Source organism: Aspergillus nomiae (assembly GCF_001204775.2).
Source record: "Aspergillus nomiae NRRL 13137 chromosome Unknown contig00055, whole genome shotgun sequence".
NCBI classification, from domain to species: domain Eukaryota; kingdom Fungi; phylum Ascomycota; class Eurotiomycetes; order Eurotiales; family Aspergillaceae; genus Aspergillus; species Aspergillus nomiae.
The window spans coordinates 1-67,180 of NW_015378110.1; the positions used below are offsets into that span (position 1 = coordinate 1).

Genomic DNA, 67,180 nt, shown 5'->3' on the forward strand with positions numbered 1-67,180 from the left:
AGTACATGATATGACACCTACAAATCACAGCCCTAGATCACCACAAGACCAAGTTCCGGTAGAGAAACGGGATTGGAAGAAGGGACCTTGCCCCCCTCTTCCCAGGATACATCTCCCCCGCAAAGCTGGGATTGCACAAGAGAGTCTGGCCACGAGGCATCATACTACATTTATCAAGATGAGGGGGCATGGAGAAGGCGGGGAGGTCATGTTTGTCCGGCGGGGGGGGGGGGGTTATGCTGATGTGCGAGGGGTATTGGAGATAATGCTTATGTCTCAGGAGAGTGTGAGCTGGCCGGTGGAGGGTTTATGGTTTAGGCCTACAGCGTTGGGTGATGGATGTTATGGGGGAAGGTTGGTTCGTGAATATAACAACCCGCAGACTCACGAGCATGGCGCTTTCCAGTTGCAGAAGGAGAGCTGGTATATTCATGAATACCACATAGACAGCTAAACTATCACATCACCCCCACCACAGACTCATATTTCCGTGTGCCAGTCTCAAGAGAACCAGGTAACCCCGGTCCGGCCAACAGAGACAAAGACCCCAGAACAGCTGACCGAATCCCAGAAAGGAATGCCGACTCGGGGACCTCACCCCCCAAAGTAGGCATGTATGTATACTATGCGTGACTCGAGAGAATGTGATATCGCGCTGACAGTTGTGGTATGGGCTGCATGAGGTGGAGAAGATGCTATCTTGGCGTTTAGTGCTTGAACAGGCGTTCCGATTTGTTGAGACATCTGGGCCGGGAAGCCTTCCCCGGTTGGATGGAGGTTGTAGGCTTGGTGGCTGGGTTAATATTGAATATAGTATACTAGTAGCGTGTGTCTGGTTTAGAGATTCTACTTTTGGTGGGAGGCCACTTTGGATGGAAAACGTAGATTGATTGAAATTAGGAAAGATAAACTAGAAACACCCGTGTTGAACCGTTAACACCTTTATCTATGCTGGTTATCAAGAAAGATCCCCCGTTTCTCGTTGGTTTCTGCTTCATGGCAGCTTCTGTTGGTAGCCATCCAGTGGTGATGAACCGTGCAAGGGACAGATACTTGTAGAGGCTGTCGCGTGCATCCAGTCCACGGGAGACTCGGTCAGGAAGCTTCGGTTGTGACACTGACATGTCAGGCCCTGCATGGGAAAGGCGCTTGGAGCTGGTGCTGCTTGTTCCACCGGTGAGGGGGGTTGAGATGTAGACAGTGGTGGAACTCCTGCTTGATGAGCGTCTGGTTGGAGCAGAATAACGGCCTTGGGCCTCAGATTTCCGGTGTCTAGAATCTGCAGTATCTGAGGCAGTGATGCCTCTGTTAAGTGTCAGTCAGAGCTTATTCATCGTATAAATATGATGTAGGGACAGAATGGAGACTCACCAGTGGTCATATAGTAGAAGTTGGACTGAGAGTTCGGGGTGTAGATATTCCATGGCTCCGTCTGGAATTGGCCATTCATGTCAGATGGGACGTAGTTACTCGCAGCATTCGGTGCCATGTCCAGATTGAAGGAGCCAGCGCCTGGAGAACATACACTGCTGTTTGTGAGAGCAGACGGCGGAGATGAGCCCGACGAATCGACTTCTTTTGCAGTGGCTTCGTACTGAGGAAAGGGTGGTGAAGGCTGTGGTGGTAGGGGAGCTGCTGGACTCAGGGTGCTGAAAGGGTAGTAGGTACCCGTCGAACCAGGCAGATAAGAGCCACTCATCGCAGGCATAATCTCGACAGCAGGAGATAGGCCCTTTCTCTCGACATCGTACGCCGGTGTTGTCGGGGTTGCCAACGATGCTGTAGGATGGTGATAATTCCAACCATTGAGGCTTGCCGCGGCTCTGAGCTCACTCGCGATTACCCGCTCCTGTAGTTTGGCAATCCGGTCTCGGATTTTGCGACCTGTGCAGGGTAGTGTTAGAGCCACACTTTCTGCTCAAGGTGGAAGTGATATACTCACGATGATTCCTCTGGGACAGTCTGTTCTGTAGCCTTCTTCTTTCGATGGGATCCTGTTCCTGTTTTGGGTTTGCCACGCCATTGGCACGATCGTCCCTCGCATGCTGTGCGCGCATTTTGCCGTGGGAATATATGTTGAAAACCACTCCACTTCGCTCACTCTTGTGATTCCGTCTCTGACTTCTTTCGTACTGAGCGGAGCCACCGCCTAGCCTAGAGAATTGTAGCACGTGGGATGACGACGCTTCGATGGCAATGGAGATGCAGTTCTGTGTTGAAGTACGGCGAGGGTGTAATGGCAATGAGCGGTGACCAAACTATATATAATTACTATAAGTTCCGACAAACTTGGACGAGACCAACCTAGGGGCAGCCAGACTTAACCGGTGTTCTGATACAAAAGTCTGACGTGTTCTCAGCTTATCTGGTTCTGGTATATCAAAGTATAAGAGTCCGAGAGACAACAGTTGATTTGCTCGTCGGCTCAACGCGCCTGAGAGTTTACGAGAGCTGGTAATAGATTGAGACAATGTTCCGGGTATATATGAGAAAGGCCCCGGGAGGAAAAAGCGTAGTTGAGCTCTGGGATAAGGTGTGTAGATAATCCACGGAATTGACTTCTTCGAATTGCTCCATCGTTCCTGGCTTTACGGGAACTAGTGAATATTATGTCTCGCACCCATGGTACTGGATACTTGAACCGTGGCCCCCGATAGCCACGAGGTACTGAGCCCTGTTCCCTTCCGATTCGCGGGGTGTGCTGTTCAGACACCCAAGTAAGCAGCCATGCGGGACGTATGAGGCTTGGAGCGGCGCCAGCTCGGCGCACCAGTTTGTTCCAATAAGTCCTGACAAATGGTGTTATGGAACCTGCGTTGATAGGACGGAGGAGGGATATTGGTGCGGATAATTTCATGCACGGCTCAGCTGATTTGCTCGCCACCAGTGCTAGGGCTCGCCAGCGTGACATTTTCTTCAGCCGTGTGAACCGTGACACATGAAATACGTACTTTTGATTTGGTTGCAGTATCTTAAATCATGTTCCGTGTCGGCGTTTATGCTCGAGTATCGCGCAACCTACAGGGTTCACAGCGAACGCTTGCAGGTCTTCCGCCGAGGTTCCCATTAGGAAACCAAAGAAGCCGGCACTATCGGTGAGACGCAATCAAGTAGATGACGTACCCGGAACAGGGCCAGAATATCAGTACAATTCTCAATCCAACATCGAAATGCTAAAGCAAAGTGATACCCCAGAGAGGATGGGTCCAGAGAAGATATTGCAGTTTGTCCATGTGGGTCAGTATAGCTGGGGTACACGGGAGCTTCCTCAGATAGCCATGAGCAAGACACTGATGGTGACATTCCGTGCTATGAATAACTAGGTCTTAGTTCGCTTAAAGGAATCGCAGGCGAGTGGCGTGGCAAATTGTTTCATGGAAGCACTGGGCATGTCATGGAAAGGTAAAATAAAAGAAGGAACCTGAAAAATGGGCACGGACATGAATGATGAGGGCATCTGAACTGAGAATACAATCTCCTCCAAATTGTAGCATCTCAGTTCCATTAACAGTGCATCATCACTGGCATGGCGCAGGATAAGCCCAACTAGATGCTGATCGGCCGCCAGCATTTCAATGTGGTTCCCGTTGGATTTGCAACTGGCCAGTCAATCATTGCTTGGCTGGAGAAGCTGAAAAATAAGTATCCATCTGAAAATGTACTGAGGCGATTGGCCGGAGTGTCGCCAGTCCCGCTGTGGAAGACGCGGGCATGGATTTCATTTGGTGGAGAGTCAGGGGTTCGTATTCGAAAGGGGGAAGAATCTGTAGGCCCTAATTGTCTTAGATGGACCGAAGACGAACGCTTGTGTCACCCGGGAGAGTGGATTAAATGAAAAGATTTCTGGTGTTGAAGAACCATTGAAGACTCCCGTTTTGCTTTTTTGTTTTTGGGGCAGACAAGATCCCGTGACTGAGGCAGCAACAAATCGATCATAATGGTAATAACATCACAATGAGAATTGGCCGCATTGGAAGTATGACTGCGTGTCCGATCCATGACGACGCAGGGAGTACAAAGTATATGAACAATAGGTTTCATCATGAGGTGGCTCAGATTGAATCGCACCCAGTACCGTGGTAGGGCTACTCCACGTTATTCCAGACGTCGTACCGGTCATGTAGTATCTGCTTCTAGGGCTAACCCGGGTTTTTGTTCAATAATAATTTGAATACCTTGGTGATTAACAGACGATAGGCAGCCAAATTGCTTCCTGCTCCAACCTCCAGTTAACTGAATTCTACTATCTAAACTCACTCTCGGTCACTTTATCTAACCTCTCCTGTCTTGCTCACCGAGCATTTTCCTGAGCTAACAAGCAGTCTATATTGACTTCAGCGCTGGGATGATAAGAGAACTAGACATTTTCGATCATTGTTACCTTGACATTGAGCGGCGATATAACGACATGCAAAACATCATCAGCACAATTAGCAACCTGCTACCATATCGACACCCTCCATAACGTCGACTCTTCCAGATAACAAACCTTGTACGCTTTCAACCAACACGTGTCTCATCGCGTTTAAATCCACCAAAGCTTCATCAGGACGAAGCTATGTTACCAAGCGCCCCCCACATGCGAGTTTAGCACACCCCAAAGACGCATTTCCCTAACCTACCCAAGGTGTCAATTGAGATTAGTTATCCTGACAATCACACCACATCCTCCCTATAGCACTATCTTCTTCACAAAACATGTACGGGACGCCGTTCCGTTGGTGATCGTCGGGCGCCTTGAAGGGAGGACGTTCGGCCCGCGAACGACGACCGCGGCGGTTGTCCGGCGAACACTACAAGATAAGCCGGCCATTTCAAACGAGTCTGGTATTCCTCGTCGTTTCAACGGCTGTGATGCGCAAGCTTCTCCAGCTCGGATATGATCTCATTGGTACTGACCTTGTCGCACAGAATCAAGCGCCCACCGAGAAGGATACCAATATATTAATCCCACAGATCCGGCCACTACCCATCAGGCAAATCGGAAGCTCTCGGTGAGGCGTGTTTTGTCGATCTATTTGGATGCGATACCTTTGGTCGCGACGGATTTTCGCTGGCGTTGAGCATTCTGTCGGACTGGGAGATTGCGGACTTGCATTGGGTTTCGAGCATGTAGAGACGGTTCTAGACTTGGCCGGGTTTATGTCATTGAAGGTACGTTTCTACGTACGGTATACTTGATAGGGTGTGTTTAGATTAGACTTTGTTCCGGTATAGCACGTCGGTGTTAGAAATAGCCTCCAGGAATATGATACATCTCCACTTTTGCGATATAATCGTTGATATTGTCTAGAATCTGTCTGTCGGATATTTTGCCACTAATAGTACACCCCTTTATTTAAAAGTCCCTGTGTAGAATAATAAGTGTCTTACTGTAGGAAATTCTCAAATGTGATAGATCAGCTTAGGTCTTCAGTAGTCATATGACTGAGCGGTGGACGGACTCTTCCAAGGGCACCTTCTAGAACCTCACTATGAAATCTAGGTCATAGGAAGCGCAAATTATGTATCCCTATGTTACCGCCGTTCAAGTGAAGAAGCCTTGAAGTATATAAATTGTTAATGTGGACAAACGAGCCGAGGTATCAAGCAGCATCTAGACAGCACTGTCGCATTGCAAGATTTAATGTGTAGGATAGATATTGAAGGGGGCGACAAAAAAATGAAAACATGCCTGTAAACTGTGTAAAATCCCAGGCTAGATCAACTCACTACATCCGGTAGGATATACAAAGAAGAGAAACAAAAATAAAAAGGAAAATATGTCTAACAACCGTCGTGAACGTTGTCCTGCTCAAGAGATAAGACATGAATACTTTTAAACGTGACAAGCAAGACAACAGAGATAAACGACCATTAAAAAGTCGTATACAAACACATTAGGAACCAGCGGGAAAGACTAGACAGCCAAATTTGAACTTGAAAGCCACATGGTCTGCCTCCGATTATGTGAGTCTGATAGATCTATGCTTTCAGCATCATGACTTCCTTGGACATGAAAAGCTGCGGCTGGAGCTGTCACTAAGAGTCTCCCATCTTCTGTATGTCGCATACTATGTTTTTCGGAGGTTGTAGTTCGTGTGATATTTGTACACGACCCGAATGCGCTCGCAACCTGCTCGAAGATCGGACGGAGAAATGGACTGCTGCTAACAATAATAGCAACACCGTTCTCGACAACAGTCCAAACATGGGACATCATTCCGCTATATAGGATATCTGTCCGCTGTACACTTATTATCACAATCGGGCGTAGAATGCCAAATATCATCGTTCTATTCAGCCGGAGGCGATTTGTCAGAAACGGATAATTAAAGAAAAAAGAAAAGGATAAGGAGTGAACCGAAAATCATATCAAAGATAGCTTACAGTATTCCCGTGCTGAACACAAAGATCAAGGTCACCCTGGTTGCCTTTGGCATCTGCAGGCTCCAGAGCGTGGGAAATGGAAGTATCAGGATAAATATGTCAAGGAGGACGTCGAACGCGGCCAGGAGGCCATAGGCGACCGTGAGGTTCAAGCAATGCCCTTCCATCGTGACCCTTGACCAATTCAGACTGATTGGCTGGCAGAAGAATAACGATATGAAAATCGTCAGTACTGCCCATAAGACAGACATTACCATTAAGGTGCGGGCAATGAAAACTACATTCGGAGTGGAAAATATGCGCGCGAGGGACCAACAGATGCTAATCTTCACCAGTCCGAGAGATATGGCGTAAAGGATCACTAAAGAGTAACACATCTACAGTAGATGAAGGACAACAATATGAGCGGGGGACACTTGTGTAGCCAGTAGATGTGTGATTGCAATCCATGCACTTGATGGAGGAGCACTAACCTTAAGCAATGCAGTTACATGGTAAGTTTGCAGTTCCCATATGTGATGCCCAAAGCCTCTCACAAACACTAACTATCTTTAGATCAGAAAACACACGTTCGAGCCTCCTTTGACTCACTTGTGATACTAAGCCAGCAAACGCCTTGGAAGCAGATCTATTGAGATAGTTACAGTCAGAGAAGCCGTGCGTAGTTATGTTGGACCATTTACGACCTACCAGGGACGCGATTTGTAAATAGTCTTCCGGAAAAAGCTTCTGTCCTCTCAGCCGTCGCGAAATAATTCGTAGCGCAGCGAAGACAATGGTCAGAAGTATCAAAAAGACATCCATTATAATTGCCTTAACTCCCATCGAGGATGGAGGTATGATACCATCTGTATAAGAGGAAGGGCCGCTCCCAATGCCTGCCAATACACCTGTAACCGACCACGAAGGCGAGTCCATCCTGGAGCAACTGATCTCATAAGACTGAAAAAGTGTCCGAATATAAGGATATGCAAAGAAAGACAAGGCTTATCAGTCTGAGGTGTCAGCACTTTCCTAGGTTGATGTTGTAGATTGTGCGAAGTTACGCGCTGTCGGAACATAACCGTCGCTCAGATCAAGCTTCTTTAATGTTAAGTTACCTCACTGTATAGCGAGCTACTATCTACTTAAAGTACACCGCCAAATATTGACCAGAAAGACAATCAGGTTCTCGAAGCAAGTGGGGAGATTCTCGTTTCCGATTCTAATTCAAGACATGGTTAGTGGCGTTAGTTGAGCAGTTAATTAATTATTACCACTTATGACAGCCGGATGGGAACTCCCGGTTTCAGCAACTATAACTAGCATCATGGAATATTATAACGGGTCTATAACCAAGAGGCCCAGACTGCATCACCAACTTGAAAATACCGAACCACAGCAGCTTGGAAACGACTCCTAAACAAGCGGACGTTCGTTCATACTGCATTGCGCCAGATGTTGTGCAACAGACTAATGAATTTCAGCAACTCACTTTACTCTGGCTTTCTTTTCTGGCGCGTTGAGAGTGCTTCCTGCTTGTACGGAGTATAGGATTGCTCCACACTTGACGGGGCCCACTTTCCCTATCGCAGGTTCCATTGATACCGAGACAGATCGCTTCGGTCTCCGGCTGAATTATCGCGTTTGTAAGGTTCAAATCTGTGGCAATCAGGGACATATACACGATCCCCAATCGCCCCGACGGTAGATGTCTAGGGCACGGATTCCGCGGAAGTTGGAAAGCCTTGAGGCTTGTTTGGTACTTTTGCCCTGCAATATCTGCGCAAGTGAAGGATCTTTACTGCAGATCCTGCAGGAACCAAACCAGGAAACCTGACGTACTAGCATGCTGTATGTATCCGAGGGGTATAGAGAATATGAGCGCTTGAAGAATCAAACTGTGAGCCATGTTATTCAGCCGGTTGAGCTCCATGAAGGTCGCCTCTATATTAGTCGGATAGTGACTGGGGTGCTCCTGTACTCTCTTGCGTACGACCAAGTTCTTTTTCAGTTAAAATGTGGCCTCGAATATTTGCTCATAAGAATAAAACAACTAACAGGTACCAACCGCTAGATTTGCTAACCAACAAATTTAACCGTCTGAATGGAAACGTGCACACCGCTCCCCAGGAACCAGCCTAGCCAGAAAATAGGCCCATGCTCTATCGCTGCTAGCCCTGAGCTGGTTAGAAGCAATCTATGCGGGACAGGTTCTGGATTAGGGCTATATCTCCAAGGTTGAACGTGCTCAGCATGCCGAAGCAACTTGCGTTTGGCTGGAACTTGGAAGAGATTCCATAGTTAACGATCCCTCTGTGACCCGAAGTTGAAAAAACTGAAAGCAAAGGATATCTTGTACTAGTGGGGGCACTGTCGCACTAAAGAAACGTGGCTAAATCTGGCGATGCGCGCGTGGTGGAAAATAGAGGGAGCTACAGCCACTGCAGATCAGTGTACCGAACAACAGGTAGAGCGGAGAAAAATAGTTTAACTTTGTTGTTGGATATACCTCTCCATCTCGGTATATGGATTTCTTTTTCTCGGTCTGTGCATGTACTGCACTATTCCTTTGGGTTGTTTCACTGGAAAGTACCTTGTGGCTGCACTTCCCACAAGAGGACATCTAACCCTATTCAACTTGAGGTGTCTATTTTTGTCTTTTTCAAGTACAATACAAAGCGCCGCGTTCAACTAGCAAGCTTGGCGCAGGCTGCCATTCTCTGTACCATGGATACTAGTATGATCACGCCGTACTCATAAGTGTTTTGTTGGGGTTGGATATTCCTTCTATATTCGCTTATTGTTTATAGCTTTGGTTGACGGATCTACACCTTTCCATTCTAGATGCTTCGAGAGTCCTCAACTAAAACGCTGAGACAAAAACAGAATGCAACTACCTCCTGCCATGAATGACAAGATAGCGCATGGACTCTCCTACATTTCTATCTGCAAAGTCTCCCAACGCACTGATTGGGATAGATACCGAGTCAAGGCCCCATATCCAATCCGGTTACGACAATAGCATTTAGCACGTGCGGAGGCTTCTTCCAAACACTCAATGGCTAACCAGCTCGCTGAAGTCTAAAGTTATATGAACTAACCCTGACTTTAGCGTCGTCGTTGATACAAACCACTGATTCATCATAATAATCAGGGGTCAGGAAGCTCCGAATCCATGGCATCGTGTCTACTACCAGAACTGCTGTAGTACAGTTTCTGCACAGACGTATCTTCTGGCCCAGTTCTGCTCTCTCTAGAACCTCAGGTTTCAGAGTGGACCTCCCCTTTCCCCGGGGCCTCTCACCATTCAGACTTATCATGGCGCGGCTAAAACAGATACCTGAGTCGTCAATGGTCTGGATTAACTAACCGAGAACATTTTTTGCTATCAAAATGGAGTTCCACTCTTTTCATGTGCTGATAGTGAAAGTTTTAATCTGGTGGAAGTAAGCTAATTTAGTTTTTCCTTTGACATAACTTCACCATAGAAGGTGGCCATATACACTAGTATGTGTTTAGAGATGAAAACAAAGAACTCTTGTGCTGGTAAAATCATTACCCACTTGAGCTACTATGAATAGAGTATGCTCCTATCACTAGATTCACATACAGGCGAGACCAGGTCTGAGTGATGATAGACAAAACCCTTCCAAATTAATATTTCTATTCACACCTTGCATGTTGTTATTTGAACTTATCTTTGGTCCCATAGAGCTGACGTAAGCTTGATTACATTGACTGAATTTCTTGAAGGAAGATAGTAGCATTCTGAGTTCCGGAATATATGAAGGGGCAAAACATGGATAACGCTACTAAACAAACCGTGAGTTTTACTTTAGCAGTCAGGTATAGAGTTCTGAGATGTATTAGAATCGTTATTAGCCAAGAGAAAAAGCTGATCCGGCATATCCTTAGGTATGACGGTCACTAAGGTCTTGAAAGCTCTGAACTGTGCAGCATAATGGGGGTACTCGCTTTGGAGGTTTTGGTGAAGACCGGAACATATGTAAAACAAGTTCTTGTAGTCCAATGGGATGTAATTAAAATCCTTCGCTGAAGAACCATTTGTGACACAAAGCCTGCAGGTGTAACAGTCAGACTATCGTGGGGGTCATTCTCCTATACCGTATCCCATAAATTCCCTAGCAGGCCAAGAGGGACCAGGGAATAGTCCATACTTGTGACCATTGCAGAGACAATCCTACCTCCAAGGGCTCCTAATAAATCACGGTAAGTGATGGGAATATATACATTATAGAATCCATTCATACCCTGTCTCGATCAATTCCCTGAATCGAGCGTCGGTGAGACCCTACGCACAATTGATAAATGTACGTCCATCCCCTTCCTGGCACACATATATGGATTCTCTAAGCCTTCTGGCCATATAGGAGTCAATATGAGGCTGTTAATAGCCACCATATCGCTAGTCCTCTCAGCTCTATCGTGGCTCGACTGTACAGTCTCTGTACCTCGCGCCCCTCCCTCGCTCGACCTTTCGCAATTCGAAGGCAAGAGAGTCATCACCCGCGATGTCTGTATCATAGGCGGTGGTTCCGCCGGCACATACGCAGCAATCCGCCTCCGACAGATGAACCAGAGCGTTGTGCTGGTTGAGAAAGAGGACCACCTAGGCGGACACGTCAATACCTACGACGACCCGGAAACAGAAACCGCCGTCGACTATGGCGTGCTCTACTACGAGAACCTCCCCCTGCTGCGAGATTACTTCGACCACTTCGACATTCCACTGGAGAAGGTTCGCATTCTAGAGCAGAACTCCACGCAGCGTCGGGTCGATCTTCGCACCGGGACCCCCGTCGGTCCAGCCCAGGGCAACATGTACCAGGCATTGACGGCGTACTCGGCCCAGCTGCTCAAGTACCCGTATCTCAACACGGGCTTCAACCTGCCCAACCCCGTACCCCCAGATCTGCTGCTCCCGTTCGGCGAATTCGTGAAGAAGTATGAGCTCGAGGGCGCTGTCGATATCATTGCCATGTTCAATCAAGGCGCCGGCGATATACTGCAGCAGACAACACTTTACATGTTGAAATATTTCGGCCTTGGTGTGGTCCAAAGCGCATTCGGGGGTTTTCTTGTGCCAGCCAGTCGCAACAATAGCGAGCTGTATGGTGCTGCGCGGGAGGAGCTAGGCGAGGACGTGTTACTCAATAGCACTGTTACTTATACACACCGCAATGACGCGAGGGGGTGGGCGTACGCGGTGGTGCAAACGCCATCCGGGGTGAAAGTGATTCGTGCACGGAAACTCATCATAGTCATTCAACCCAGGCTGGATATGCTGAAGGGAATGGACATGGACCTGGACGATTCAGAGCGAGAGTTGTTCGGGCAGTTCAATAACACGTGCTACTACACGGCTCTCGCCAGGATCCCGGGTCTTCCAGAAGACATGCAGATTGTCAACCGTGCAACCGATACCCTCTACCAACTGCCACCTCAGCCTGCGGTCTACGTGATAAACACCACCAGAGAGCCGGGGCTGTTTACTATTCTCTACGGAAGCAAAGACCACATGACGGAAGCAGAGGTTAAGGGTAATATGACTCTCAGTGTCATGCAATTAAGGAAGGCGGGCATTCCTGTTGAGCCGCCGGAGTTCGTTCGATATTCGGACCATAGCCCCTTCCTATTGACTGTCCCGCCAGATGCAATTCGCAATGGCTTCTACAGACGTCTGAATAATTTGCAGGGCCACCGCAAGACGTACTATATGTCTGCCACGTTTGACTCGCATGATTCGGCGCGGATCTGGTCCTTCATTGATGGGTTGCTAAAGGCGAGCTTTTCATGATGCCTGGACAGACTGGGCAATGGCTAGGGCAAGCTGGGTTACGGGTCAGTCCTACCTACCGAGCAAAATTCGACGAGCACCTCGATGGCTACCCTTCTGGTTCTAGTAGGTGAGCAATGTCGCCGTGAGCTCCCATGACGTAGATGATAGGACAGATCATGGGATATGGGTTAAGTGATAGTCGCGCGACTAGATACCTAGAGCTAGAATAAGTTTTATCTTTCTCGTTTATGTTTACCTTGATCATGTGCATTTTATCCGGAGCTCTCTTGTCGGGTGAGATAGAAAAAGAACACTCCCTTGTAAAAAGGTGTTGTTGGTCTCTTCGAAGTTTGAATAACAATGATGATTGATCGAGGTGATGTATAAGAATGAGTTTACCGAATACAAGTCGTTAGATAGAATATTCCAACTGCCCTCGAGGCACATCAGGATGAGATCGAGATTAGTGTTAATTACTCTTGAGATAGCATGATTATCTATTTAACACCGATGGCAGACCTGTTGGTTGTCAACCGCTCACTTCCACCATCTCTGTCCTCTATTTCTCCTTCCCTCTTGCCTTATTCCTCAGGAATCTAAGACCTTCATCGCAGGAGGCGTTGTTGCAAAGTGAAATGCCGCAGGTTGGAGAGTTCGATCAGCCCCGTCTAAGGGTCAGAAATCAGGATAGCAAGAAAGGCGTTGTTAGATAGAGCTATCTGATGGAGGGTGAAATGTCAAGGTATTCCGAGTTACTTTCAGACGGTGGTGGACATAGCTTTTCGTTCAGAGATTTCTTTGAGCTTTGCATATGATAGATTATATGCTATAAATATTGTGGCATAACTTAGGCAGTCCACAAGTAATCGCCAGACACATATCGGTCCCTCAAACACAGCTCGTTCATCCTTAATAGACATTATTGACTTAATAAACAACATTGGTATCCTAACAAGAATCAAGTAGCAGAGACATCAAAAATTAGGCAGCAGGAGCCCTGGGTCCAGTTACCACAAACATCTCTTGCGGCCGCACACTGAACGCTCCGTTGCAGTTAATACCGTCATTGCCCACCACATAGTTCGGGTCCGCCAGTTCAAACTCGACATCCTTGAGGATGCTCGCCAGCACGTGGAAGGACCATTGCCAGGCATACCGCTTGCCAATACACTCGCGCTTACCATTACCGAAGCCCCTCTTCACACCCTTGGGGAGTCGGTCGAAATTCTCTCCGACCATACGCTCGGGTTTGAAGGCTTCGGGGTCTTCGAAGATGGCCGGATCACGATTCACAGCCGCCAGGATGGCGATCAGGGCCTGCTTCTTGGGAACTTCGTACTCACCACCGGCGAGCAGGACGGGGCCCTCGATCGAAGGGATAGGTTGGATATTGAAGCCGGGGGCGACGCCGGAGAGTCGGAAGGATTCCCGCAGGATAGCTTCAGTGTAGGGGAGGCGAGCAAGATGTTCGTGTTCGATCCTGACAGAAGGACCACCGACCACAGTGTCCAGCTCCTCGCGAGCCTTGGCAACTGCGTCTGGGTTCTTCGCCAGATAGTACATTGCGAAAGCGAGTAGGTTGGGTGCCGTGGCGCTACCAATGAAGATATTGATAATCTCATCCAGCACCTGACTGTCGGTCAGGCCTTTACCGGTTTCCGGGTCTTTGCCCTCTAGCAACGCATAGAGCATGTCCTTCTTGTCGGTTGGATTGCTCTTTCGAGTATCAACGATGTCTTTTCCGCAGTCACGCATAGTCTTGATCCACGCTTTCCATTTACGATTGTAGAACAACCAGTTGAGTAGCCGGGGGCGGAGAGGTCGGCGCATCGCCTCATGGGTAGCACCGTCCATGGCTTTAATGACCGGAGGTTCAGGACCCTCCATGCAGTGTACCCGCTGATCGAAGAAGCAAAGCATGTTTGCGGCATGGTTGCATCGATCCAAGTCGTTCGTCACATCGACACGCTGCCGGGACCCCGCCGTCCATTTCTTGATCAGGTCGTCTGTTGTTTCTTGGATGCCGGAGAACACCTGCTCAACAGCTTCCCACGAAACCAGGGGCGCCATTATGCGGTGTGCGATACCCCATGCTTCCATTTCATCGTGATCTGCCGTGAACAAACTGTCGTTGACTGCATCACGGATTGCTACGATGGGGCCTTCTACGCATTTGCGGAAGCGCGTTTCGTCGCAAATCTCTTCTAGTAGGTGGGCACCGGTAATAAAGACTATATCGCGACCGAGGATGGTGATTTTGAAGATGGGGCCTAGGGTACAGGCACATGGTGTTAGCTGTGCCCTGTCACAAAAGGCTCATTGAGACTCACGATAATCTTTGGCTAGCTTGTTGAAGGAGCCCCAGGCATTGTTACCATCAAGATCGAGGAGATTTCCCAGGATGGGAACACCTTTCGGCTTCGGGATCGGCGACGGCATGATGTTTGCTAGGTCAGGAAAACTACAGAAATTCTCACGGGAGGAGGGTCAGTTGCCGGAGGTAGGCAATTTAAATTCCCTCTCCACCAGGTGCTCTGTTGGCCCATCCTCCACATTCATCCCTGTGCAAGCACCGGTACCAGTTGTGATTTGTGAAGATTCTTGTGTGGCTGCAGATCTTGGCTCAGCCGAATCACGCCGATTCGCGCGACGATCTCATAACAATAGTTTGTGAATTGATGGACTGGCTTGGGTCATCAGTCCACTGGCTGTCTCTTAGAGGTCCTAAAGCGGGATCGATCGTCGCACAGATCATGGTTCGTCTGGAGAGTGGGAGAGTGAGAGCTTCCTTGCTTGGGCTGGGGCCCAATGGAGAGTGCGCGCCCACTCAGAGTGGAACGGTTGTCAGCTCGTGTCCCATTTGACGAGCAAAGGGGTCGTCGGTGTGGATGTTTTGTTTTGAGTTCGCTCCGCGACACGAGAGAGGATCTGTTCTGATTTGGTGGAATGCTGATCCACTGCGGCCGCGGACCGTCATGAAGAGGACCAGCTCTGAATAGCCGAAGTCTATACTCTGCCGCGTTTCCAGCCTTTTGGGTCCCGATTGGCAGGATGTTAACATACCAAACAAACACAGTGTTTATATCCCTGCACCGTGAGGGCATTGAATGGGTTGTTTTTCTCTGAGGGAGGAATGACTGAACAATGGTATGTACATATCAATCCTAAAAGGGGGAGCCATACTCGACTTACATAAGGCAAGTCAAGTGAGGTCAGGTGTTTTGAATGTCCATCACCACATCTTTTGCCGAACGCTAACTTTTTCTCTGCAACCCATCCCCACAGGCTTGTCATTAGCGTCTTACACAGACCAATTCTCATGCAGCTTACTTTTCATCCCTCGCGACTCCGTACTTCGTGCGCCTATCACTAATTGAACGTCGGGTCACAGCACACCCGAGACGCCGTATCTCTGCTCAGGTGGGCGATATCTGAAATAACTTAGTGCCAACAGGATTGGAACATTTGAGGGCAAAAATAAGGTTCCAGTCGCAGATACAAGCACCAGCTAATTGTCTATGTGGTGTTAATATGTGGGAGCTAAATCCAAGTTATGATACCACGCAGATCTACATGTCCGAGCACGCAACCCAAAACAAACCAGACAAATACTGCTTTACCGCTGCGTCAAGAAAGTGTCGCAAGCATAACACGCCAATCTCAGATGTGAGTACTAGTGCCTTCCCAGCTGTCAAAGAGCCCCATATCATTGAGTCAGAGAAACTCTATTAGTTAACTAACCCTGGTGTTCGTCTCGACTGCTCCACTCCCAGCCACCATACCACATTTCGGTAAGCATGCGACACGTCTTGGCTACGCCTTCTGGAATGATTTGATTTCTTGGAATCAGCTTCTTCTTGCGATGTTCCCTATCCTACCAAGTAGATGCCAATAACACAAATATATCAAAACTTGGGCTATGTACACTCCGCCAACACCTTCACCTGGATATGATTTTGTCCAGGTTTTGTCTGTCCATTGAAACAGTCCCGGACTGTCCTAATGTTCTCTTCGGCGGTTTCAAACAGAGAGAATTCGAATCTCCGCAGCAGCGTGGCTAGGGCTAGGTAGAACCAAGCATGAGCCATACTAAATGTCTGAGTTAGCGAGTGTTGTCGATATCTAAGAAACAGCATACTTTGGCCCCAAACATCCTTGGCTTCCCTTTGAGAACGGTACGAGATATTTGTCCAAGTTCAAGCCGGTAGGGCTTGGTGTTAGCCACCGTTCAGGCCGAAAGACTAGTGGATCAGGGAATATAGCGGGATCCCGCAGAATGAAGTGGCTGGACATGCTCACTGGGGTCTGTCGTTTGTCGAAAGCCTCGTCAGCCAGCAAAACAGATTCTAGAATGATATGAAAGAGACACCATACCCCTGGGGGAATCTTCCAGTTTCTGAACTCCAGTGTCTCATCAGGCGCAATCCGCGGGAGACGTGATGTGACAACGGCAGAGACACGAAGCCCCTCTTTAATGACTGCAGTCTTATCTGAAGTGAGCCGTGGAGACCTATAACGGAAGGGTCCCTTTGCTCACCAGATACGGAAGTTTTACAAGCATGCTCAAGCCAAGCCCATCTTGTAAATGTGCAGTCTTGTCCTGCAGCTCCTTACGTAAGTCTCGACAGACCAGCGGAGAACGAACAACATGGAACATTGTGATGGCCAAAACCTGAGATGGAGCGTCAGTGCCGGCAATCATCAGAAATTTGGCATCGTCAGTCAGTCTATGTAATGTCCTCTCCTTCGGAGGTAGTTTAGGATTGTGCATAAGCTGCGAGAAGATGCTATTCTCCTTGACGCCGTCCTTGTTTTTCGCAAACACGTATTGCATTTGGTGTTCTATCTCCTGATGTCCATATTTATTAGTAACACTCAGGTCCACATCAACAGTGCAACCAAATTCTCCCAGGAAACTTACCTTCTCCGTATAATCAATATACCGCACCCCAGGAGCGAGAAGCGCACTGACCCACAGAGGCAGGAACCGAAAAAGAACCACTAGCCAAGGAAAATGCCTCGCAAGAATGAGTTTGGCGAAGGTGCTATTTACGCCCTTCTTCCATCTGTCATCTAGCCTTTCCCTCCTCAACTCTTCGAAGCACCCGCTCTCCCCGAATGCATAGGTCGAAACAACATCCACAGCAAACGACACGAAAGAAGTATGCAACTCCACTGCCTCACCAGTCCTCATGGCCTTCTCCATATGCCCACAGAGCAAATCTAACTTGCCCTTGATAACCCCCTCCAAGTCCCTGACAGCTTGCTTGGAGAGAAAGGGACTAATCATCCCACGCCGCAAGCGGTGGTGATCATATTCTGCGGTGGCGAAGGTCGAGGTCGAAGCTCCGACAGATAGAAACCAAAGGTACTTATCCCGTCGCTTTGTGGGCCCTGCATAGAGGGTGTTATAGTAGTCTGGGTCTTTGATATGGAGTTCGTTGGGGTTGATCCGCACAATAGGACCATAATTTCCGTGGAGACGGTCGATTTCCCACATGAACTGGCCACCGAGGAGAACATCAAAGAATACCTCGTACCAGCTGGTGACAGCGGCGAGAGCTGGGCCGGGAAATTTGGCGAGCGGGGAGAAGAAGAGACGGTAGATGGCTAGACTTGCTGTGTATATTGCAAGAGCTATGCATGTGGAACAGATCGCTTGGAGGAACGTGGGCATCATCTTCCGGTACGAGAGGTGTGGTGATAGCAGGATAATGGTAGTCTAGAAGAGTGGGTAGATATCGGGTGTCACTAATGACCACGTAGTATCGGGGACTTTATATGTGATCTTGACAGACTGCACGCAGGCTCTGTGTCACTACATATCTACCCAACTCGCATCATCTGCCCAAACCCGTCAGGGTTGGTTCTACTTGTTACAGTTCTTGATGACAGCTTCACCGGAGAAGAAGCAACTAAAACACCGCCTTCGCTGTATCCAGTGCCCGAGAAGATATGTATGGGGCTTCCTCCAGGAGACGGAGACATTGTAGCCTTCCCTACAAACAAACCCCAACACAAGAAGCAAGAGAATGAAGGGCCTTCAGAGAATATGAGAGTCATGGGTGGCCTGTCTTGCTGTCGGCAGGTTTCGCAATCTGGTTAAAGACAACTGATCGAGTAGGGAAGGAGTCAAGAAACACTGGACGTCAACCTCTGATGTAAGTGTTCGTTGCTAAGCTTTTTTTGCAGTAGGGTATAGATGTATACAATCCCGGGTCAATTGTCTTCTTGGTTCTGATATTGCCATCTAATCCAACCTGAGACACTTAGCCATTGATATACAGCCCAGCAACACCTCAATTGGCATTATAGATAAAAGTAGACTGTAATCCAATCTACGTATACAACTGAGTATCCCATTTCAAACCCTACCAGTAACCTCCATTCCTGAACACGACACCATGAACACCACCAGTAACGTAGAAAAGGCAGTGTATATTAACAGGTACCTTCACCTCTTTCCCGCCCATCCAAACCCACGAAAAGCCCACCAAACCATACCCAACACCTCACAGTCACCTTTCCCAAACCCAAAATCATCCCCACAGCGGAACCAAAAGCCTATGCGGACCGACAGATCATGCCATTATGCCCGAAAGTTAAAAGTCAGCCTTGTAGCATCACACAAAGTCTATTCACATTTCAACCACGTCATGACATTCTTTTTACCTTACTGTCAGCTTTGGATTCATGGGAACTTTCAAGATGTATATATCTGGGAGGGAAAGACTTTGGGGGGAGTAATGGCTCTATTTGCTTGTTAATAATTCCTCGGTCTCTCAGTCTCTTGACAAACGTGTATAATCAACCACCAACCGCCACCACTCTATCACCACTATTACACCTCCTACATATCCGATAGTAAGACCAAGAAAAAGAAGGAAAGAAACAGAGGGAGGGAAAAATGGTCGTCAAAGAAATCACCTCGTCCGTCCTCCCCGGCCGTTATCCCACTCTAAAAATCCGCCTTGCTAACATAAAGATTGCCCAACAGCTACACAACCCTCCAGAAAACAATCCAATCCCCGACGCCCACAGTCGTCGATTTCACGGCCGGCTGGACCGGTCCCTGTCGTCCGATGTTCTCGGCCTTTGAGCAGATCTCCCATACAACACCGCACATGGCGTTTTACCGGATGGACGTGCGGAAGTTGTCGGACGAGGAGATCGCCAAGCTGGGGATTGTGGCGATGCCGACGTTATGGTGTTCCGGGAGGGGAGGAAGGTGAGGGATTTGGTAGGAGGTAGTCCTGGGGGCTTGGAGGGGTTTGTTCTCGAGGGGCATTGATTGCATTATGGTGGGAGGTGGTTCTAAGGTGGTAGTGAGCATACGGTAGATCAAGGAAGAGAGATTTCAACCTATTGAATTGGATAAGCAAACTTACTTAGCATACGAAATTTATCTATAGCAGGTATTTTAACGAATATACACATAAGACACAGCCATGGAGTCGAATAATAACTGTGGGCTCTTATGGTTCCCTCCTGTATCTATTTACCAGTTTTTTAGTCTTGTATTAGAGTCCCTTTGTCGCTGCCTTGGTATCAGATTATCCCTCCTTCTTAGTTAATTTCATATAATAGATACACCTTTAATCATTATATTTAGAAAAAGCCAAAACTCTAGAACCAAAGTCTAGGTTCTACATGGGATAGTGATATCGAAACCAGTCTACAGCGAAAAGCAATCCCTTTTATCTACAAGACGACATGCTAAATCTCTCGCCACTGCATCTTCATGTGAACGAGAGAATGCCCAGCACATTAGAAACCAAGGTCACAAAGGCCACGGAAGCTCGTAAAAGATCTATTTGCTTGCCGAGGAGCAGAGAGGTCTCAGTCAATGAGTACTACAGACTACTTGTTCAGATCGGCTAGGTCGACACCAACAAACCCGGACCTTTTGTAAAATAAATCGGTCAATATTTAATCCAACAGAGCGTGTTGATGCCGTTCGGAATCTATATAGAAGAATCATTGAAAAATGAGAAAATTTCTGATCCCGGGCCCATGGTCATAGACCGAGGAATGAGGAAGTTCCAGGGTATATGATATCCGGACCGTTGTAGGACCCCCTATATGCATCGGGACCAGGAGTAGGAGCGTCCGATACAATGGGCTACTGACTGTATATGATGCAAACGGCGAATTGTAGATCGTACGGAGGTGGAAAGACTACGGGAGACTTGCCTAGTACAGAGGCTAGCCAGGTGGATGAGGAGGGCCCTAAACTACATCATCAAATAGATACTCAAGGCGATGTTGTATAGGAGCTTGAATAGCTTCAAATATATAGTATGGGTGAGGTAGAACAATATGCTGAAGGGCGGGTAGCTCTGCTTCAGGGCTTTCGTCACAAGGGACAAATAATTAAGGAGGTCAAGACATGATGGTATGTATTGTATGGAGCAAGACAGATCAACAGGGAACAGAGAAGAGCTCTTACTCTGAAATTATTTATTGGGTTGGCCAGATATATTAGTTACAAAAGCGAGGCGCGCCTGACGCCTGATTCATCAGGGTCAAACACAGATCTATTATGGCTAAGCCTCCGTCTTCTTCCCCTTCACTGAAATCCACCGAATTGACAAAGCCCCAACGATTGCTAGTGACGAAAGAGCAACTCCAACATACAACGCCTGGGTAATAGCTGAGTTATAGGCTCTCAGTACACCGTTCAGCATTTCCGGCGGTACAGTGTCCCGAAGTGTGGTCATTCCAGTTGTACTATTCTCATGTGCGTTGATCCGGGGAGCTTCCAGCGCCATATGCTTCACAAGTTGGCTCCGGAACACGCTCTGTGCCACTGAAATAGCAACCGATCCCCCAAGCGACTCCATAAAGGCGGTGATTGCGATGGCAAGGGGGATATCATCTGGCTCGAGTACAGTCTGAACAACGACCATGGGTTGCGATAACCCTATACCCAGTCCAATTCCGAAAGGGACCTGGTAGCCAATCCATTGCGCAGGCCCACTATCAACTTTCAAGGTGGAAAGTAGACCAGCGCCGATTACAGATACAACGGGGGCAGCATACATAAATGGAGCATAGTACCCAATTTTGCCAACCAATACGGCGGAAAGGATAGTACAAATCGTCATTCCTAGAATTGTAGGGAGACTCATCAGACCAGACTTTGTCGCGGAGACACCCTTGACACTCTGGAACCATATAGGAAGCTGCGGAAATCCGGGGGTAAGTTTCATGACCAAGGGAATAATAAGTGGATACATTGTGACTTACATGGTAGGTAAAAGCCATCATTGCACCAGTGATACAAAAGCTGAATATGCAGGTGCCCCAGATATCTCTCTTCTTGATCAACCGGGGAGGTATTGTGGCCTTGTCCTGTCTCCACCACTGCACGACAATAAATATCGACATCAAGGCGGCAAATCCCACAATCAGGCCGATGATGCGCCGGTCACCCCAAGGATAATCTGCACCCCCCCACGACAGTACCAGCAAAAGGCATATAACAGCTGGAAAAAGGAAGAGTAGACCGACCAGGTCGAGGTGCGATAGAAGACACTTGACCCCTCTTGCTTGTTTAACGGGCTGTTGTGCCTCGAGAAGGAAAACGATGGCCAACGCCGTCAGTCCACCAAAGGGAAGATTGATATAGAAGCACCATCTCCAAGTGAGATAATCAGTGAATACACCGCCAATAAGAGGACCAGCTACATCAGCAACGCCAAAAAGGCCCATGATAAGAGAAATACATAGCAGCCTTCGCTGCAGAGGCATGCTTTGAGAAATTACAGTGATTGCTCCCGAAAACAATCCCGCGGACCCCAAACCGGTGATCGCACGCCCAATGATTAAGCCCACGGAGTTGGGGGTGAAGCCGCAAACCAATGACCCTATCTCAAAAAGCGCTAGGGCAACGAGATAGATCCATTTGACAGGATACAAGGTATAGAGCTTCCCAAACGAAATGGTTAGACAGGAATTCGTCAAGAGATAACTACTCCCATACCAGCCAATGTCCTGCGAAGAATGGAATTGATCGGTGATCTTCGGAATTGCGGTGGCCATGATTGTGTTGTCCTGAAAGAAAAGAACTCAACCGTGTTAACAGGTTCCTGATCCTCAAGCCTTTGGATGGTTTTCCATGGTCATACCAACGCCATACAGAAGACAGCAAAGCTTAATCCTGACATAACACCAACAAGCCTGAATGTCGTTAGATGTTGTTGGGCCCTTTCCTCGGGTCTCTCATTGTCATCATTTTCACGCGGCTCGTTTTGTTGCTCGATGCTGTTTCTGACGTTCGCCGAGGATGCCGTCGAACCGGATTTCTCGTGGCAGGGATCCATCTCTGATACTGAAGTAGAATGGTGGAGGCGTTGACAAGATACCCAGTTATGCTTTCATTCCATCTTCATGAGCCCTGCCTTTACAAGAAATGGCAACCCGGAGGTTTGTGGCGTTCAAAAAAAAAAAAAAAAAAAAAAAGGAAAATAAATAAACAAATAGATAGGGTCTTCGGGACTTTTTGGGGTGACGGCGTCTCTCAAATGCATCAAAGCTTCATACAAGGAGGTGGTTATTTCCAGACTAGCTCATTTACAAAGATCGTAGCTGAATGTATCAACAGATTGCCAACGAAAGCTTGATTCTTGGACAAGTCCGAAGACCCTTACTTCGCTATGAATGTGCGATGAGTCTGTTTTCCCGGGTCGTAAGCTGGATATCACTCTTGCACTCCCAAAAGGGACACTTTCAAATGATCGGCGCCTTTCATCAACGGCTAGTGAAAACAGTCAATACTTTTAATCCCGTGGCGCAAGGGGGAGACATTTTGATTTCCCTTGCAGTTCATAATATCATACATGCAGAAGCAGAATACTTGAGCGCCAAGAGCTATTTTGGCTTCAGGGGAGGGTAATTTTGACCCGTCGCTCAGAATTCCACATACCAAGAGCCTACATACCGGGGCATGATGCAAGACTTGGCCATGGGCACAGATGAGAACCAAGCAAACTCAAAAGTCCATTTCTTTAACGTAAGCATTCCGTTGGCCTGCTGGCGCCAGTGGCAGCCAAGAGGATCTTGTCTGAGAGTTTGAAGGCTACGATCAAAGTATATTTGATCACCAGATTTCAGTCGTAACCCTTCGTCCTTAGCATAGGAGGGCTCGAAATATGGGTTAGATTATGTAAATAGGCTGATCACACTATAAATCATTGCATTGGCTTGCAGTATATGGCAGTCTAGAACTAAGAAGAACATATTCGGTTGAACTGCGCATGAACGAACACCACACTTCAACATAGTTCCAACTACCACTAGCATAATAGATCGACCGCACGTTGACCACTAACTTAATTAAACTTGAACGGGGATTAGCTCCACTGCCTGGTCGCTGAAGGGATAATCCGAATATCCGATTGGGGACAGTGGAGTATAGAAGGTGTCTCGGTCATAGGGGGTAAATGGAAGGCCATCTTTCAAACGCAGCGGCAGATCAGGATTTGAGATGAATAGTCGTCCAAAGACTGCGCCGATCTCGTGTAAAGGATAGTCGACATCCAATGTGTGCTTGGCCGATTGGGTTGTATAGCCTCCACCCAGAAACACCGGGCTGGTTTCGCCCCAGGCTTTCACAAAACTCGCATTGTCCTCAAGCGAATGGCCGTCAGTGGGGCCCTGCAGGGGCTCATCCTCATCAACCGAAACACGAGGGTTGGTCAAATGAAGATAGGCCAACTTTAGCTCCTTCAGGTTGGTAATCAAGTGCAGGAACTGCTGTTCCATACCTTCCATTTTCATGCCTTGCTGATCATTCCACGGAGTTAGCTTGACTGCCACCCGCTCACTCCCGACAGCTTGAACCATGGCCCTGGTCACCTCGACTGCGAAGCGAGATCGGTTCGGGATGCTTCCACCCCAGGAATCGGTCCGGCGGTTGCAAGTATCTTGTGTGAATTGGTCGACCAGATAACCGTTCCCTCCGTGCAGCTCAACGCCATCAAAACCAGCCATGATTGCATTCCGTGCCGCCTGGGCATACAAGGCGATGTACTGCTGAATCTCCTCTTCAGTCATAGCTCGTGGGACCGGCTCCCCCGCATCCACAGGTACAGCACTGCTAGAGATATGGTCGAACCCATCCTGCTTGAGTGCATCTGCATCGCCTACCCGACCTAGGGCCCATAGCTGGAGAAAGATGTAGGAGCCTTGAGCGTGCACCGCATCGGTGATCTCCTTCCACCGGGTTATCTGTTCAGCGGACCAGATCCCGGGCACATTTGGGTAACCACCTGCCCCAGGGGAGATGTATGTGGCTTCGGCAATGATCAACGTTCCGGGAACGGAGGCGCGCTGAGAATAGTACTCTTTGGCAATCGGAAGAGGGACATTGTCATCGTCCGCACGGAAGCGAGTCAGCGGGGCCATGATGACTCGGTGCTCAAGTTGGCAGAATCCAACCTGCAAAGGGGTGAAGAGCTTCGACATCATGGGTAGACCGCAGTTGTTCAAACAGTAGTGTACATCAATACCAAAAGACTCAAGACGAGAGGAAAGGTCACCTTCATCTATTGCCGTTGGATATAAAGGGTCCCTGTAAGTTGTCTAGATGTACACCGCTTATTGCTCTTCTACGGAAAGATGCAGTGTGCGTAAACCATAAAGCCTAAGAATGTCACAGAAAGGAAAGGGATGTCGGAGAGCAGGTAGCGGACATTTGGGATTGAGCGGCCATGTCCGAGCCATACCTGAAGACATTGTAAAGAAAAAGCGGTGGAAACAACACCTTGCGTACAAACTCGATGGTCATAGGCTGCAAGGGAGACCGGTGAATATTTTACAGCCTCATCTATCTATTCTTTACAAGAGGATCGGCCAAAATGGCGCCTTTCAGCTACGCCAGCCATACTCCGGGTGTAGGTTAAGTTTCTGATATATTACATATCACCCCTTGAGTGGCGGTGTATGCAGTCACTGCAGAAATCTGAGATCAATGTGGATAGTGTACGGACGATCTCGGTAAACCGACATTCATTCTTGAACATTCCGTTATCGAATAGACTTTGGGAAGAGAATGAGATGTACAGATACATTGTTGCAGGCTTTCGCTATATAGTTTACCTAAAAGGAACCGCTGAAAACCCTAGGTCCGGCTGGCTATTTGTACCCATCTTGGGATATTCTTACCTCTCTCCAGCTCTCCAGGGATTTGCAAAACACTTAAGTTATTTTTGGCATGACGCTCTCTACTACACCTCCTTCTCCCGAACCGCCCGGAGCGGATGAATATGGCCTGTGTGTCGCTAGCAATCTGGGTCTTGGACAGCTTTTCTATCGACAAGTCCGGCAAAGCCCCTCTTCCATTGCTGTTGTAGATGGCGAGTCATCTATCACGTATGGTCAACTACACGCGTGGGCAGTTTCTTTGGCTGCACAGCTATCCCACGAAGGCTTCGTCAGAGAAGAAGCGGTAGGAATCGTTGTCCAACATGGAGTTGCCGACGTGGTTGCCCAAATGGCCGTGATCTACGCCGGTGGTAGCTGTGCCCCTATGGATCCAACCCTGAGGGACCAGCAGATATGCCAACGATTAGAACGACTCAACTCGCGGTTCATTCTCGTTGACCAGTCCAATCGAGGGCGAGACCTACAATTCCAGCAGATCGTGCTAGAGGAACATTTGCCTCTGACCAGCAAGGATATATGCGATGACAACAACTTTCCCGTCACAACCGACCTTTCCCACCGCACACATTTGATACACACTTCCGGAACCACTAGCGAGCCCAAGGCAGTGCAAATAGCCGCTCGATCGATCTTACAAGTGGTGTTCCATGCCCCATTCGAGCCAGTCACAGTAGATGATGTGGTCGCTCACGCTAACAATAGCAGTTTCGATGTCTCTCTTTTTGATATCTGGGTCCCATTATTACGTGGGGCTCGGATTGCTGTACTCAAGAAGATGGTTTTGCTAGATCTCCTTGTACTGGCGGAGCATATTGATCGCCTGGGGATCACAGTTATGGCTACTACCACTGCCTTGCTCAATCTCGCTGCTTCAACTTTGCCAACTGCATTTTCCAAGTTGCGTATTTGTTTTATTGGAGGCGAGGCAGCTAATGTGAGCGCTATCGAAACAGTTCTGCGCAAAGGACCTCCAGAGATGCTGATTAACGCTTATGGTCCGACTGAATGCTGCATATTCTGCCTGGCTCACCGGGTTACACCCAAGGATATCCAGATGGGCTCTGTCAGTATTGGCACACCCATCGGCCATACCGTCGCATACATTGCGGACGAGTCAGGTCGCGCTGCCAACGAAGGGGAGCTTTGGATCGGCGGGGCGGGCGTGTCCCCTGGATATATAAACCAGCCGGAAAAGAATGCCAAAAGTTTCCCCACGATAGTGATGCCTTCCGGCGAGGCAGCTCGATTCTACCGCACAGGTGACATTGTTCGTCGCCGTGACGATGGTCAGATCGACTATGTAGGGCGGGTGGACCATCAGATTAAAGTTCGAGGCTTCCGAATTGAACTTGAGGCTGTTGAAACCAGTCTACTCCAGACTGGTTTGTTTGCTGAGGTGGCAGCGATGGGCATTCAGTCGCCGCAAGAGGGTGCAGGATCGGTGCTGGTAGCCTACGCGACCCCCAAGGATCCGGCTCATCCCCCTGAGATCTCTAAGGCCTTGGAGATCCTCCAGGACACCTTACCCGACTACATGATTCCCCAATTGCAGCTCATTCAGAAGATGCCGCTCAACAGTCATGCCAAGGTGGACCGAAAGGGTTTGAAGCAACTCTTCTGCCAGCGTTCGACCTCGCTGCTCAAACCAGGGCCGAAATTGCCCAATACGCTCTGCCAGGACACCCAAACGACCTTGGCTAGCCTATGGGCCACTATCCTGGCAAACCCAAAGCCAGAATATAAGGAGAGCGATGATTTCTTCGTGCTTGGAGGTACCTCTCTCCAAGCATCTCTTCTCATTAGCCAAATTCGTCAGGTATTTCGTTGTGAAGTATCTCTTTTGGCTCTGTATGACAACTCTACAGTTGGAGCCCTAGCGAGTATTATTGATCACGCCAAGGGCGGTCACCTCAAGACTGTGCGTGATGAGAGAGAATTCTGGCTGGCTGACACAAAGCTGGCCGACGATTTGCCCGCTCCGATGACCACACCCGTGAACTGGCAGCGTGATATTGAAGGCCGCATTTTTATCACCGGTGCCACAGGCTTTGTTGGGGCGTTCTTGTTAGTAGACTTATTAAACATGCCATCGGTACATCAAATTGGCTGTCTGGTGCGAGCCCCCAATTCCGCTGCTGGTATGCAGCGACTGCGTCTTGCCCTCGAAAAATATAATCTTTGGGAGGATAGATTCACGAATAAGCTTCTTGCTTTCCCGGGGTTACTAGAAGATAAGTATCTAGGGTTAGGACAGGCTCGATTCAACGAGCTGGCGAGCTGGGCTAGTGTAGTCTTTCACCTTGGTGCACGCGTCAACTATACGCAGCCATACTCACTACATCGCCCTGCCAATACACTGGGAACGATCAACGTCGTGCGGTTCGCTTGTACAAGGCGAAACAAGGCAGTTCACTACGTGTCTAGTATCTCCTGTTTTGGCCCCACTGGCTTCGTCACTGGCACAACAAGTGTGGGTGAGGATGACTCCCTTCTCCCCCATGTGGAGGCTCTCCCATACGATCACGGGTATGCGCAGAGTCAATGGGTGGCCGACCAGCTTCTTCGACGTTTGATGGATCGCGGGTTCCCAATCTCTATCTATCGGCCCGGGTTTATCACCGGCCACAGCCAGACGGGCGTCTGTAACCCTGATGACTTTTTCAGCCGCTTGATGATAGCATGCGAGCAGATGAAAAGCTACCCCATGTTGCCTAACCAGCGAAAGGAGTTCGTTCCGGTTGACTACGTTAACTCGGTCATTCTTCATATAGCTGCGTCTGAGCACGCTGTTGGCCGGGCCTACCACATCGTGCCCCCAGCCCGTGACATGTCCATCGACATGGATGACACAATGGAACTGCTGGGGGAGGCAGTAAATTCACGTATCCATGGCTTACCTTACATGGAATGGATTGACCGGCTGGCTGCCAACCCTCCTGTGGCATTGCAGCCGCTGCAGCCTATGCTGGCGGAGAGGGTGCATGACGGTATGACTCGTTGGGAGTTATATGCTAATATGCCCGTCTATCAGACAACAAACACTGATAGAATGATGGCCAATTATCCAGGAGGTCTGAAATTTCCCGCTCTTGACGCCTCTTTGTTGGGGAAGTACATCGCCCATCTGAGATCTGCTTGTTAGTCCCGTAGCCCGTGTTTTCGGATAATTAGAATTAATAAACGTATTTTGACACTTTGACTGCATGCCACATATTTCTCCTGGTTTTTCTCTCGAGAATGTATGTATTCCTTGGTTACGATATAGAGACTATGAAGGGCGGCAGTGGGATAGTAACCCTGCCTTTTCCAGACCCTCAGCAGAATGTTTGATACTACTATCTGCAAGACGTGATCCTCCCTGTCTATTGCCGAAGTTTCGCTACATACAAAGAGGACATTCTTTGGCTCTTCAGCCGCATCATCCTCTGCACCCAATAGCAGCAATAGATTGTCCCTTGCTTTCGCCAAAATGCCGGTCACTCATGCAATCCATGGTCGATCTGACAATAGTTGCGGTGAACATTCGATGTGGCGGTAAAGGGAGTGATAGACATATCACACTGCATATGCATCATTTCCGTGGCGTGGCTGAAATGGAATGCAATAAATGACACCCTTTTTCGTGGTCCGATCTAGCACGAAATAGTCGCTTTTTTTTATTTCCTTCCTTTCTTTTTCCTTTGTGGGGCTTTGGAAGCTCTGGCAAGACGTCTAAGAATCAACTGCCGGCTCTTACCCACTTGCTTCGCCCATCTGTGTATCTGCGACTGCCCCGGGCTTGATTTCCACGTTTGAGCTCAGGATGACGCTCACCAAGGTAAGCCGTCGTGCTCTTGTTACAGGGAGACGAGTACTGATTACATCCAGGAGGACTGTAAGCCACAGCTACCTTCCCCATCAGTTGGACAGGAAATCTAGTGTATACCGTACTAATGATATGACGTGGAAGTGGAGTTTCTCCAATACAGTGTGAGTTCACGCCTTATCCCGTTGGACTCAACCATCACAGTGATTGTTTATGCTGATTGCAATACGGTGACAGAGTGATGAGACAGAAATGGGTAAGCCATATTCCCGGAGTTGAGCCACTAGCGTCGATGTTAACGCTCCCGTCTTCAGAGGGCTGGCACCGGGTGGGCAAGCTGTTAGCCGATGGGAAGCTGAATTGGGCTCCGGTTCATGAGCCTCGGGCAGTTCTCGACGTTGGATGTGGTACTGGGACCTGGACGAAAGACTTTGGTTTGTGGCCCGACCCGATTGGAAGTGATGTCTAGTAGCTCAAGGAAAGTTACCAGCCGCAAGCCAACCAACCAGCCAGGTAAGCTCTTGCCGCGCGGTATCTGTATCAGTCGAATAGACACTAACAATACCAGTGCCTAGGCATTGACCTCGACGTCCCTGACAAAACCCAGTGAGAAGCCTGGCATCTGTTTTCCCTTCCTCGTGTCATATTTGCAGGGCTTTCCTGCTGACCATCAGCCAGATTTACCCCGAATTGTCGCTTCAGGAGCATCGACGTCGAGAGTGACTGGGGATATGTCGAGGAATTCGACTACATCTACATCCGCGGGTTGGCCGCGTGCATTATGGATTGGCCAGGCCTTTTCAGACAATGCTGGAGGTAAGTTCGGGCTCACCCATTTTCATTCTCCCCGTCCTATATACTGAGAAAGCAACCAGAGCGCTGCGCCCCGGAGGCTATATGGAAATCAGTGATTTTGGATATTCGTCCAAGTCCGAAACCAACTCGCTGGATCCCACCTGCGGGCTGCTGAGGTGGGAACAGCTGATAAACGAGGCGGGCGACCGCAGCCCGCGCAAAGTGGTCATAGCACCAGCCTTCCCTGGGCTGATGCGCGAGGCTGGTTTCTCTGACATCACGGAGCTCATCAAGCAGGTCCCGTACAGCGGATGGTCCAGCAATCCCCTTGCCCGGAAAATTGGTCAGATAAGCAACCCTCTTCATAAGCTGGGGCTAAAGAACCTGGGGCTTGCGGTGCTATGCAGCGTCTCTGGAATGTCCCCGGCAGACGTGGACAGGGAATTCGCTGCGGCTTCTGCGGATATGGACAACCCTGATCGCCAGTGTTGGATGCCTCTGTAAGTACTTTTCTTTAAATCTTTTCTATACGGAGACAACTGCTATCGAAAAGAGGGCCCGGGGCTTGCTGGCTGATTGTTCATTTATCTAGACATATCGTGTACGGGCAGAAGCCAGAATGAGTATATGAGCTACGGGCATCTAGGCGAGAACTGGTAGCATGTTTTATTGACTGAGAGAGGACAGACGATTCCGAAATTCTTAAGACAGCCGTCCTGCCTCAGGCAGTTATAGGACCTTACAGGAACTTCTTCTCTCTCCCAGCAGCTAGCTTCACCAATGATTCTTTCTCTCAATCCGATAAATAAGAAATGAATACAAATATACTTCCGGTGGCAACTTCACAAGCCTTCAAATTAACCTCGAGCTGCCTTTTGACAGCGACTAACCTACCTCATCTCACTGTTCCATAATTCACAAATCTCTATCCCCACAGTGGCTCATTGCAAAATATCAAGTACCTCGTACACGCTCCTTTATTTTCAAATTTAGAGGCTTGGTTTCCCAGATGCCATATTCATCCAATTCATGCGGGTTGATATTGTCCGGCTGGGCCTCGAAGTCGAAATTCCACAGGAGTCGCGCTAATATGATACGCATGTTGGCATTTGCCAGGCTAAGAAGGGTAAGTCAGTGGATGGGGTGTCCGAATGCATCATCTGTCGCCAAACGAAAGACGGATTTGAACTTACTTCAGTCCAATGCAGTTGCGCGTTCCAATGGAAAACGGTGCCGACGCCTCCCGGACGTCCGACTCGTATTTGGCATCGCCTAGCCAGCGTTCCGGGGCAAATCGCTCGGGATCGCGCCAGTACATGGGGGTCCGTGATGCAGCAAGGTTGGCCACGGAAACCCAGGTCTATAAGGCATGTATCGATTAGATGGACTCGTCTGTAGTTGATTGGAAGAGGGAGGGAATTGGCTTACGTTTCCTGGAACCCATTGGCCGTCAATGAAGGCTCCCGCTGCTGGCGCTACTCGGAACAACCCTATTGGCACAGGGGGGTGTATTCTCATCGCTTCCTGGATGACTGCCTTGAGGTACGGTAGTGCAGCAACGGCCGCCAGGGTGATTTCACCGTCCGCGGAGAAGCTGTCCCGGATCTCCTTGGTCAAGCGCTCATAGGAAGAAGGATTGTGAATGAGGTAGTAGAGAGCCGAGGAGATGGTGGAGGCGGTGGTTTCTCCTCCAGCAGTAATGACTATATTGACATTGTCGAATAGCTCGTCAGGGCTCATGCCCTTGAGCATGAAAGAGGAAAAGTCGGCGCGAGCGACGGGCTCGTCCTTTTCCTGCTGCCGCTGGTCCAGTTGTTTGCGGGTGAATTCCAAATGAGCCTCGTAGTTTGCGGTCATGTCGTTGGGGATAAAGTGTTTGAGGATCCGTTCGTAGGGAGCCAGTCGGTGGGCAGCCTGCGTATATGTCGAATGGATGATGGCCTTGAAGATGACCGATACCCAGGGGTGATAATCGGCTCGGTCGAGACAGCCGATAGGAGCACCAAATGACAGGCGGGTCAGAACATCGAAGAGGATAAAGTGCAGCCAGGGAATGATATCGACCACGCCCTTCTCATTAGGGTACGCTGCCTGGCCAGAGCGATTGCGCAGGGCAGCGATCAGCTGGTCGGTATAGCCCTGGATGGTGGCCTCTTGCTCCCGCACCGCCGTTTCGGAAAAGGCCGGGGCCATGAGCTTGCGCAGCCGATTATGATCGTGAAATCGAGCGAAGAAAATATTGCTGATATCACCATTTCCCTGCAGATAAGCCACGGGGTTCTTTTCGAACACCTTATCCTCCTTGGGCCGCCCCCCAAAAATGGTCTGGTTGGCCGAGGGGGAGATGTAGGACAACTCATTGGGGCCAATGCGCACCACGGTGCCATATTTCTCATGCAGCTCCGCCGTCCATTTACAATTATCTCCCCTCAGGACATGATACACGTTGAGCAATTGTGACGCCGCGGCCAGTTTGGGGCCGGGGTAGCGTCGTAGCGGGTGGAGGTACACATTGTAGGCTACTAGGACAAGATGAATGGCAATCCACTGGCTTTTGGTTAGTGGCTTTTTTTTCGTTTTGAAAATGAATCATGCAAAGGCTCTCTACTTACCGCACTGGAGAGTGACAGGACGACATCGGTTAAAGATATTGAAGATAGTAGCCGGGCTGCCATGGAGGAAGAGTTGGCAAATTCACACTGTTCGCTTGTAATTTACCTACCCAATCCAAAGCTAGCAAATGGATATACATATATAATAGTAGATCTGGCATCCAGGGACGAGGATTACCTTTTTCTCGGAAACTTAGTCCATATCTTGCAGACTCAGTACCACCCAATGAATGACCAGACCAATGTTTCGGTAGAGTTATCCCTTCATTTCCATTCCATTGCATAGACACGTCGTTATTTATGGCGCAGCTGAAAGAAGAATGCAAGGCAAGGGATAGATGAGCGGTGTGATCGACATGGACCTGTGATATCTCTCTCCATGCAGTGGGAGGCTAACAGGTGAGGTGTCATTCGCAAGTAGATCACATCATGCACACTTTTCATAGTCTACTTAACATGATCTTCGCCATCATTGCAATCTTTTCCTCAACATCCACTCCGAAAAAATGACTGTGACTGCAACTGAGAAGATCGTCACCGTCTTTGGCACTGGCAACCAAGCCAGCGCCGTGGCCCGGGCCCTGCTGGCGGATAAAACCAGCCAGTTCAAAGTCCGCGCCATAAGTCGTCATCCAGACTCGGCCTCTAGCAAGACCCTCTCCGCACTCGGGGTGCAAGTTGTCAAGGCAGATGGATGGAATCTCGAGGAGCTGACCAGGGCGTTCGCGGACACTTGGGCGGCTTTCGTCAACACGAATTCTGATGACCCGGTTCACTTTAACCCACACCCGCCCAACAGCCCTAGATACTAAAAGCTAACAACATATGTTCTCTTGCTAGCTGTTCCTCCAAAAAGGCGATGGGCCCACGGAGTTCGATCTCGGCAAAAACATCATCGACAGCCTGGTTGCCGCCAACGTGCAGCATCTTGTTTATAGCTCCTTCGCCTCGTCTGTAGAGCAAACCAAAGGCAAGCTGTTCATCAAGCCCATGGAAAGTGAGTACCTCTCTGAGTTGATTTGTACATTCACTGGGGGTTCCGGCTGACCACAATGGCCAGTGAAATACCAAGCACTCAAGTACGCCCGAGAGACCGGCCACTTCGCCACCACCTGTGGCATATACGCCGCCTGGTACTATGAGCAGTTTCTCGACAAAGCCACCGCCGATGTGTTTGGGGGCTTTCCCACTACTCCCGACGAGGAGGGTTATATTACCTTCCGGGCCCCGCTCTGGGGCGACGACGAGCACCCATCCTTCGTGAGCATCACGCATGACTTTGGGGATATAGTGCACGGCATCCTGCTTGAACCTGAGCAGTGGGATGGCAAGTCGGTTCCTGCCGCTAGCGATGTGATGACGTTCGAGCAGCTGACCCAGACACTGCAAAACGGTATGTACGCCTGCTCACGTTTGGTTTGAGTACTACTAATGAGAGGATTGCAGCTACGGGTCGAAAGTCGAGGTATATTCCACTTCCCTCCTGGGAAGACTTTGGCAGGGGTATCCCTGAACTGGATGATCATAAGCTCTTGTTTGCCTTTACGCAAGCAACCGGGGGACGCTACTTTGGCGATGTGCCCACAGAGACCAAAACCGCCTTAAGACTCAAGAGGCGGGCGGCAGAAGCGCAAGGAAAGTCTGGCGCCGAGGTCAACTTGTTGAGTATGGAGGAGTGGTTCAAGACAAACTTTGCGTAGATGGAGGGCAATTCGAGTGAATACGGTATCTTGAACGCATTTCTTATCTTTTGGATTGGTGGTCGATTGTTCCTCTCTCTGAGAGACCTACATAGCTAGTGCAAGATTATTTACTTATCAATTCGGTTGATCTGCAAAAACATGGCTCGATTGCACTGCATAGGGACTAAATTGAGTTGATCATTACCAGTGCTTATTTACACATTCACTTTGAGGAATCTTCTAAACCCAATGCCTCCAGTGGGCTTTTCAGATCGACCCAGCCATGAAAGGGATCACTGGGCGTAAATCCAAGTCTCTTCGCTACAGCTGAAGGGTATTTCTTCAACTGTTCTTTGTTCACCGTCAAGTACTGGTTCTCTTCCTGTCGAGACAGACGAGCAAGTAAAGTTAGCGAGCAGACCTCCATGGAAAGATATAATTGGATGCTCCGAAGGAACGTAAATAGAATCCTCTTACTTGTCTCAAAAATCCTTTGGTCAGAAAAGTCGAATAGATTGTGCGATCCTCCTGGGATACGTTGGCCGAGCCTGCGTGGAAGCAGGAGGCCAACATGATGAACGCGTCGCCAGGCTGCAGCTCTACAGGCACGGTCAAGCCTTCGTCGGGGCGGTGGGAGGTATCCCACAAGTGTGAGCCTGGGATAAAGCGAGTGGCGCCATTCTCCTTGGTGGTTCGCGTCGCGGCAACAAACAGTCCAACCCCGACATCGCGGCCCGGTGTATACGCCTCAGGGTTGATCCCCGGGAGAGTATGATGGAGACCCATGTCGTCACGATGCAGCTTCTGCGCTTCATTGCCCGGACTGTTGGAAATGGCAATTGCGGCGTTGATTTGGGGAGCTGAGGTGAAAGTCACTTGCTCCTCGCCATACCAACATGTGTAGGTCGACGCAAGGAGGCGGTCACATACTTCCAAGAACAGTGGATTACACGCGATGTGTTCGATAAATGCCGTGGACTTGGCTGCAAGCCCGGTCACAACCCGGGACTTGCTAGTGAAGATACCCCCTTCCCAGAACTTGTCGAAATGCGGAGTGACATCGCGTGAAACCTGGGCGAGTGTATCCTGGTCGATCAGATTGCGTACTATCACGCCCCCATTAACGGTGAGCAGGTCTACAACCTGGCTGACCGGAGCTGTTCGGGCTTCGACAGAGTGTAAGTGAAATTGGTGCATCATGAACGTCTTGAAGATCAGTATGATGGTTGGACAGACAGAGACAGAGGTGAGGGACCTGGCCCTATTTATCTACTAGTGCTTGTGAGCCTGGAAGAGCCACACGCGTCATTGGGACCCCTTAGTTCATAGCTTTGAAATCCAACATAGCCAGGTTCTCTGCGGAATCCAACGCCCACTCTCCAGGGGACTCACTAGCCAAGCCCCGTTGGTTTCGGAGACTTTCCAACATGTCTACCACAATATAGAAAGTCATATGCAACGTTCGATGGCTTAGGATACGTCCATCTCCTTGGTCTAGCAAATACATAAATTGGACTAGATTGATATGATGTGTACTGTAGATAATATCCAGAACGCCCTTATTTCGAGCTCGGGCCAAAATTCGCGGCAAAGAATGAGGCCAATGAAGTTAGTTCCGCGCTGGCTCCGTCTTTCCCCTGGGCAGTCGCTGCTAGTTTCTTCAGTTTCCGTGCTGTAGCGGTGGACGAAGGTTCCACTCCGAAATAACGACCCCCAGTAAGCTCTCCATAGGCAAACAGTAACCGAGCGTCCTCCATCTCCGCAACTCCCTCCCCCAATGACTTCCATGAGGGCAAAGGCACGTATCGTGCTTTCTTCCCAGTTGCTACAGCAGGGCCCGGGGTTAGCCATGGTATCTCAATCTACAGACACAAACACAAGAAAAGCGCTGAGCCTACCTTTGGAGAAGATGGCCACGAATTCTTCCAACGATCGAGCCTCACTGACAGCTTGAATGTTCTGGTCCTTCCATTTGTGGGGATCGAGCAGGATTCCGTGCACCAGGTCACCAAAGTCATCCGCAATGGCGATAAATGGAGCCGCGTCATTGTCTCCCCACCGGGGAAGATGCAGACTCAAGAAGCCCTCGGCATCAGGGTAGTATGGAAACCCCTGGTGTACCTGGGCCATAATGTCGGAAAGAAAAAGCTCATAGTACCATCCGGCGTGGATGGAACAGACCGCATCAAAACAACCCGTTCCTCTGGCATACTCTTCGATGCGAGCCTTCACTGCATTTTCCAACCCAACCAGTCAGCTTTCCGAGTCCATTGCCCATTGACATCTTCCCGTTTACATACTGTCCATGGTCTTAATATGCATCTTCCCTCCTGTGGCTTCCGCTGCGGGTCTCATCGAGCTGAGAACCAGGATCCTTACGTTGGCTGCTACGATACCATCGACAATGGATTTGCCCAAGTCGAATTCAGTAGGTCCGTCCGGGTTTTGAAAGATCTGGCGTATTCTCTCGATGAGTCCTTGACGCAACTTGAAAAGGACCGGAGAAGGCGGCCTACCGGATCATCCGAGTTGGTATTCACAAATGCCGCCCAGGAGCCTGAACAGGCTTCCTGGATCTCATGGGCCCTCCAGCCATCGGCCCTGACGACCTCCACCCCCAAGCTCTGCAAGACCTGACTTTTGTCAGAGAGAGGATCTCGGGTAATGGCCCGAACCTTAAAATTGGACGTTTGGTCCCTCAGCAAAGAATGCACCACCGAGCTGCCCTGAAGCCCCGTGGCGCCAAAAATAGTGATTTGCTTCACAGCTGGTGCCATTGGATGAGATCGGAGAGAACTTGCGGAGACAAAATGAAAATGATCATGAAAGACGGCGGGGGGGAGGGTAAAATCGAACTTCTGATATATTGATATATGAAGAAGCTTCCCTTACCGCAAATCCAATACGAGGTTGTCCACGCATGTGACTGCTCCCACCACGTCGTCAGCCCGCAACCTTGCATGGATCGATTTGTCGGTGAGGGAAAACCAAAAGAGCACGATAATGTCGGTCTGACAGATGAGTTGAGTACCTGTCGATACCCGCTTGGATGCTGCTGGAAAATGGGAGTGTGATTTATATAAATAGCTACCGAGGGATGGCTAACCTCTAAGCCATTAGCAGTTTTTAGCCCATTTCCCATCCACTATGGCACCCTTCAATCTAGTTTTCAAGTTCACGGTTGACGCAACGAAGGTCGAAGAGGTGAGTAGCCAGCCAAGGGTCCTTTTCTTTTTCTCACGGACCTCAGGTCACGGCTTTGACCCATGATATTTGCGCCAAAGTCCAAGAGAATGAACCGGGCACGTTGCTCTATTTCATCTACAAGGTTGACGGAAAGAATGAATTTGTGGCTGTGGAAAGGTAATGCCTTCTTGAGCTTTGGAATTGATATCAAGTGCCAAGGTCTAAACTATCCGGACAGATACCAAGATCAAGCGGCCTTCGAGAAGCACATCTCTCAGCCGTATTTTACGAAGTTCACGGAAGATATCATGCCGCTGATTGTTGAAGAGCAGGAGATGGGGCAGGGCGTAACAGTGGCAGGATTCACCAGATAGATCTACATTTCATATGCACGGGGAGTAGAAAAGAGGCATACGGCAGTGCATTGTAAGGCCACAGGTGGCATCTGCTTGAATGCCGAGACTAAGGGCGTCCTCAACACCAAGGCTTTGGTTCTGACCTGTCGCAGTATTACATGTGCTAGACAATCTGTGAGATACCCATGCAGTCGATGTATCGAAGCTTTCTGAACCCTTTTACAGAGTCCCTATAGGTAGAGGTATTAATCAAAGTGCAACGAGCCTGTGTGGCTTGACTCTTTGTGTGTCGCTATGGAAGCGATTGGTCTTGTACATCCGTGAACCCACAAACCACATCATAAAGAAACACAATGATGTCAAACAGGAACCATGCCACCATTCGCATTGACAACACTTCCGGTACACCACCGGCTGCCCTCTTCGCAAAGAAAGGCAACAATCTGAGCAATATCATCAGGCATGCCCATTCTTGGCGCTGCTGGTGTCTCCTTGGACTTGGCCATCCAATGTTCCATGACTTGTGGGTCCCCTTTTGCCAATACATCCATTGCAACTGGCCCCACCAACCCCGGGTTAACGCAATTCACTGTCGCGTTGTACCTCTGCCCTAGCTCTGTTGCCCACGCCCGTGTGAGGCCCTCGAGCGCCACCTTGGACCCTGAGTATACCGAAGTCGCGTCATATCCAGCGCGAGCAGCAATGCTGGAGATATTGACAATGCGCGGGGCAAGGCCGAGATGTGGCAAGGACGCTTGAACCAAAAATGCCGGCAGGCGCACATTGGTATCGAACATTCTGTCCCAGAACTCGTTGGTGAGATGCTCCAGCGGCATATCGTCGGCCAGTCCCGCATTGTTGACAATAATGTCGATTTTGCCGAATGCCTTGACGGCGGCTTGGACTAGGGGCCGCGGATCATGACGGCCTGTCTGCCCAGCTTTTGGATCTCTTCGGTCGTCTCTTCGGCTTTCTCGTATGCCGTGTTGTATGTGATCAGGATATATGGTACCACGTTTCGCTAGTTCAATTGAAGATGGCGGCTCCAATATTACTAGAGCCACCGGTGACAATGGCTGCCTTGTCATGGAGAGATAGCGTTGCCATCTTGTGTATTGAGGAGGATGAGAAAAATGCAGTTGATAAGTTACACCACTGCCATATTGAATGAGGTTTATAAACACTTTCACTTCAGCGGCGAGGTGGCTAGTGGGGTGATTGCCGCACGTTTTCTGGGTTAAGCCGTGATGCATTCCATATACAGAAGTGGCAGCGATAAAGCGGTACATCACAGCTCTATCTGTGTGATGTGGCCGCCTTCAGGAAGCTGGTCAGCCGTGTCACGGTTATCCTTGACTGCATGAAGGTACGTACCTAGGTAGTATTACATCAGCTACACGCTTCCTACTTTGACATATCACATGTGCAACTTGCAGAGAGTCGGGCATTACTTCCTAGTAAATCACATCTGACAGGTATTTTCCTCTTGGGCAAAAGGATATATCCATTGTTGCGGTGAGTGTTGCAGTGTGTGCAGGCTGCGACATATTGTACGACACACACATCTAAGTCCAACTGCGGATATCCAACAAATAAGGGTTCAATCCGCGCTAGCATAAAATTCGCTAATTGATCTGATCTGGTTCCAGACCGTCCGGTGACAGTTATGAAGCTGGCAAATCCCTGCTTGTTCATATTTGGTTATGAACTATGGCAATCCCAGCGCTTTGCCCTCCTTATTGGATAAAATACTACGAAATGATCTTGTATTTGTTCATGATTCAATATTATTCAAGTATCACATTTGACATGAATGTTGGAGTAGATACGGTAATTTCCTCAATGACTAGAAACCACTAGTTGATCAGTATGGATACTCAATTATTGGATAGTGCGAACCAGTTGAGCTGGCAACAAATCTTGCATGTGGCTGTCAAGTAACATATAATAATTGATGACAAAGAGCTAAACTAAGGCCATGAATGAGTGTCCTTATATATCTTGTAGTCCTATGTTAGTCCTATGTTCCCATCTTATAAGTTATCACTGCTACGATCCTTCGTGTCATCCATACATGCAGCCAGGTCACTCCTACAATGCGACTTCTTTCTCGCAGCTAATAACTCTTCTACTGTACCTCCAGAGAGAAGTATGGTAATAAGTAATATATAGTACCTGGTTTTCGGAGGCTTCTATTATAGAGAATATACTGTCATCTGGGTATTCAGCTGACAGTATATTCTCTATAATTAATCTATAATCACAGGTTACTTCCGGATTACTCCAGTATATTTACGGAATATTTATGGAGCGCTCGATATATTAACTTCTAAGTTCTGCCTTATGCTATACTCCAGGATCAATTACTGAGTAAAAAGCGGCATTAATCTGGCTCTATTCCAAGGAAGTCGCAAATTTTTCCACAGAAAAAGTGTGCAGCAGTATTAGATTGATACTGTTTTGGGTTTGGAGAGTCATAGACATGACAGTAAACCGCTGTTATGAGCAATTGTTTTAGCAAGCAATTCAACGTTGAAAGGGCTTGTATCGGGGGATTGCTTATAGTGAATTTTCTATATAGACTAGTTATAACTAGAATTTAGAAGGCTCTGTATAATTTAGAGTATATATTAATTAATTTTCTCTGTGATGAACGGTACTCTAATAGTAAAATTGGATTGTAGGAATGTATATAATCCTAGGGGTTATCATGTATATATCACGCGTAGATTCCCTACATCGGGGTTGCTTATAGCAGTGTTTACTGTACTTGGGAACATCTGTGCATGACATCTCTGGTACTGGCGGTACTCGGAGGTTATATATCTGTTATTATTGAGAGTATATAATGGCAGACGGTATAAACCGTACTAGTCTATAAAGCATTGTGAATCACAAAACCACGCTTGATTGGTATCTCAAAGGCTGAAGAGCCGCAGAAGTTGACCATATCCCAGACTCCAAACTCCGTGAATGCGTAGATCGCTCGAATATCGCTTGCAAAATCATTATGGCATGTCGCCCGTCGCGCGAAAATCAAACATCATTTGACTATCCATCAAGACGAACGACTCGTATCGGAGACCCCGTTCCCGCTGATACGTGTCCGACCACACTGGGACACTGCTGTTCCAGACGTGTCGGTATCCCTCGAAAAGCTGACGCCAGTAGCATGCTTCGGCGGCCTTCGTCAAATAGCGCTCCCGGAAGGTGCGCACGCTATTGTTGGCGATCCGCTGTGCCGTACTCGGATCGTCGAGGAGGGGTTCAATCTTGTTCGCAAGATCGCTGAAGTCTCGCTCAACCTCGATGTAGTTTTGATTCGGGCCGTCCGGTACGAGGAGATAGTGATGGTGTTGGATATACTGCAGTTTATGTGCCACGATTACTGAGTTGCAGGCCTGACGGTACTTCAGTGAAGCGGAGTATGATCGGCCTAAGCGGTCGATCCGATTAGCACTCTGGTAACCACAACCAGTGGAAAAAAAAAAAAAAAGGCTCACCTTCGACGTGCGCGATAAACATATACCGGCAGTGGTCTTCCATCGACATAATGTTCGTCCGCTCAAACCAATCCACTTGCTTGACGTCGCCCCACGGCTTATCCCGAGCGGCATCCATCAACGCGCGGCGCAGCTTGGGGGCAAAACTAGGTTTGCCGCGCCAAACCAACTGCGGGGTTTTCTCCGACCATGGAATATCGGCTCTCTTGACACGTTCGACGACCTGGTCAAAGGGTCCAATCGAATTCAGCGGGTTATCCCACGCCCAGAACCCGAAGTCGGGCATCAGCCAGACGCCTTGCTCAGAGGCAGACCGTGCAAGAACCCAGACTGGATTGTCGGAGCTCGTGACATCTTCGACCTTATCCTCCACCGAGAAAACAAACTCGATGTCGCGGCGAGCAGCTCGGTCGAAATCCGCGACCAGCGCGCGATGGATGGAGCTTAATGCCGCCACAATCTTTCGTCGATGATCCTCTTGCTTGGCCCGCGCCGCAACCACATACAGCTCGCCGCGAGAAATGAATGCTCGAGCCATCCCAAATCCTAAGGGAATGCGATCCAGGTCCTCGGTCGCAAGAGCGCCTTGGGACCGCCAAAAGCTCTCGGCGCGGAAGACATCCTCGTAGAGTCCTGGGAATGCGGCCTTGCACTGAGGTGTTGTCAGGCCCTCATTGTTTGCATCGCGATCCGAGTTGAATTCCCATTTCGGGGCGGAGGTCAGTTGCGGGACCAGACTATGCTCGGAGCAGGACAGGCAGGTCGAGCACTGGAAGGTCGTCGACGTTTGGCACGCACAGTGCCCGGCGGGGATGAGTTGGGTCAACAGCGGGTGAATATAGTCTCGGTCGGAATTGACGCCATACCAGATGGCGACGATACAGGCGAAGCTCATGAATCCCACGAAGTAGAACAGGTAGAGGAAGCTACCTAATCGCAGGCGCCATCTCGAACAACTGGGTAGGGTCATCGCGTCGGCGAAGACGGAATGACGCGTGAATAGGTCGAGAGCATTGTAAGATAAAGAAAGAAGGAAGGAAAAGGAAGAGAGAAAGAGGGAAAACAAAATGGAGCCAAGGGGGAAGCGGGAAGGATAAACGAATGAAGCCAAAGGATCAGGGGCCTAGATTGACGGTGCGAAAGGCAATGACGCGGCGATGCTCTGAAACTTCCATGGCGGAGACGGTCAATCTTTCCGTTTCGGTCAATGATGGACAAGCTTTATGGAGCACCCCCTCGTCCGACCATTGGATCGTAGCTTTTTGAACATCATCGTCCCTGAACTGACTAACAGTATTCTCTGGGACTGGTCGCATTCATTACTGAGTTTGGCATGTCATGCTGGCGGGGAAATCCAACCAAAAATTGCCCCCAGACCAGATTTCCCGGTATGAAACGCGAGCAAAAGAAGCCTGAGGCTAGGACTCAGCCTTGTTAGGGGGCCCCTGGCACTAAGCTACAACGGTTCAAGTACGGCAGCACCCCTGCGAACTCCTACGGGAGCGCCAGCTGGCAGCCAGTAAGACAACGAGACAGGCGCCATCAGGGCTCTCGTCCCTGGCTGTGACATGTATGACGGGCGTCAATGTGGCGCAGGTGACGACTCCAGGGGTACTTCATAGACTACGTACACAACATGTTGTATATCTCATCTTGCAGCATACAGAGTACATGACTGGAGTATGACACGACTGAAATAGAATCATCGGACGATACTAAATCGCCGAGCGCTGAAGAGAGCATCCCTAAAAGAGGTCATGGCGATGAAGAGCCGCCCGTGACGTAAAAAGGCCCCCCACCGTGACCCTGTTTTTTCGCCCCATTGTGATTGGCCCTTGGCCGCTAAATAAGGGTATCCCCACCCGCCAAGACCTCCCTAACGTGGGCTGTGTTCAACGAGGTTGCCGGGGTTTTTCTTTCATTCTCGCCCCAAGGAGAAGAACTTCATTTCGGCCATGATCGGCTCAAACTTGCGCTGGACAATAGTATTACTATCTAGCAGTCAAGAAAAGGATGAATTGGCCGAGGTATCTCCGGAGCTCGCCGACGGTCTCACTTGGACGATGTATTCTTTTAGGACCTTAAAATTGTGAATATTTAGTTGTACAGTCCAAAGTACCGTAAATTACTGTTTCGAAGACCTGCAGACTAAATACAGTCCAGAGTTCAGTAGTCACGAAATTGCTAACTCTCGCAACACGCCAGAATGACAGGGATCCTGCCTTCTTGTTTGTTTTGGTTTGGTTTCATCCCCATTGAGCGTGACAAAACATGTGACTTGGAAGGGCTCCTTACAGCGGGTGAAATGAACCACCTCAAGGGACTCGATGCTTATTTACGCCTCCCGAGCTCTGTATGGCCGCACTTCCCGGTGGCGCCTTTTACCTTCAGATAAGGTTACGTCTAGAAAGCGTTTCATGTTTCGACGATGTTGGGAACCTTCTCAAGTCACCCGGTCGATTTCGGAGATTCCATCGTTGGCTTCAGCATGTCTTACCCGAGCGTTCACAATAAACAACCGATATGATCCAATGCGAGGAAGACAGATATAATGCTGGGTGGGTTCTTACCCGCAAACTATTGGCAGCTACCAAAGTCTTTATCGCAACGAACCACACATTGGTGATTCGAAGGCGAAATTCCAGTGCTGCATTTATGTTTCTCAGATCCAGATACGTACTTCGGGTCCATCGGATGCAAGGGGTGTATATCGACCTTGGAATAGAAAGAAAAATAATTCAATGATCGACAAAAAAAATGGAATTACATGTCTCATTCCGGCCGCTCTTATGAGCTTCATGTTCAATACTGTCGTCTGGTTTTTCTTTCATCTTGCCCATAAAGCAGTCTGACTACTGTATAGTAGTTTCAAGATCTCTGGGACCATGCACACAAGCAGCGACTCTCAGAAGGTACCTACTGCCACGGGCGATGCCGCAAGCAGCAGTAGCAATATCTCGGAAGATAATCACACGTCTATCGAGTACACGGAAGAAGATTCCTCAGAGTTCCCTGATGGCGGGTGGCGAGCTTGGTCAGTGGTCTTGGGATCATGGTGTGCGTTGCTTCCAAGCTTCGGTCTTATGAATATCACGGGGATTTTAGAAGAGTGGCTGGCAGACCACCAGCTGCAGAACTATTCTAAGGCATCAATCTCCTGGATCTTTAGTTTATGGCTCTTTCTCTTTTACCTCGGTGGCATCCAAACCGGTATAGTACCGTGACGCTAGCGCTCTACACATAAATGGTACTAACTGGTGCGCGACAGGGCCCGTCTTCGACTCACACGGTGTTAAGTACACTCTGCTTCCGGGATGTGTCGGTTTCACAGCATCGATAATGATACTCAGTGTCGCACAAGGTAATGTGGACCAGCTCCGGTTCCCACTGCCGTCCTATTGACGGTGTGAAGCATACTACCAGTTCATCCTCGGGTTCAGTGTCCTTGGCGGTCTTTCCGCATCGGCCATCTTACCACCAGCGTTCGGCACCATAAATCACTGGTTTTACAAGCGTCGGGGCCTGGCTACAGGAGTCTCCTCTACCTGCGGTGGGATCGGGGGCATCATATTGACATATATCTTCGGAACACTCCGAGATCGAATTGGATTTCCTTGGGCGGTTAGAGTGCTGGGTTTCTTGTTTCTGGGTTGCTTTTTCATTAGCTTGTTTTTGACCAGGACGAGACTGCCTTCAAATAACTCCAAGAGCTGCACGATTGACCTTCACTCCCTGCGAGAACCGGCATTCACAATGACTTCCCTCGCCGTGACCGCCGCAGAAGTCGGCCTGATGGTTGTCATCACGTACCTGCCTTCGTATGCCTCGTCACATGAGATAACCGGTTCCCTATCGTACGAGCTGATGTCTATCTTCAGCGCTACATCGATTCCCGGCCGAGTTATCCCAGGCCTGCTAGCTGATCGCTGGGGCCGGTTCAACGTTATGATCGCCACTGGGTCCGTTTGTACGATATTAATCCTTGCCCTATGGCTTACGGCCAACGAAAGCAAAGCAGCGATTATAAGCTTCGCTGCCTTTTTCGGCTTCTGGGCCGGTCCGGCTATTAGTCTGTCGCCAGTGTGCGTGGCCCAGATCTCTAAGACAGAGGACTATGGCAAACGATATGGGACGATGAATACAATCATGGCTCTCTGTCTCTTGGTGGCTATTCCCGTCGCGGGAGAGATTCTCAAGGCGCAGAATCCGTCAACGCATCAGGAGACAGTGTATTGGGGGCTGATTGTCTTTTCCGGTCTGTCATATGCTTGCTCGACGCTGTTCCTGATCCTGGCCAAAGGTGTCTCTGTGGGATGGACTGTGACTCGTATATTCTAAACTACCGAGTGTTAGCTTTTCGATTCACTCAATATACTTCAACACAAGGTCAGCCTGAAAGATTAGAGTGGCTTTCCAAGATATGCTGGCATTTTAACTTACACTTCTAATATTAGTCTTTTTAATCTCACAATTTCGCTTCTGATCTCTCTCCCCCAGTGGCTTGCACACTTGCACCAGTTACTAAGCTGATGGGTGGCTAAATAGATCGTACTGTGCCCTCCATGTCACTTTAACAATTAAAGAAACATAGTCCGCGTAAAGAGAAGACGACCCAACCGATTTAGGATTGAGGTCTGCCTTCGGATTGAAGTAAGATCCAGCCAAAATATTAAGGAACCTGCCATGAAGGTAGTTTCTATCGCCTTCGCATCGGTGTCCTACCTTGATCAGTAAGTCAGTGCCGCCGAATCTCAGAGGCAGAACATATTTCTCACTCCAAAACCATTGAATTAAGCTGCAGCAAATCCGCTCCGGTAGATGTCAAAGTCGCATCCACTGCGACTCATGAGTACAGTATTTTCGGAAATCGGTGTCGTCCCCCTACACTCTTTCATTGTTCCCCGAACAATGTTCGTGTTGATCTTCTGTGGGGCGGATGCTGGCACAGCACTGCCTCCCAGCCGCAGATCCATTGAGCGCCAGATGATTCCTGTTTAGGAAAGGTTTGCAGTAGCAGTTGAGGTCACGGGTGCCTTTCAGACAACCTTAAGCCCTGGCAGCCCAGAGCACCAGAGGACCCTAAGCCAACTTAACTGAAGTGGCGCATGCAAGGTGTGAGTGGGTCGCCTTGCCCTTTATGGCGTCACTGTCAGCCTTATCATTGATCACCGGAACCAGTATCACCACGAGGCGCAGCAGATCGATCAATGCAACACGGAACATTCCCATCATCTTATCTTGAGCGTCAGCATATATCTGTGGATATATATCAGTGAAGGGAAATCCGCAAATTGAATTGGCACTTCATCAAACATCATACTTGCTATCTTACCAAGCTTTTATTCCGCGACACCTGAATCCTCAAAAACAACCAAATCCCAAACTTCAAGAACCAAGCGCAAATGGGTATATTTACATGTTCGCGAAAGTCAAGGGCGAACCCTTCCAAGCCAATGGGTGACTGGAAGTCCCAGTCTCCCCCCGACTACAATGAGGTCGTTGCATCCGATGACGCTAGCAACCAATCCTCCTCCGCGGACGGCTTTCTCGCCACAAGCGAGTTTCAGGTAGAAGCCATGGGATACGACACCAACCAGGCACTCAGCGGCAAATTTCTGGAGAATATTTCCGTCTACAGCGTGGAATTTGGAGCACCCACACAGGAAAAATACACCTCTATCCGCCTAAAGAGCAGTTCCAACTCGTGCGCGTTGGTGCGCCCATCCGACCCACGTCAGAATGCTCTCATTTCAACCATCTATCGTTGGGGCCCTGGAAGACACCCCAGGATGCGCATTCTACCCCGCGATTCCAGTGTTTCGGTTGAGCAGGCCATCGACGACGATAAGGTGTGTGGAGAATTGGTCGACGTCCAAAGCCGGTCGATGGTTAGCCGTGCGCAGGTTTTCGACACGTCACTGGGCAAATACGAGTGGCGCTACGGCAGTCGGGAAGAAAGAAAAGCCTGTAACGCAGATTCGCTGCTGATTCTGGAGCGCATGGATCGCGTCGTATTAGGGGACGGTACCACGACTAAGAGCGGCGCCAGAGTCGCTCAGCTTATTCGAAACGACCAATTCCGCACCCGCGGCTCGGCTAGGTACTCCGGAGGGAATGGTGGTCGCTTGGTGATGGACCTGCGCATGTGGGAGAATGAGAAGCATGCCGACACGGACGGCGTAGAGGCTTTCTTTGTGGCGAGTTGTATCTTGATGCTGAAGAGAGAGGCAGATCGTTTCATCGATAATAACATCGTCGCCGTGACATAAACGTGACGGTGCCCCCTTTGCGAGGCTCATTTGGCTTGGAGTTGAAGTACTTTAATGATTTACTTTCTATAATATATATATGGTGGCTTAATATGAATATTAATTTAATTGTTTCTCCAAACATCAATGATTACACAACGGTGCCAAGAACGTCTATACTTTGACTGCTAGGGACGTGCCAGACACGGTAGACGCGCTTCAACTGTCGAGATGTTGAACACTAGAAGAAGCGCCCTCCCCAGTTAGGTGGGATCCTTGCGTGAGCGGAACGCTTACCGACTACGTTAGTAAACCGTTGATTACTCACTCGTACATATAGTATAGTAGTAAAGAAGACCAAGATATTCAACTTCGAAACTCGAACACACATTAACGTGATTTAATTCTATTACCCTAAGGAGCGGATCAACTATCTCACAAAAGCGGTAGCGACAGACAAATCAGTAGTGAAATAAGGAAAAGGAAAAGCAAGCAGACGAGCGCTAGGGCCGGTTGAGACCAGCATGGGCAGACGTTATTAAAACAGATAGAAAAGTACCCGAGTACTCTCCATGGCTAGATGGGCCGACTAAGTGACCGGCATTTTGTCATCTTCGGTGCGCCTTTACTCGAAGTCCTCGCAGTCCTCAGGAGAGACAGATACGGAGACTTCGCACTCGGCGCAGTCGTTGGGGCCAGAAGCGTTGGCTGAGGCGTGGTTGCCGCTGGACGAGCCGGAGCTGGAGCTGCTCGAGGAGCTGCTGGATGAACTGCTGGAGGAGCTGCTGGAGCTGGAGCTGGAGCTGGAGCTGCTGCTGGACGACGAGGAAGAGGAAGAGGACGAGCTGCCAGAGGAGCTGCCGGAGTTGTTGCCGGAGTTGTTGCCAGAGTTGTTGCCCTTCTCGCAGACTTCACAGGGCTCGGTGTCGGAGCTGGGAGGAGTACCGCTGCCGGAAGGAGGCTTACCGCCAGTGGGAGGGGAGCCGCCAGTAGAAGTGCCAGTCTCTTCGCCAGTGGTGATGCCAGTGTCAGTGCCAGAGCTGGGGGGAGTACCGCTGCCAGTTGGGACATCACCGGTAGGGGGAGTGCCGCTAGTAGGGGGAGTGCTGCCAGATGGAGGAGTACCGCTGGAAGGAGGAGTGCTGCCAGTTGGGGGAGTGCCGCTAGTGGGAGGGGAGCCACCAGTCTCTTCGCCGGTCTCTTTGCCAGTTTCAGTGCCAGAGCTGGGAGGGAGTACCGCTGCCAGTTGGGACATCACCGGTAGGGGGAGTGCCGCTAGTAGGGGTGCTGCCAGATGGAGGGGTGCCGCTGGAAGGAGGAGTGCTACCAGTGGGAGGAGTGCCGCTGGTAGGGGGCGTGCAGGAGCTGTCGCCTTCCTCGCAATCTGCATCACCGCCGCTGGGAGGGGTGCAAGAACTGTCGCCTTCCTCGCACTCTGTATCATCGCCGCTGGGAGTGCAGGAACTGTCACCTTCCTCGCAATCCATATCACCGCCGCTGGGAGGAGTGCCACCAGTAGGGGGGTGCTTCCCGAGGGAGGAGTACCACTAGAAGGAGGAGTACTGCCAGAGGGAGGGGTGCCGCTGGAAGGAGGAGTGCCACCAGAGGGAGGAGTACCGCCAGAGGGAGGCATACCGCCAGAAGGAGGAGTGCCGCCAGAGGGGGGCATACCACCAGGGGGCATACTACCGCTGTCAGTGCTGCTGCCAGAGGTGTTGCTGTTCGAGTTCGAATTCGAGTTGCTGTTCGAGTTCGAGTTGCTGTTGGAATTCGAGTTGCTGTTCGAGTTCGAGTTGCTGTTGGAATTCGAGTTGCTGTTCGAGTTGCTGTTCGAGTTGCTGTTCGAGTTGCTGTTCGAGTTCCCGTTGCTGGAGGACTCGTCATCACAATCCTCGGAACTGCTGTCAATGCTGACACTCATGTCGGAGCCGGTTCTTTCGCCAGCTGCACATTCCTCACAGGAGGAGCTTCCTCCCTTAAGCTGTCCGATCCAGTTGATCAATGGGCCGAAAGTCCGAGCCGTCAACTGACCATCTCCAGCCGGGTTGGAAGCCTCAAGAACCTTCCCAGGGACCGTCGAAGTACGGTGATAGGTAGAAGGAACAGTCACCGGGACTGCGAGAGCTGTTGCCGTCAAGGCAACAGTAGAATAAACGAAACGCATGTTGAAAACAAAAAAGGAAAGATAATAAAGATCGTAAAATAGTTTTTGTGAATAGAAAGCGAATGAAAAGAAGAGAGAGATGCTGTCGAAGCTGGGTTGGATGAGGAATTGCTGCTGGAGGTATGTGAGGCTTTATATACGTTTGATCCCGCCCATTTCCAGCATTCAGCTGACTTTGGCAATGGCATTTGGTCGGCAAGGTTGCATTGCAACAGCTCTATTCGGGATAAACGTGATGGTTAAGGTGTAGATCCAAGTTTCAAGCCGAGACAACCTCTTTAGCCTCAAACCTTTAGTAAAACTCAATTGGCCAGTGGCGACACGGAGCTAAGCTATGTGCTTCTTCCAGAAGCACATGTCTGTGCCAGTGCATCTTCGACAGCTGGGCTGAACTGCTGTGCCATCAAGGATGAGGAAACATCGTCTCCCTTGTCCTCATGGTTCTTACAACAGACATTCGCATTTCTGTATACAATCCCGTATAGAACCACACAAACGCAGGCGAACCATCCTATCCTGTAGGCGAAAATCGCCGTCCAAGTGGATCCCTATAGTGCCGTGCTCAGTGGTAAACTCGAGCTTCCGAAACTCTTGGCCTTCCTAGTTCCTGACTCGAGAGCCCAGACCAGGCGGTGGTTCTTCCCCCCGAGTGAGTCTAACCCGGGGGGTAGATCATTTGGCCCTGGTGAACCGTCACAATAAGGTCCATAAATGCTGTTTACTATAATTAGCAGCACTCTCTAACTGCCCTAAGCACTTCTTCAGACCATCACGGTGGGCGTTATGACTAAGAGGATGTAACCTTTTCAAAGCATCAGACAGAGAATGTCAAAAGTCAAACTTGAAACTGCACTCGGATAGCACGGCATTTACAATGTGCTCAGGGGTCTTATTCACAATAGTGTCTGCTCACGTTATAACCCGCATTGCTTCTCGAATGGTATCTGGTCACATGAGCAGATATGCAACAAAAGCAGAATAACAATCACAGCCCTACAAAATCAACCGAAACCCCCATCGGAAAACAACATACTGCAAAGCCCCAGAAATGATAATAATTGATAACCAAATAAGAGGAGAATAAACCCTTCCCCAAACTCAGAAACCCCTACAGTTGAACCCGCAACCCCAAACTCCACCCAGGAACCACCCCTATTCCATATATAGATAGCCCTGAAACCAAGCCCCCGATCGCCTAGAACAAGGCCAAGAAAACCCCCCGAAGGCTCAAGCATTTCGCCCGTTTTGCACAGAAAAAAAAAAAAAAAAGTCCCCGAAGACAGCCAAGACCCCATGGTTTCACGCTTGCCCTACCAACAGGCACTTAGACCCGAATCGGGATTCGGGATGTCCTTCTGCGACGGGATCGGCAAACAGTGGGGTTTCTGATGTTTGGGGAAAGTTTATTTTTCATATTTTTTGGCATTTGGGTGGTATTTAACTAGCTTTGGATCGGATACGGTTTCAGGGTTGGGAGTTGTTAGTTACTAGCCGTACCTTGGTAGACCGTTGTCGATCTGTCGGAACTTTGGTTGTTGGTGTGATTTCAGGGCTTCTGGTGATGGTGATGGTTTTTTTTGTTCTTTGGTATGGAAGGCGTATTTGTTGTTGTGTTGTAGGCGAGGGTTCGTTCTAATTTTTGAGGTGATTACCTACTGTCTACTCTCTGCGTGTATTGGTTTTGTACAATAGGAGTATTTATTCATTTAATATGTTAATACCGTTGGGGAGATCTAGACACTCATACTATAAGCTAGACCAGCCCTATATCACAAGCTCCCGTGAAACCTCACCACCAAGGATCGGCACATCAAATCTTCGTATACGGAAACTCCTGCGCTGGATCAATCATCCCCGTCTCAGCATAGTACACCTCCCAATGTTCAATCAACCTCTGCAAAATCTCCGGCTCCGAGTCCGCCCGATCATCCACCTCCCCAGGATCCTCCTCCAGATGATACAACTCCCACCGATCCTTCCCCCTCGGCGCAGTCATATAGAGCGCCTTCCACGGACCCTGCCGAATAGCCCGTCTCCCAAACAACTCCCATCCCGTAATATAACCTCCCTGATCCTCATGAAATTCTGCCGTCCGGCCCGCAAGATGCGGCACCCACGACGAACCTCGCACAGGAACAACCTCCCTCCCTCTAAACTGTTCTCCGGGAAGAGGCACGCCCGCTAGATCCAGAATCGTCGGGAAAATATCCATGACCGTTGCAAACGAGTCAGTCTGCCCGTTACTAACTCCCAGCGGCGGAAACCGCACCACACACGGACACCGGATGCCACCCTCCGTGATCCAGGTCTTGAATCCGCGTGAAGGAGCCATAGCCGCGCTGGCCCACGCCGGACCGTACCAGACAAACGAGTCTGGGTTGCCTATATTCTCCAGCGAGTTATCGTAGTACTTATCGATGATGGCCTTGACGTTGCCTGAGGGGCCCATGACGGGCAGGGCTTCAAGCATTGCACCCTCGGCGCCGTTGTCGGACATGAACAGGATGAAAGTGTTGTCTAGTTCGTCGGTTGATTGGAGGTGGTCGATGACTCTTTGGATGTTCTGGTCGATGAGATCGACCATTGCGGCGAAGACTTCCATTTTGCGGGCTGAGTCGGCGCGTTCCTCGTCGCTCAGTTTATTCCAGGCCCAGTCGTCGCTTTCGAGGGTTATGGGCGCCGCCTTGACGTCTTTGGGCACGCGACCTAGTTGGATGAGCCGTTCTAGGCGCTTTTGGCGGAGGACTTCGGGGCCTTCGTTGTAGAGGTCTTTGTATTTGTTGATTAGCTCGCGCGGAGCCTGGAGGGGCCAGTGGGGTGCTGTGAAGGGAGGTAGGCGAAGAAAGGTCGGTCGTCGTCGTCTTCCCTGGAAGTCAAGTATTGGAGTAATTGATCTGTGAAGGTTGTAGTCGAGTAGAAGTCCGAGGGGATGTCGGTGGTTCGGTCCAGGAATCTGTCGCCTTCCATCCAGAAGGCGGACGATTTCAATGGGGCCAGGAAGCCATCTCCAGCATGTTCCAGCTGAGGCTCGTAGTTGAAGTGGTTTCCGCATCCAGCAAGGTACGAGAAGTTCTTCTCAAACCCGCGAGAACAGGGAGCGATCTCTTTCTTCAGTCCCAAATGCCTTCCCAACTGATTAGCTTGCTATAAACCCTTGGCGCATGGACTGGAATATACGTACCATTTGCCTGACATGGCGGTGAAATAGCCAGCGTCCTGCAGCACTTCAGACAAGGCGGCTACTCTCCAATTGAGGTATCCCTCATACCCTGGCTTGCTTGGTATTGTTTGGCATTTCTCATGTGTTCGGCCATCTGGCCCAGCCCGGCAATGTGATTGTCGGTGCCGGAGAACAGCATAGAGCGAGTCGGTGAACAGGCTGACGCGGTGTGGAAATTGGTCAGGCATGTTCCTGTACGTGCCAGAAAATCAAGTGCGGGAGTTTCGATTTCCGATCCAAATGGCTTGGTGTCACTGTATCCGAGATCATCGGCGACAATGATGAGGAAGTTCGGACGGCGAGTTGAGCCCATATTGTATTTATAATTGATGCACAAGGGGTGGGCAGAATTGGTGTGACTACTAAAGATAGCAATTAGTACGAAGGACAAATACTCGCATCGTGCATCAGGTCGCCCGGTTATATATTTATCATAGGACCGAAGCCCTCCGACATATATTGATCGAGGGTACGTAAGACGTCTCCCCGCTGTCGGCGATTGCGCCATCGCTACTTAAATTATTTGCCCATTCAAACCAATAAGAAAGATGAGGGGAATCCGGTAGGATAAGTGAGATCTCAATCCACTGGAAAGAATAATTCCATTTGTCTACTCAGTCTTGGGAACAGAAGTACCTTATGCAACTCTCTCCAACATCACAATTCTGTCGACATGAACGAGACAAAAGCATCATCATATACGCCACGAATGCAATGGAACCCTCCATAGATCGCAGGATCAGTGAACAAAACCGGGTATAATTCATCCAAACGCCCAACTGCAATGCACCCAAAACCAGCCGTCTAAACATCAAGCTACAATCATTGTCTAGCGTTAGTTCTCAACGCCCTCGACCCTCGGCGACGACCCGCAGAAGGCTCAGGTGTATCGCTGGCCTCCACCTCGGGACTTAACATAGGTCGTCGTCTGCTTCGGCCGCCTCGGACGTGGCTCATCGCTTGGCGCAGAAGTCCATCTGCCTCATCGTCCAATTCCATCTCCACCTTATCCTCCAGTGTCTCAGAGCCGCCCCTCAAATTGTGAGAATCGACCTGGGCAACTTCGTCCGTCCATTCCTCTGAATACTGCTCTTCAGGGATAGCGCGTCGCCTGGAAACTTTGCCCTTCCCTTTGTCACGCGACGACCGGTTGGAACTTCGGCTGCCGCTTCCTGCCCGTGAGACCTCTTCGGACAGCGTCGCGTCAGCCTCGTTACCCTCCAGCGCCCAGATCTCCAAGGCTCGAGAGAGTAGTGTTCCCGCAACACCGGCACCAGCAGCAGCGTCACCACCCCCACTAGCCCCCAAGACACGAACGGCCTCGTGGAGAGCGGTGACAGCCTCCACTGTCCGGCTGAGTTCGAGTAGAATAAGGCCGCGAGCTGTGTGGAGTGAGCCAATCAAGCCGCGGTCCTCGTAGCCTCCAACACCGGACGACGCCGCGCCAGAAGCATTGCCTCCACTTCCTCCTAAAAATGGGGTATACCCGAAGCTAGCACCCGCAGCACCGATACGAAGACACTCATCAAATTCAACTAGTGCCTCTGTAAAACGTCCAATACGACGCAGAGCGTGGCCCAGGTTCGCTCGTGTGGCCACCCATGCTCCTGGCTCGCAATTGAGAGAGGTGGCAAGGCCGAGAGCTTGGCGAAATAATTTTACCGCAGGTTCAAGATGATTTTGATGGTAGAGTACGACTCCCAACTCATTGAGTACCAATGGATCGCCGCCCAGGGAGGACGCTCCAGTGGATGGGGTGGGAGGGAGTGCGGGAACCGAGCCAGACGTTGCGCCGGTCGACATTGCATAGGCCGCAGACAAGTATTCATGGGCGAGCGACATGTTATTCAAGGCTAAATGCTGCATGCCGAGGAACAGTTGCGGCAAATGACTTCCCTGGAAGAGTCGGGCCGCCGTACTATAAGCCGCAATAGCTTGATCATGCTCTCCTTCAGCAGCGAAGGTGTGAGCAAACCCAATCCATGCTGGCGCCGAATGGGGGTCTAGCAAAGATGCTTTCGAGAAGAATCGTCGGGCTTCCGCTACTTTAGAAACAGAGAGGTAGTAGACGCCAATGGCTAAGTAGGTATAAGACTCTTCTGGAGCATGATCCGCCAGCGTGTGAGAGAGAAGGAATAGCGCATTGGTGGCACCAGTTTCATATAAGCATGCCAGATGTAAGGGGTACACGGCAGGCGCATGGCCCAGATGGTTCTGGGCTGAAATGGGGGCAGTCGTTGCTGTTAGCGCCGTAGATGACTGGGAGGTCGACAAAATAGACGAAGTCAGCTCTAGCGCCTCTGCGAAGCGGCATTGAGTATACAGGGCCTCGGCGCGTGAAAGCAGTATATCCGGATTTTGTGAGAGGTTGTAGTGCGTGGACAGGGTTTCGGTTGCGTCGGAAAGAATTGCAGGGGACGAGTATTTGGATAATCGGGTGGTATAGAGCATCTTCGTAAAATGAGCGGCTTCCTGAGACACGGATGGGTCCGGACTGGAGATAGAGTCAAAGTCAAGTGATTCCAGAAATTCGAGCTCCTCCGCAGGTGACATTAGCGAGTTCTTCATCAATTGATCGAACGCCTCGAAGCACTGGACATCAATGCGCACAGCATCCTTGTAGCAATCACGGGCGCGGTCAAATGCATTCTGCTTGGCGAAGCAAAGCCCCCTCAGATAGCACATTGCGGCCTCAAAGCGAATGTTACTTGCATCCTCCCGCTCTCGCTCTTCGCCGCGATCGATCCGCGAAGCTGTGGTTTTCCCGTTGCGTAAAGTGACATGGCTTTGGCTGTTTAGATGCTGCAGCTTGCGACGACTGTTACTGTTGTTGCTGCTGCGAATCAGGTGAGTCGGGTTGTGGTCGCCGAGTATTGATAGAGCCTGCTCAAACTGGTTTTGCTTTATATAACAATGCGCGGCCAGGTAGCGACAGGCGGTACTTCTGGAAATCAAATCCTTCCGTGATAGGAGAGCCAAAGCTCGGGTGAAGTTGTTATTCGAGAAATGTACTTGAGCCAACCAGAAGGCATCTGAGTCGCTATCTGATCAAGTAATATGCGTTAGTCTTGAATAATTGCGGCGCGAGGGCAAAGGATCGACCGACTAGTTAACGCAAGCACTTTATCACCGATGTAGACTGCCGCATCATGCTGGCCACGGTTCAACGCATCTTGCCGCCAGGAGCGAAGAAATTTCTCCATGACACCAGTTGTTATGCGCTTTCGAGTAAGGGCGAGAAGGATTCAGGAAAGATCGGAGTTGTGGCAGTGAGGCATGGGGTCTGGAGGGGCGATAAAGGATAGGCACATTCGTTGGTTCCTGGTTCCAGGTACAACCGCCAAACTTTTCCAGAAAAGTTCTCGGAGACAAGTGCCCAACAAAGCGACGATGATAGCTTCTCCAGAGAAACAACTGGCCCAGTGTACGTCCAACAAAGGAGAGAGGGAGAGAATCCAGATTGGAATCTATGGATGCGATCCGCGGAATTGCATGTTTGACTGTTTTGTTTGCTTGTTTTATGCTTCCCAAAATGGCGCGTCACTGGGTCTGTGCGCTTACCTTATCGGGTAAGAAGATATCAACCTCTTCTTTCTTGCATACAATGAATTAAGACAATTGACTCGTACATGTGGCGATAATTTGAATTGGTTATCCGCTCAAGGGTGGTTCACTAGCAGATAGCCATCCTAATCTGTCTTCCCACTTTATCTTACAGTCACGAGCGAGGGAACCATGCCTATAAAAGTTGATAGATCGCAACCCTGTAGACCCATAGAAGCATATGTGCAAGGGCTCCGGGGAAAGCAATTACACTAAATATAGCGGACTACACGCATATACCTCAAGCTCACCTATCTAACTGAAACCATGTTAGGGCTGTCAATGTACTTGTGCTTCAATTTGGGTTACCACCCCATAGTTCCATACACCATCAATAGAGAGTTCACACCAAATGAATGGAACTACAAGGTACAATCATCAGACATGTATCTATCTCTCAAGCGAAGTATATCATTTGAGCTCAGTGTTCCCAACTCCCGACTTTTAGTTCTGTTCAAATGACCCGGAGGTTACTATGAAACCTGAGTGTAGTAGTGGTATTATCGAAGAGATTGACGTAAAAGGAGGAACAACCGGGGGTGGAATGTTCCGCATATTAGAAGAGTTAGTAAACAAATGGTTGGGCTTTGTATACACTGCAGTGTAGTGTTCACGAAAGCACACTCCAACATTTGTTGATAGCTAGGGTTAAGATTACAATTTTATATTTCTAGAAGGTCTACCTATAGCCATGTGCCAGCTGGTTTAGATTTATCAGTAGACAAGAAAGGAGAAATCTAGACATAGACAGATGTATAACAGGAGATCAAAGGGAGAAAACCAATATTGAGTAAAGCCATACAAAGCAAACCCAGACTCATAGATACATAACGCTCATGCCTGTGAAGGGAAAAAGTATTGCCTGGCAGAATAATTTGATCACTCCGTCAATTGACAGATTGAAAAATGTATCTTTTAGCAAAAGGAGTATCTAAGCTTAGTGTTTTAGCAAAAGCGATTGTTTTCTCGTTAAAAAATTTGTAGCTATAGAGTTACTGAATGGGTGTTATACTAGACCCTGCCTATTTTGAATTGGGTCTTTTTAATTCAGATATCGACCTCGCAATATGTAAGGAAAGAATCTCCTTTTGCTCGGTCGGGGGTCCACAGGGACATTTTAGTGACCGCCTTCCTATTATAGTTAACACGTTCGATTAAGTAGGCGGTAAGAGATAATGCAGGCGAAACTCATTATCAAAACAGGAATAGTCGAACCAAAGCATGTTCAACTAGTGCCTCCCACGTGACAAATATCAAGCTATCGTCGTTCATCACCATCATCTAAGATATTGTTCCCTCCCAACAACAACGACGCTACCAACTTTCCTCTAGCGATCAAAATCCAATTGAGCCTCCAACACAGCACCCGCAGGCCCAAAAACTATAATAAAACACCGCCAATATGTCTGAAAGAAAGGTCCTTTCGAAGGTGAGCTCACCAACACTCCAGAACCTCCTCCATAATATAATCAAACACACACCCCTACGAATCTTATGATATAGCTAACATGTTTATAGTACTATCCGCCAGACTTTGATCCAAGCGCAATCACCCGCACAAAAAACAAACAAACAGGGCCCAAGGTGATTACCGTTCGACTTATGGCCCCGTTTTCGGTATGTTTCTACATGCCCCTTTTCGCTTTGATCACCTATTGACAGCCAGCTCATGTTCATAGATGAAATGCACACAATGTGGAGAATTCATTTATAAGGGTAGAAAATTCAACGCGCGCAAAGAGACGACAGAAGAGAAATACTTCTCTATCCCGATTTATCGCTTCTATATTCGATGCACGAGATGCAGTGGCGAAATTACGTTCAAGACGGACCCGAAGAACATGGATTACACGGCGGAGAAGGGCGCGAAACGGAATTTTGAGCGTGGCGGGATCCGAAGAACGAAACGTATAACGAGACGGAGGAGCAGTTGCTGGATCGGTTAGAGAAGGAGGAGAATGACGAGCATGAGCGCGCGGAGAGGGATAAGATGGCTGAGCTGGAGGAGAAGATGTTGGATTCGAAGAGGGAGATGGCGATTGCGGATGCGCTAGATGAGATTCGGACGAGGAATGCTAGGATAGAGAGGAATGAGGCGCTAGGAGATGAGACAGCGATTGCGCATGTGCGGGAGGAAGTCGACGAGGAGAAGTTGAAGGTTGAGAAAGAGATCGAGGAAGCTGCGCGGAGGGCATTCACTACGGAAACTGGTGAGAAGGTGAAGAGGCTTGTTGAGGAAGATTCTTCAAATGGAGTTACGCCAGACCCCAAGCCAAGCGAGGCGCCACCTTCATTCACACGAGTGAAGAAGGCGAAGAAGCCATTGCCGAATAGTTTGGGCATTAAGAAGAAGGCAAAGCCATCGCTGGTGTAAAACATGTGCTCGCGAAATTTTACAATGTTATTCTATAGGCTTGGCGTTTGATTGGGATTGCATGGGGTACAGTTGCTTACGAGCATTACGACTAAGGTTATGAACTGACTGCTGAATTATTTCGATTCTTATAAATACTACATATCAAAACGGCAATCAAGAATATAGCGATTAAGAGACAGGTCATAAGCATATCCATCAAAGATGTTTCCCAGAGCGCCACGCTGAAACAGTAAAGTAGTACCACAGTAAAACGGAACTCGTTCATCAGAACCGTAGGCAATCCTCCACAATCCGCTGAGCAAATAAAAACGCCAAGCATATGAAAATAATACACCAAATAAGCACAAAACACAAAGCCCCGTGGCTAGAGGTACGGCATCCACAAAGCATCGCAGGTTGCTAGATGCTGAGGGTTGACGGCCTTGGAGATCAGGTCGATAGTAGTTTGGTTGGCTGGCAGGTTGCCCTCCGGAGGCTGGCAAGGCTGACGGCCCGGTTGACGATGACATCGCTGTTGTTATATACCAAATCACGGAGCTGCGGGACTGGTAGAACGCCCCGATGCTGTGCTGTAGCCCAGAACATCATTTCGTCTCGGACGAAGATGCTTAGTTGCTGCTCCAGCTCATGACGGGGCTCCGTAAGGCATCGGGCAATTGCCATCAGTGCGCAAGCAAATAGACCTTCGGTGGCGATGGGTCCCATCAACGTCTGAATATTGGGAGTCAAACGGAAAGGCACCTGCTCCGGGTTGTAGAAGAAGGCCTTGGTAGGGTTGATGGCTGGGATCAACTCGGAGCTCCAAATGTCACCCGTCGTCCTAGAAATCATGATCTTGTTGGGATACCGGTTACCCATATGCATCACGTAGGTCATGAAGGCGACGGCCGCATATTGGTACGCAAATTGACGACGGAAGAGCCAGAAGTCAGAGAAGTTGGGGTATGTCTTCTGGAAGTAGTCCAGCACAATATTGCTGGGAACCCACTTCTCCTGAATCGCAGTGAGGATCTCAGTTCGAAGTACTTGCTGTTGATCAGGTGTCCGCTGAGGAAAATTAGTCTTGCTCAAGTACGTCGGTGCGGTAATTTCACTTACACTCTGTTTCGTCTCCGCTAATGACCTCATCTTTTCCATCGTGAATAGAACAGGATCGTCCTTGTTTATGCCAACCCGTCGGCAGTAGTCTTCATAGATGCCCTGCATGGAAATGTACGAGGAATCATCACGAACCAAACGAATATGAGGTGCCAAAGGAACCATAAGGGGAAGATGGAAATAAAGATTGCGCCGTCTGCTTTCCTTGCGTTTGCCTAAGAGGCCATTGAAAATACGGAACAACTGCAGAATGCGCTCCTCGCGTCTACAGTGCCGAGCTGCTGGATGTTGGACGGCGAAAGGATGTATACTACCATCATGGCCACGGATCTTCAAGCGTCTGTGACAAACACCAATACCGCGGACTAGATCAATATCAGGCAAAAATCGATCAATGCGAACGAAGTCCTGGTTCTTGTCTTTATGCAGCAAATATTGGCCAGGCACCTCAACCTCATCGAATTTAAGGAATCGGAACTCGCTGAGATGTGGAGAGTAACTCTCGAGGAACTGGGACTGAGGTCGGCGATCAAGCTTCTCTTCGAACTTGTCACGCCAACGCCGCAACTTCTGAATATACTCATACATCGTAGGCTTCTTGACAACGAAGTCGGCCTCGAAAGATTTGCGAATATGGGCTGGGAGAATGGTCTCGGCGAAACGCGTGATGTTTGCTTCCGTAGGAGCAGGAAGCTTGAAGTCCTGAGCATACGAGCCAGGCATGCGACCAACATACGCCAGTCCATCGTTCAAAAGTGCGACAATGAGACGATAAGCATCTTCATCGGGTGGACATTTGAAGTTCTTGTGAATTTGGTCGACCATAGTCTCCATAGACAGCGCAAGCAATGGGAAAGCTGTCTTGAGCCCGGACATGATCTCATCAGAGTATTCCCAAGGCTTTTTGAGAGGCTCCTTCTCAGGCTCGGTACCAGCGTTCTGGTTTTGCTGTGATGCCCCATTTTGGCCAGGTACCTGGAGATTCTGCTGTTGACCACCTTGAGCTTGGTTTTGAGTTTGGCCTTGCCCCTGGTTCTGGCCCTGAGCAGGAGACTGCTGAGCTTGGCCGTTGACTTGAGGGCTCTGGCCCTGAACCATTCCCTGCTGAACCTGGTTCTGGGCTTGCTGTTGGTTAGGCAGATTAGCTTGGCCTTGCACGGGAGTGGATGTATTGGCATTCGGAGGTTGAGCATTCTGCGCAGGTGAGCCACCCAAAGCCGATGGAGAAGGCTTGGGCTGTGGTGAAGCTTGGGCCTGGGCCTGGGCTTGAGCCTGCTGCTGTCTGGCACGATTCAGCTTCTCTTGCTTCTGGTCATGCTGCTTCTTGATATTGAGCATATCTTCCCTATTCGTACGAAGTAAGAAGAAGAGAGCCTGCGGGTACAGTTTTGCGATTTTCACCAGAAGGGCTTTGCAAAGGCGTGCTTCTCGATGTGAGAGACTGGTAAGAAGCTGTGGTATGAAGGTGATCCAATACCAGACAGGGGTGTCTCCCTTGAAATTTTCAAAGGCAGCCGCGACACGACCTTCTTCGTTGTCTAAGCTAAGAAGCCAAAGGATACGACTGAGCAACTTCCTAGCTTTAGAGTTCTTATAAAGCCCTGCAGCCTCAAGGTAGCAGCTTACAGCATTGCTGGCTAACTCATAATCCGAAGGATCGGATTTCTTGAATCGCTGGTCACTGTATTGTCCCCACTCGGACCAAGCCTTTGCAAGCCTCAAGTCGTAATAGAGGGCAACACCAAATGCATCGTTTGCTTCACTGACATGGCTCAATTTAGCCAGGAACATGCCCTTCAAGGTATAGAACTCTGCCTTCTGCTGTGCACCGAAGTAATTGAGATTCGTATTGTTGATCACATCCAGTCCGCTGTTCAGCTCCTTGGGGTTTTGGTAGTGACATTTGGCTTGTTCACGCAGTTTCAAGAAAGCTTCTTGGATCTCGATGTTCGGAAGCGTATAGATACGGCTAAGTTGATTGATACACACCTCAGGCATTTGATGTTTACGTGCAACATGGGCGAAGCGGTTAATGATCCATGCGGTCTCATGGTATCCACGGTAGGCATAGGAATTGCTGGCCACATTGTTGGTCTGTGGTGGCAGCAAGCTGAGATACGTGGCATTGATCAATTGGAAGATATGCTGACGCCACGTAACTAAATCTTGCCACGCGTTGATATCATCCCAGAGGTTAGGAAGGCGGTCACGCCAAGTTCCTAGCAACAGTTTCAGCTCGGCTGATTTCGTGTCCAGGTTCCGCTCATTGGTTTGCGAGAGACTGGAACAGATATGGCTTGCATCATGGAGCTCGACTAAGAGCTGGAAGTGCTGCAGAATGGGGATGTGAGCATTTGTAATCCTCTTCGGCAACTGAAGCCACTTGCGGATAGACAGCTGAATGGACTCGTCACAAACGCCGTTGAACTCCTGAATGTTCTCTTTCTTGATGTGATATTGAAGGAGTGCCATGAATGCCTGGAAAAAGGTACGCCTCGGCGTTGGTGCATCAGACACGGATTTGATGAGGGATTCGAGTTGCTCTCTATTGCCTTCGCTCTGCCAATTCTCAATATTGCGCCAGGCAGCTTCAAGTAGAAGATCGTTCAAATTTTCATGTTTGGCAAAGTCGCTGAGAATCTCCCATTGCTGCAGCTTTTGCGCGCAAATCAACCAATGATCCTCCCAGAGGTAGTATTCACCTTGCGAGAACGGCATTGCCCCAGAGCGAGCCTTGATCTGGGCATTCTCATACAACTGCTGGGCCTTATCCCACATTCCTTGCTGTTCGTAGGAAAGAGCAGCGTTGGTCTCGACAAACTTACAACGACGTCGCCAGGTACCATAAAAGAAATCATCTTCCTGCAGGCCTGCATAGACTTCAACAAGGGCATCCAAGTTGCTCTCACGGACAGTCGGTGTGTCAATTATGGGGTTGATGGCCGTTTCTTCCAAGTACCCAGCAGCCGTGTACCAAGCATCGTAGGTCCGGCTAAGGTACTTCATCACATGTGGGGGAATCTTGAACCGTGGCTTAGCCCGAACCGCGCCCTCTAGCAGTGCTTGAACAACGTTTGGTCTCTTATCCAACTGTCTCTGGTGGTACTCGCGCGTGATAAGAGTAATCATACCCTTCTCCAAATCAATGCGATCCTCTCTGGACAATGTAGACCAGAAGATGGTGAAGAGATTAGTCCAAAGAGTGTAGGCAACATTTGAATCAGTGTGTTGCAACTGGCAGAGTGGTTCCATCAAATCCCGGGCTCTAACGTCACCGATATCTGCCACGAATCGCTTCCGATCAGAGACAAACGCCTCTAAATGAATATCGACCATGACATCGGCTTTCCTCGAATCCTTGTCTGCGTTTCCAAATAGGAACGATAGAGGGTAGACAGTATAGTCATCAGAATGCAGTTTAGCGGGTGCATTCATATCCACACAGCCCAGGACCAGATGCGATGCCTGTGCAAGCCAGAATGAGTCTGCGAGGGTATCCCAGTTCTGGCATGTCAGCACATAGCTGAGTCGAGAACTAGCCAAACGAGTCAAACTTCGATCGAAGATGGTCATGAACCGATTGCGCATTTCAACATCTTGTGCTCTAGTACCAATCAGGAATGCATGCTCCAAGCGAACCGTTAATTCAGTCCGCGTGATCTTAGAATCCTCGTAGATCCTGATGACAAGGTCAAGGAATTTCTTGAGCATGGTCTGGTCTTGTCGCGATTCGAAAAGTAGCATCTTGTGCAAAACCGCAGTCTTTTCCTTCAAAGTAGGCCATGATTCATTGGAATGGAAGATCCAGGTCTCAACCATACCAAGCACCTTGCTGCAGAGTTTTATGTTTTGCGATCGCTCCACGAGCTGGGCTAAAACGCTCAAGAAAGGACGCCTTTGCTCCCCTAAATGAGACATGCGCACGGATATCAACTCGATAGTCTTGAAGATTAGGTCCACCCCAATTTCAAACTCTTGCTGGTCTGGAACTCCTTCCCCGGGTTTAGTTCCTGGAATGGTCTGGTTTTGATTGTTCACGGAAGCTGCGACATGTTCCTTCGCCAGTTTTTGAGAGAAGACCTTCATGACCTGGGGGATATGGGTATCCATCTCTGCGGGCTTGTTCTTGGACAGGGTCCAAAGGATGTTTAGGCTAGAGACATAGTTGTTTGCCGAAAGTGTTTCTGTTGCGATAGCCGACAAATACGTAACAAACTCAGAAGGTGAGTTCTCGACGTCCATGCCATCCTCTTCTTCCGGCTGGTCATCGGGCAAAGCGTCGAGAACGCGTCTGACAGGAGGTCGTAGCTTGGGGGACATGTCCACTTCATCCTCTACGCTGTGGAGGCAATCTTGGATCTCGGGGTTATCAGAACGCAGAGGCTTCTCGAAGAGCTTCTGAATCAAGGGTAGACGGCCTGTGATCCAGTCATCTGGCTTAGCTGCCAGGAGGACCCGCACAACTTGCAAAGCATTGACCATACTCGTGATGTGTTTTTCGTCTGGTTTGTCAGCTTTCTCCCCCGCAAGAATGGGGTCTGTAACCTTCTGATAGAGTTCGATATCAAGGTCGCCCCAGTATTCTGGAGACAGGAGGTTTCTCAGCAAGTGAACAGCCTTCTTGACCATGTCTCCTGTAAGTACAGGTTGCTGTGTCTTGGTAGAAGGAAGGTCGCGAATACGAGAAGCCGGAACAGGGAACCGCTCAGGAATGGTGGTAATAAAGGTAATAAGGTACTTCGTCAATGCAGCACGGAGGTCAGGAGGCACCATGTAGTCAGTGCGCTCACGAGTATTGGGTGGAGCAAGAGAGGGAGACGACGATGTGCCCTGAGCTTCCTCAAGTTTCCGTTTCTTTGTATTCGGAGACTCGATTGTGCCGTTCGGCATAGGAGAATGGCTCTTGACACGCTTTTCTTCCCAGTGCCAGATAAGGCTGATGAGATTGAGTGCAAGCTTCTTACTCTCGTTAGATGAGTTTGGAGGAGAAGCTATTTTGATTAATGAGGGCACAATAAGAGGCACAAAATGCTCTCGCGACTCATAGAAAAGATCCGGCTGTCGCACGAGGAAGTGGAAGATGCTCATGACTTGCTGCAAGTTTGCGGTTTCTTCAGCCAGGATGCGCCGTGGCCATTTAGCCCAGAGTGGATAGCGCGCATCTGGCGCTTGAGCGCTGCTACTTGCTGTCATAATCCGAGTAGGTAAGACAGGAGCCAGAACATCAAGGGCTTGAGTAACAAGGGCCTTGCCCTCATTCTGGTGTGCTCTCAAAAGGGCAACATAAACCTGGACCACGATCTTGAAGGGTGTCTCATAGTGGGCTATGAAGTAACTGATAAGGACGTAGGCTCCATATTTGTTGATGATGTCCTCAAGGCGGATATAATTCCAAGCGAACTTGATGATATCCTTGCGAGAATCTTGCACAGTCTGATGGTGGTATTTGATCAACAAGGCTGATAGCTGAAGAAGCTCCATGCGAGAATGGTCAACACCTGACTGGCTAGACTCTTCACTTAGATCCGCCAACTGAGGCTTCCACAGGCGACTTTGGATAAATTCAGTCATGCTCTTGTCCATGAGCTTGGGGCTATTAGGGGGGTGGTTCCATGTTGTCTGAACATCCATTGCAAATATGGGGTTGACGAGGTTGCGAAATGCATAAGTCTTCATCTTCTGGGAGCATGTTCGTTGGCCGTAAAGATCGAGACAGCGCATAATAACAGAGCGGCGGTAGTCAATGGACTCGTTGGTTATTATGTGGCCAAATATGAACTTTGGGAACGCCAAGGTGCGTTTTAATTCATCCGCAGACAAGCCATCCATAACTTCGAAAAGGAAATCCAAATCTTGTGTTGACTCCGATAAATAGATCGTAAAGATATCCATCAGTTGATCCTCAGCCTGCTCGACTCTCAGTCTCTCATTGGCCGGTAACTTATCGTTGCGCAATTTCTTTTCAAGCTCGCGTCCGGAGCTCAACAGCTTAGCCCTCAAATCCGCATGAGATACAAGCCAGCGTTTTGTTGATTGATATGAGCATATGGAATGCGTAACGTAGATTCCATTGATCGCAGCAGTGTTCTTGCCATCCGCCGGTTCCTGCCCGAAGAAAGTAGATGTGAAGCCCTCGGTGTCTGCAACTACCGCCGAACGCAGCGCCTCACTATCTGGGTCCCCTAGGACCTGGCCGAAGAATCGCCCAAACCGCTCCTCTTTGAAGCGCGCCTGGAAGAAAGCCAAGCTCTCTTTCGGATAGCGATTGAGGTACTTGACAAGAGGCTTGCGGAAGGGACTGTTGGAAGTCCGCCGAAGCTTTTCCTCGAGATCCAATACCTTGTTCACAAGATGTTCCATGAAGGATGTTGCAGCTGGCGGGAGGAGATGGAAAATATTAAAGATTGCAGCAACAACTTTCATGGGTGGGCTTTGCTCAACAAGGCTGAAGGACACCTTTTGCAAGATTGCATCATCGGCGATAACCTTCATATGATCCAAGAGACGAGCGCCGATCTCAACTTTGAAGTAGTTGGTCAGCAAAGTCAATAGCCGGGCAAGCCCGTCAAGACCAGCGACGCTCAAGCGTTTGGGATCTTGAAGGTTCATGAGAATGGGACGAAGGCCATTCTGTAGCAGATCCTTTGGAAGCTTGTTGGTCTGCGTAAGGACATCGCGCAGACCTGCGTTTGCTGCCTCTATAACGTCAGGAGATCGGGAGTAGAGAGACTTGAAGAAGACAGAAATGATACGAGCACGGCTGGTGTTCTGGGGCGTGTTGGCAAACTCCGGGAAGCTCATTGCCATCGATAAAAGACGGAGACAGGCCACGCGCAGATTTACAATCATCTCAGCATTCTTGAACTCATTTGGCTTGGATGCCAGAGACTCATCATCAGCATCTGCCAAGGCGAGGGACTCCAGCATAAGTCGGTTTAATGGATCGTTGAACGTCACGATATTATTGTGCAGGCTCAAGCAGAAAGTGATAGCATCGATGAAGCCTATCTGAGTGGGGAAAGGCAGGGCCCGCAACGGTTTGTTGAAGATAGACTGTAACAGACGATCTTTCACGGGGAAAATGAGCTCATGGACTTGGCACCCTAGGACCTCAGCAATAGTTGAGAAGCTGCGACGAGAAGCTTCCCGAACGTATTTGTTCATATGTGAGAGCTCGTAGACAAAGAATCCACACAGAGAATAGAGACGGCTC

The 67,180-nt window shown here is 49.4% G+C and overlaps 22 protein-coding genes across 22 annotated transcripts in view; 8 read left to right on the forward strand and 14 right to left on the reverse strand.

The window, feature by feature from the left end:
* Positions 1–994: 994 nt before the first annotated feature.
* xanC (transcription factor xanC) lies at positions 995–2,057 on the reverse strand (the record flags this gene model as incomplete). Its single annotated transcript, XM_015548832.1, has 3 exons — positions 995–1,305; positions 1,372–1,884; positions 1,943–2,057. The coding sequence occupies 3 exons, from the start codon at positions 2,055–2,057 to the stop codon at positions 995–997; spliced, it is 939 nt and encodes a 312-aa protein (XP_015409272.1).
* Positions 2,058–10,750: 8,693 nt separating this feature from the next.
* On the forward strand, positions 10,751–12,169 carry ANOM_003576 (amine oxidase, flavin-containing superfamily; the record flags this gene model as incomplete). The annotated part of the gene is made up of 1 exon (XM_015548833.1): positions 10,751–12,169. One exon carries the CDS (start codon positions 10,751–10,753, stop codon positions 12,167–12,169), a length of 1,419 nt encoding a protein of 472 aa, XP_015409270.1.
* A 769-nt stretch (positions 12,170–12,938) lies between these two features.
* Positions 12,939–14,606, reverse strand: ANOM_003577 (putative cytochrome P450). Its single transcript, XM_015548834.1, has 2 exons — positions 14,482–14,606; positions 12,939–14,421 (listed from the first exon to the last, which is right to left on the reverse strand). Exons 1-2 carry the CDS (start codon positions 14,588–14,590, stop codon positions 13,133–13,135), a joined length of 1,398 nt encoding a protein of 465 aa, XP_015409271.1. The 5' UTR covers positions 14,591–14,606; the 3' UTR covers positions 12,939–13,132.
* A 1,462-nt stretch (positions 14,607–16,068) lies between these two features.
* Positions 16,069–17,831, reverse strand: ANOM_003578 (cytochrome P450; the record flags this gene model as incomplete). Its single annotated transcript, XM_015548835.1, has 3 exons — positions 16,069–16,240; positions 16,290–16,636; positions 16,689–17,831. The coding sequence occupies 3 exons, from the start codon at positions 17,829–17,831 to the stop codon at positions 16,069–16,071; spliced, it is 1,662 nt and encodes a 553-aa protein (XP_015409248.1).
* A 1,227-nt stretch (positions 17,832–19,058) lies between these two features.
* Positions 19,059–19,383, forward strand: ANOM_003579 (thioredoxin family protein; the record flags this gene model as incomplete). Its single annotated transcript, XM_015548836.1, has 2 exons — positions 19,059–19,081; positions 19,149–19,383. The coding sequence occupies 2 exons, from the start codon at positions 19,059–19,061 to the stop codon at positions 19,381–19,383; spliced, it is 258 nt and encodes an 85-aa protein (XP_015409249.1).
* Positions 19,384–20,697: 1,314 nt separating this feature from the next.
* On the reverse strand, positions 20,698–22,476 carry ANOM_003580 (MDR family MFS transporter; the record flags this gene model as incomplete). Its single annotated transcript, XM_015548837.1, has 3 exons — positions 20,698–21,336; positions 21,401–22,207; positions 22,282–22,476. 3 exons carry the CDS (start codon positions 22,474–22,476, stop codon positions 20,698–20,700), a joined length of 1,641 nt encoding a protein of 546 aa, XP_015409282.1.
* A 1,012-nt stretch (positions 22,477–23,488) lies between these two features.
* On the reverse strand, positions 23,489–24,622 carry ANOM_003581 (alkene reductase; the record flags this gene model as incomplete). Its single annotated transcript, XM_015548838.1, has 1 exon — positions 23,489–24,622. The coding sequence occupies one exon, from the start codon at positions 24,620–24,622 to the stop codon at positions 23,489–23,491; it is 1,134 nt and encodes a 377-aa protein (XP_015409281.1).
* A 745-nt stretch (positions 24,623–25,367) lies between these two features.
* ANOM_003582 (non-ribosomal peptide synthetase) lies at positions 25,368–28,460 on the forward strand (the record flags this gene model as incomplete). Its single annotated transcript, XM_015548839.1, has 1 exon — positions 25,368–28,460. One exon carries the CDS (start codon positions 25,368–25,370, stop codon positions 28,458–28,460), a length of 3,093 nt encoding a protein of 1,030 aa, XP_015409280.1.
* Positions 28,461–29,120: 660 nt separating this feature from the next.
* On the forward strand, positions 29,121–30,422 carry ANOM_003583 (uncharacterized protein; the record flags this gene model as incomplete). The annotated part of the gene is made up of 9 exons (XM_015548840.1): positions 29,121–29,135; positions 29,186–29,192; positions 29,268–29,287; positions 29,361–29,379; positions 29,438–29,557; positions 29,614–29,636; positions 29,692–29,729; positions 29,802–29,939; positions 29,999–30,422. The coding sequence occupies 9 exons, from the start codon at positions 29,121–29,123 to the stop codon at positions 30,420–30,422; spliced, it is 804 nt and encodes a 267-aa protein (XP_015409279.1).
* Positions 30,423–30,872: 450 nt separating this feature from the next.
* ANOM_003584 (cytochrome P450) lies at positions 30,873–32,593 on the reverse strand (the record flags this gene model as incomplete). Its single annotated transcript, XM_015548841.1, has 4 exons — positions 30,873–31,035; positions 31,112–31,278; positions 31,347–32,465; positions 32,531–32,593. 4 exons carry the CDS (start codon positions 32,591–32,593, stop codon positions 30,873–30,875), a joined length of 1,512 nt encoding a protein of 503 aa, XP_015409278.1.
* Positions 32,594–33,036: 443 nt separating this feature from the next.
* On the forward strand, positions 33,037–34,230 carry ANOM_003585 (NmrA/HSCARG family protein; the record flags this gene model as incomplete). The annotated part of the gene is made up of 4 exons (XM_015548842.1): positions 33,037–33,300; positions 33,371–33,527; positions 33,591–33,923; positions 33,977–34,230. 4 exons carry the CDS (start codon positions 33,037–33,039, stop codon positions 34,228–34,230), a joined length of 1,008 nt encoding a protein of 335 aa, XP_015409277.1.
* A 205-nt stretch (positions 34,231–34,435) lies between these two features.
* Positions 34,436–35,412, reverse strand: ANOM_003586 (phytanoyl-CoA dioxygenase family protein; the record flags this gene model as incomplete). The annotated part of the gene is made up of 2 exons (XM_015548843.1): positions 34,436–34,594; positions 34,690–35,412. The coding sequence occupies 2 exons, from the start codon at positions 35,410–35,412 to the stop codon at positions 34,436–34,438; spliced, it is 882 nt and encodes a 293-aa protein (XP_015409276.1).
* Positions 35,413–35,771: 359 nt separating this feature from the next.
* Positions 35,772–36,989, reverse strand: ANOM_003587 (putative hscarg dehydrogenase; the record flags this gene model as incomplete). Its single annotated transcript, XM_015548844.1, has 4 exons — positions 35,772–36,037; positions 36,111–36,443; positions 36,513–36,666; positions 36,729–36,989. The coding sequence occupies 4 exons, from the start codon at positions 36,987–36,989 to the stop codon at positions 35,772–35,774; spliced, it is 1,014 nt and encodes a 337-aa protein (XP_015409275.1).
* A 1,124-nt stretch (positions 36,990–38,113) lies between these two features.
* ANOM_003588 (SDR family NAD(P)-dependent oxidoreductase) lies at positions 38,114–38,842 on the reverse strand (the record flags this gene model as incomplete). The annotated part of the gene is made up of 1 exon (XM_015548845.1): positions 38,114–38,842. The coding sequence occupies one exon, from the start codon at positions 38,840–38,842 to the stop codon at positions 38,114–38,116; it is 729 nt and encodes a 242-aa protein (XP_015409274.1).
* Positions 38,843–40,762: 1,920 nt separating this feature from the next.
* ANOM_003589 (uncharacterized protein) lies at positions 40,763–42,227 on the reverse strand (the record flags this gene model as incomplete). Its single annotated transcript, XM_015548846.1, has 2 exons — positions 40,763–41,190; positions 41,258–42,227. The coding sequence occupies 2 exons, from the start codon at positions 42,225–42,227 to the stop codon at positions 40,763–40,765; spliced, it is 1,398 nt and encodes a 465-aa protein (XP_015409273.1).
* Positions 42,228–44,142: 1,915 nt separating this feature from the next.
* On the forward strand, positions 44,143–45,595 carry ANOM_003590 (monocarboxylate permease; the record flags this gene model as incomplete). Its single annotated transcript, XM_015548847.1, has 3 exons — positions 44,143–44,467; positions 44,526–44,618; positions 44,670–45,595. The coding sequence occupies 3 exons, from the start codon at positions 44,143–44,145 to the stop codon at positions 45,593–45,595; spliced, it is 1,344 nt and encodes a 447-aa protein (XP_015409256.1).
* A 1,115-nt stretch (positions 45,596–46,710) lies between these two features.
* Positions 46,711–47,526, forward strand: ANOM_003591 (uncharacterized protein; the record flags this gene model as incomplete). The annotated part of the gene is made up of 1 exon (XM_015548848.1): positions 46,711–47,526. One exon carries the CDS (start codon positions 46,711–46,713, stop codon positions 47,524–47,526), a length of 816 nt encoding a protein of 271 aa, XP_015409257.1.
* Positions 47,527–48,130: 604 nt separating this feature from the next.
* ANOM_003592 (serine-leucine-rich repeat protein) lies at positions 48,131–49,669 on the reverse strand (the record flags this gene model as incomplete). Its single annotated transcript, XM_015548849.1, has 1 exon — positions 48,131–49,669. The coding sequence occupies one exon, from the start codon at positions 49,667–49,669 to the stop codon at positions 48,131–48,133; it is 1,539 nt and encodes a 512-aa protein (XP_015409258.1).
* Positions 49,670–51,479: 1,810 nt separating this feature from the next.
* Positions 51,480–53,202, reverse strand: ANOM_003593 (arylsulfatase; the record flags this gene model as incomplete). The annotated part of the gene is made up of 4 exons (XM_015548850.1): positions 51,480–52,563; positions 52,650–52,793; positions 52,851–52,908; positions 52,938–53,202. 4 exons carry the CDS (start codon positions 53,200–53,202, stop codon positions 51,480–51,482), a joined length of 1,551 nt encoding a protein of 516 aa, XP_015409259.1.
* A 509-nt stretch (positions 53,203–53,711) lies between these two features.
* Positions 53,712–56,092, reverse strand: ANOM_003594 (anaphase promoting complex subunit CDC16; the record flags this gene model as incomplete). Its single annotated transcript, XM_015548851.1, has 2 exons — positions 53,712–55,933; positions 55,996–56,092. 2 exons carry the CDS (start codon positions 56,090–56,092, stop codon positions 53,712–53,714), a joined length of 2,319 nt encoding a protein of 772 aa, XP_015409252.1.
* A 1,802-nt stretch (positions 56,093–57,894) lies between these two features.
* ANOM_003595 (Saf4/Yju2 family protein) lies at positions 57,895–58,866 on the forward strand (the record flags this gene model as incomplete). Its single annotated transcript, XM_015548852.1, has 4 exons — positions 57,895–57,921; positions 58,011–58,109; positions 58,172–58,376; positions 58,439–58,866. 4 exons carry the CDS (start codon positions 57,895–57,897, stop codon positions 58,864–58,866), a joined length of 759 nt encoding a protein of 252 aa, XP_015409253.1.
* A 432-nt stretch (positions 58,867–59,298) lies between these two features.
* The window catches only part of ANOM_003596 (histone acetyltransferase TRA1), a gene marked incomplete at both ends in the record, with an annotated part of 11,787 nt that continues 3,905 nt past the window's right edge, over positions 59,299–67,180 (reverse strand). Inside the window, 2 exons of the mRNA XM_015548853.1 lie at positions 59,299–59,916; positions 59,968–67,180. The exon at positions 59,968–67,180 is cut by the window's right edge and continues 2,246 nt beyond it. Coding sequence (XP_015409254.1) covers positions 59,299–59,916; positions 59,968–67,180 — 7,831 coding nt within the window. The remainder of the gene's footprint in view (positions 59,917–59,967) is intronic.

Excerpts from the sequence above, each read along its gene's own strand:
- ANOM_003577 (XM_015548834.1), bottom strand. The coding sequence starts at position 14,590 with ATGCCGTCGCCGATCCCGAAGCCGAAAGGTGTTCCCATCCTGGGAAAT. Across the intron at positions 14,422-14,481 it reads CAAGCTAGCCAAAGATTATC|GCCCCATCTTCAAAATCACC; the intron begins GTGAGTCTCAAT and ends CCTGTACCCTAG.